General features: G+C 37.5%; 2 protein-coding genes, 1 non-coding gene and 1 pseudogene across 3 annotated transcripts; 1 reads left to right on the top strand and 3 right to left on the bottom strand.

Moving 5' to 3' along the window:
- Positions 1-23030: 23030 nt before the first annotated feature.
- LOC120265883 lies at positions 23031-24480 on the bottom strand (annotated as a pseudogene).
- A 16886-nt stretch (positions 24481-41366) lies between these two features.
- Positions 41367-41474, bottom strand: LOC120266082. The gene has a single exon (XR_005537926.1). It is a non-coding gene; the product is annotated as a small nucleolar RNA R71 (small nucleolar RNA).
- A 13142-nt stretch (positions 41475-54616) lies between these two features.
- LOC120265089 lies at positions 54617-54997 on the bottom strand. The gene has a single exon (XM_039273004.1). It carries the CDS (start codon positions 54995-54997, stop codon positions 54617-54619), a length of 381 nt encoding a protein of 126 aa, XP_039128938.1.
- Positions 54998-59170: 4173 nt separating this feature from the next.
- Positions 59171-61466, top strand: LOC120264410. The gene is made up of 3 exons (XM_039272222.1): positions 59171-59892; positions 60479-61162; positions 61260-61466. The coding sequence occupies exons 1-3, from the start codon at positions 59272-59274 to the stop codon at positions 61386-61388; spliced, it is 1434 nt and encodes a 477-aa protein (XP_039128156.1). The 5' UTR covers positions 59171-59271; the 3' UTR covers positions 61389-61466.
- Positions 61467-72089: the final 10623 nt, after the last annotated feature.

Genomic DNA, 72089 nt, shown 5'->3' with positions numbered 1-72089 from the left:
GTGAGTTCCAACTTTGAATGCTTGATTGTGTGAATACTCCCCTAGACTGACACTAGGGTTGAGAGTTCTTGTTGGTAACCTTGTGAGTGAGTGACACACCACGAGTGTTAGACAAAGCTAGGTTGGAGAGGGTTGAGAGGGTGAGTCGAGAGATACAGGAGCGTCCCCTTTCCCCTCCGATGTGTTAGATTCTACCTCCGTTCCTCGAGTTCTTTGCAGCTACAATAGAGTGAATGGTCTAAGGGAATGACCTTCCGCTGGAGCTTAGTTGTGGGTGCAACGGAGTGAAGCGCATAAGTGATCTTAGTATCTTGGGCTTAATTCTAGTTAGGGACCTTGCACCTAGACCAAAGGGTTAGGTCTACAATTAGGAAGAGATTTATCACTTGGAATCCCTAGAACTTATTGCAATTCTATACGAGTGCGAGGTTGAGAGGTTATTCAATCTCTCCTCCGAGACATGTATAGAGTTAGGCATAGTTGACCTTAGATTTGGGACTATGTAATTAAGGATTTCCATGACTCACTTGCATTGATTAGGAAGCATAATAGAGGGTTCTTGCATTTGAACTGATTGTCCTAGACGGAGCAATATTCGAGTATCCCATCTTTATCGATTACCTTACCTTCTCCTTTACTTGTGCTCTCTTACTTGTTGTTTTTACTTTTGAGAATTGAATTAAGTGTTTTTACTCCCTACTCCCTGTGGATACGATACCCGCTCATCCGGGATTATTACTTTGATAAACCCGTGCACTTGCGGGATATACGCAAGGGGATCTTGTCAAGTTTTTGGCGCCATTGCCGGGTAGTAGGCGTTTAGAGATACTTTGTACTTTGTTTTCTTACCTATTTTACCATCCATTCTATTTCATATCGTCTTATTCTATCATCGTTCTAATTTTTCTTTCTTTCTTTCTGATTACAGAGAAATTATTAACATGCCTGAGTCATTCAACACTATCATGGGAATGTTTGAAAATGTGTAGCAAAAAGTTCAACTATTTGCCGTACAAGATATACCATGTTATCCCCATCATGAGCAGTGTACAATTCAACAGCCCGTGGAAGAAGAGTACACCGGCAGGATTCAAGGGCAGAACTGTGAATCAGATAATGTGATAGAGCAGTTTGAGAGATCTGCGTCAGTGTCAATGAGTGATCAGTTAGAGGAAAGTCTAGAGAGAATCCTTTCTCAGTTTGATTCCTAGTATCATGAACAAAGGCAAGAAATATTTTCAGTGGAAGTACCTATTTCAAAAGGAAAATTGTGTCGAATGGATACGTTGATATCCGTTGAAGATCGTATAGAAATAAATTCTCAGGTGGAAGAAGGGGAGAATAACTGTGGACATGAAATGAATGATTTTGAGGAGATTGATAGGTTGAAGGAGAGCAGGTTGCGCCCATCAATTGTTGAGCCACCAGAACTTGAGCTTAAAGCTCTGCCGGCACATTTGGAATATGTGTTCTTGATGGAAGAATCTAAACTCCCGGTGATTGTGGCTTCAAATTTGTCTGTGGATCAGAAGGATAAGCTTGTTAGCATGTTGAAAAAGCACAAATCAGCTATTGCATGGAAGATCTTAGACATTAAGGGTATAAATCCATCATTCTGCACTCATATGATTCTAATAGAGGATGACCACAAATCTGTGATCCAACCTCAGCGAAGATTGAACCCAAATATGAAGGAGGTTGTCAAGGCGGAGGTAATAAAACTCTTGGATGCAGGAATCATCTACCCCATATCCAACAGTAAGTGGGTGAGCCCAACCCAAGTTGTTCCTAAAAAAGGGGGGATGATAGTAGTAAAGAATGAAAAGAATGAATTGATCCCAACTAGGACAGCTACTGGACGGCGAGTTTGCATTGACTATAGAAGACTAAATGACGCCACTTGAAAAGATCACTTTCCTTTGTCGTTTATTGACCAAATGTTGGAACAACTAGCGAGGCATCAGTTCTACTGTTTCCTTAACGGTATGTTAGGATATTTTCAAATGCCAATAGCCCCAGAAGATCAGGAGAAAACCACATTTACTTGCCCTTATGGTACCTTCGCTTACAGAAGAATGCCCTTCGGGTTGTGTAACGCCCCTGCAACATTGCAGCGTTGCATGACGGCCATTTTTGATAACCTTCTCGAAGATATTATGGAAGTTTTCATGGATGATTTTTCAGTGTTTGGGGACTCTTTCGATGTTTGATTAAAGAATTTGGAAAGAGTATTAGTGAGATGTGAAGAAACGAATCTCGTCCTCAACTGGGGGAAGTGTTATTTTATGGTACAAGAAGGCATTGTCCTTGGACACAAGATATCCCAGGCGGGTATGGAGGTGGATAAGGCGAAGATTGAGATTATCGAAAAGCTTCCTCCACCTACAAATGTGAAAGGGATCCAGAGTTTCTTTTGACATGCAGGTTTTTACAGAAGGTTCATTAAGTACTTTTCGAAGATCTCCCAACCGTTGACTAAACTCTTGGAGAAGGATACCCCTTTTGATTTTGGGAACAACTGTCTGAATGCATTTAATGTGTTGAAAGAAAGGTTAGTGTAAGCACCAATCCTGACAACACCGAAGTGGAATGAGCCTTTCGAAGTAATGTGTGATGCTAGTGATTATGCAGTGGGAGCGGTCTTGGGGCAGAGGACAGATAAGCAATTTTGACCGATCTATTATGCTAGTAGGACTCTCACAAGCGCGCAAGAGAATTACACCACTACTGAAAAGGAATTGTTAGCAGTAGTGTTTGCCTTTGATAAATTCAGACCGTACCTCATCTTATCTAGTGTCACAGTATTCACAGATCATTCGGCACTACGTTATCTCATGAACAAGGCAGACGCGAAGCCGAGATTGATTCGCTAGATCTTATTGTTGCAAGAATTTGATATGGAAATAAAAGATAAAAAAGGAATAGAGAATGTGGTCGTAGATCATCTTTTGAGATTAGAAGAGTGTGAGGGGCAAGAACCGGCAAGCAAGGAAATCAATGATTTCTTCCCTGAAGAGCATCTGTATGCGGTACAGAAATCAGAATCAAAAGACACCCCATGGTTCGTAGATTTTGCGAATTATCTGTCAGGAAGGGTATTGAAGCAGGGCTTAAATTTTCAACAGAAGAAGAAGTTTTTCAGTGACCTGAAGAACTACTTTTGGGAAGATCCTTACCTGTTCCATATTTGTGCGGACCATATGGTGCGAAGGTATGTTTCTAAGGAGGACGGTTGGAACATCATTGCGCACTGTCATTCAGGCCCAGTGGAAGGGCATTATGCCTCAAGTCGAACTACGGAGAAAGTTCTAGCCGCTTGGTTTTATTGGCCGACTTTGTTCCAAGATATTCATCAGTTCATTTTACGATGTGATAGTTGTCAAAGGGCTGGAAACCTATCACGAAGAGATGAGATGCCTCAGAATCCTATGCAGTTTTGTGAGGTGTTTGATGTATGGGGAATTGATTTCATGGGACCATTTCCAAAGTCCAATGGCAATCAATATATTCTGGTAACAGTTGATTACGTTTCCAAGTGGGTGGAGGCCCAGGCTCTTCCAACTAATGATGCAAGAACTGTGGTGAAGTTTTTGAAGAGGTTATTTACTCGATTTGGAACTCCAAGAATCATCATTAGCGATCGGGGGACCCATTTTTGTAACACACAGTTGGCAAAAGTGCTAAAGCGTTATAGAGTACATCATCATCTTGCTACTCCCTACCATCCGCAAACGAGTGGGCAAGTGGAAGTCACGAACAGAGAGCTTAAGAGAATCTTAACCAAATCCGTGGAGCAAGGAAAGAGGGATTGGTTGGAAAGGTTAGATGACACACTTTGGGCTCATAGAACAACATACAAAACCCCAATAGGGACCACTCCCTATAATTTAGTGTATGGATAATCTTGTCATTTGCCAGTGGAATTAGAGCACAAAACATATTGGGCAATCAAGGTGATGAATTTTGACTTGCGCAAATCTGGAAAGCAACGAATATTACATCTCAATGAGTTAGACGAATGGAGGATGAAGGCATATGAGAATGCCAAGATATACAAGGAGAGAATTCGGAAGTGGCATGACAAGCATATTAAGATTTCGAAGGACTTCAAAGCGGGCGATCAGGTATTGCTATTCAACTCTCGTCTATGGTTATTTCCGGGGAAGCTCAAGTCTAGGTGGTCTGGTCCTTATACCATAACCAAAGTTTCACCTCATGGAGCTATTGAGATTACCCATCTGGAGAAGGGCACATTCAAGGTGAATGGAAACAGGCTGAAACCAAACTATGGCGGAGTGATTAGTAATGATGACAGGGAAGTATTTTTCCTTCATAAGGCCCCGTGAGGTAAGACAAGGTACGTCAAGCTTAGTGACGTTAAACAAGCGCTTCTTGGGAGGCAACCCAAGTGTTTCCTGTTTTTCTTAGTCGAATAATGTAGTATTTTGCATGAATAAATTGTTGAGTGTTGGTGTCTTGATTTTTAGATGCTTGTGCTGCGATTATATTTTAGGTTTTGAGGATTCATCGTGTGTTTTCATGTGGATTTGGCGAAGTTGGGTCGTTTGAGCTTTATTTCATGGTTTTCACTGGTAAAACTTGCATAATAGGGCAGGCTCTGAGTGTGTAAACATGTTCAGAAAATTTCTGCAGAGCATGCAGATTTTTCTAAGCCATCCAGGGAAAAACGCACCGGCGTGTGGTATTTCTGCATGCCCGTGGATTTGTACTGTGAGCTCATCTAGAGAAGGCGCAGGGGCGTGCAGCTTCCCCTGTGAATGACCATGCGAATATCGCACACCCGTGGGTAATTTCCCCATGGGCGTGTCATTTCCTGCAGAGTTTGGCAGATTATCCTGAGAGCGCACAGGGGCATGAACTCGCCCCTGTGGGTGACCTTGTGAACTTCACACGGGTGTGGATAATTTCCGTACACCAGTGCGAATCTCTGCAGAGGAGCTCTCTCCATACTGAGAAGGCACAGGGACGTGCGGTTGCCCCTGTGAATTGGACCTGTGAATGTCCACGCCCGTGCGGCATTTCCGCACGGGCGTGCAGAACACTTAGGAATTTCTCGGATGTCTAGAGAAGCCACAGGGGTGTGCGGCTGCCCTTGTGGGCCGGGTGCACGGGCGTGGGTATTTTCCGCACGCCCATGCGAGAGCATTCAGAGTCAGTGGTTGTTTTTCCCGAGAGCGCACAGGGGCGTGCAACTGCCCCTGTGCAGTTCTTTTATCTAGGCGCACGGGCGTGGGTAATTTACCCATGCCCGTGCGGATGTACAGAACGCCAAGAGGCGCGATGTTTTTTTAAAGAATAGCCATTCCTCTTCTTCTTCTTCACATCCTCCGTTCATCTGAAAGAACTCTTACATCATTTCCTGAGCCCTTAGCGCCGATTTGGTAGGATTTTTACGAGGTTTTCCAGCCGAATCTAAATCCTCTCATCTCAACTCGTCGGTAAGACTTATTCTTGATTTTCTTCGATGAATCTAGTTAATAATGCTTCGTTTCTTCAATTAGAATGATTATTCATGTTTAGAACGGAGTTAGAAGTAATTGTACGTTGTATTTTTGGATTTTTGAGGCGCGGCCGTGCAATTTTCACGCCCCATGGATCTACACGGGCGTGCGAAAATTCCGCACAACCGTGTGGATTTCTGAAGTATTTGTTAATTAACTTGTTTGATCTATTTCCTTTCAAATTTTGAAGATTATGTCACCTCAGTTGAAGAAGCAAGCTGATAAGCGGCCGCGTGAGCCATCTCCCGAACCTGAGAGTATGAGTTTTACCATTCCTGAGCATCAGGCGAGGTTCGAACAGTTGTCTAGCCTCAGATTTGGCCATACCAGAATCCCCGACGTTAGCACACTCAGGGAGATTCAGTTAGCTGAGGCTATGGCAGACGAGATCGAGGGTATGCTTGCGGTTGGCAGCTGGGACCATTTACTATCAATCAATGACCCGGCCATCCGCACCCTGACGCTCGAGGTGTTAGCCTCGTTCGAGTTTGATCGCTCATACTCCAGTTTCGGCAACATTGGTACTATTCAGTTCAGAGCCCTCAGACAGCATCATACCTTGAGTGTGACTCAGTTTGCGATCTTGATGGAGTTATATGATGCGGCTTATACTGAGACAGAGGAGTATGAGCAGCTGCCCACAGATTATCCTGGGAGTTTGACTCCGCAGCGTGCGTACACCGCATTATGTGGGCAGGGGCAGTATGAGCCTGGGGTTTCGAAGGCCAGTTGCCTTTCTCGCCCTAGCTACAAATACATTCATGCTATTCTGAGTAGATCAGTGAGCGGGCGAGGCGACAGTACTGGTGTGCTTAGCCGACAGGAGCTTTTATATCTATACTCGATGGTGCGGCGTACACAGATACACTTAGGGCATATCTTGGCAGAGTACATACGACACCAGGAGCAGTATACCAGACTTGGAGTGATTTTCTTAGGCCCCTATATCACGAGATTAGTCATTGGTATGGGATTACTTGACGTGATTAGAGGGGCTAAGAAGGTGACTATACCTTCTCCCTTGGGCATGGAGATACTGAGATTGATGGGGTTGGTACGGAGAATTCAGACAGGGATTTACGCCTTAGTTCTACCGACTCCAGAGATAGCTGCGGATGAGGGTGATGAGGCCGGGGCATCTCAGCCTGCTCCCGAGCCTCAGCCAGCACCGACGGAGACTGAGGCACCCCCAGTGGCAGAGGACGTGCCCCCCCATACGTATGTTTTCACCATCTCGAGCCCATGATCGCTTTGAAAGGCTCGAGAATGCTTTAGGAGTGATACATACACATGTTGTTGAGGCCCGAGCAGAGATTGCCGAGATCAAGGCCACGCAGGCTGCTCAGTACACAGAGTTCATGGCACGTTTCGACGCATTACAGCAGATCTTAGAGTGAAACGTCACGTCACCATTTATCTTTGCGACTGAGGACTCCTCAGGCCCCTTCGGCATCTCCAGCATCTTCCCCATCACCTATACCAGCACCGGTGGACCTACCATGTACTTCCTCACCACCACCAGCAGCAGGGGACCAAGAGCGCGACATCAACATTTGATTTTATTTCCATTTCTTTACTTTTATGCACTCTATTTTGAACTTGTTCACTCAGAAAGGACTCTCCTTCTGAGTTATTTTCATTTTGTTGTCTTGAGTTGTATTCATTGCTCTATCTTTTTATATACTCGAGTTGTTTTGTTTTTGTTGAGCTTCACTAAACCCTCTTGTGTATGCGTGATAAGTGCTTGTGTGATATGAATACGAATCATTCTTTCCTTATGTTAAGCATTACCTTCTCGGATTTTTACACTAATATGTGTGTTTTTATGTTACTTTTATGCAGGTAGGGTTGTGAGGCCGATTATGAAGGAAAGAAGCCAATGTGGATCATAATGCACCAATTTTGGAGGAAATTTGCTAAGTTTCAAACGCGAAGACATAGATCGGGTGTGAGATGCTAGAGTGTGTGCCAACCTCCTCGTATTTGACTTAGCACAACCATTTGGAGGGACACAAGGGCAGTCACACTGAAGCATTCCGACTTATGCACATAGAACAAGATATCCATCAACTTATCCGTTATTGAAGAAGCAAAGCGATCCACGACATGAACGTGTGCTCGTTTGCATTACCTCGATCATAGTATGGATTCGGGAAGTATTTCAGGCCGATACAGCCGGCCGAAAAAACTGTAGAACAGAGAATCCACAAAGGCGTGTGAAAATTCCACACGCCCGTGTGAACAATCCACAGGGGCGTGTGGATCCCCGATTCCAGCCTTGTTTAAAGCCGACTCAACCACAATTTCACCATTCTTTTCTCGATTTTTTTCCCAACTTGAGAGAGGGCTTCGGCTAGGGTTTTGAGAGGTATTGCCTAGGGTTTTGGAGAGGTTCTACCGCTCTGACATCGCGCGTCATTTGGAAGAAGGTTATTGGGAGAGCTTTCGTCGGCACCGATCCGGCGAGGTGTATCCTAGGCCGGACGAAGGACCCTTTCTGGCGAGTAGAGGACTCTCTGCAAGACCATCAACACGAATATCGAGGGGGTTTTCTATGGATTCATTGCTTTTACATTCTATTTCTTTGATTGTACTTAGCTCCATGGAGAGCTAAACCCCTAGTGGGTACTTGGGTATTTGTGAACCCTAGGATGTATTCGTTTCATTAAATCTCTTTATTATGCTTTCAATTAATTGATGTTTATTGTGAGTTCCAACCTTGAATGCTTGATTGTTTGAATACTCCCCTAGACTGACACTAGGGTTGAGAGTTCTTGTTGGTAACCTTGTGAGTGAGTGACACACCACGAGTGTTAGAGAAAGCTAGGTTGGAGAGGGTTGAGAGGGTGAGTGCTTGTGCGGTATGAATGCGAAGCATTCTTTCCTTATGTTAAGCATTACCTTTCTCAGGTTTTTACACTAATATGTGTGTTTTTATGTTACTTTTATGCAGGTAAGGCTGTAAGGGCGATTATGAAGGAAAGAAGCCAATGTGGATCATAATGCACCGATTTTGGAGGAAATCTTGCTAACGTTCAAACGCAAAGACATAGGTCGGGTGTGAGATGCTAGAGTGTGTGCCAACCTCCTCGTATTTGAGTTAGCACAACCATTTGGAGGGGCACAAGGGCAGTCATACTCAAGCATTCCGACTTATGCATATAGAACAAGATCTCCACCACTGTAGCGGAATACTGTAGCAAAATACTATAGAAGCACTGTTCACAGCCGGCCGAGAAAACTACAGAACAGAGAATCCACACGGGCGTGTGGAAATTCCACATGCCCGTGTGAAAAATCCACAGGGGCGTGTGGATCCCCGATTCCAGCCCTATTTAAAGCCGATTCAGCGCCGATTTCAGTATTCCAGCCCTATTTAAAGCCGGTTGCAGCTAGGGTTTTGAGAGGTATTGGCTAGGGTTTTAGAGAGGTTCTACGGCTCCGACATCGTCATCTCTTTGGAAGAAGGTTGGTAGGGGAGCTTCCGTCGAGGCGTATCCTATACCGGACAAGGGGATCTTTGGATGATGAGTAGAGGACTTTCCACAAGACCATCGACATGACTATCGAGGGGGTTTTCTATGGATTCATTGCTTTTACATTCTATTTCTTTGATTGTACTTAGCTCCATGGAGAGCTAAACCCCTAGTGGGAACTTGGGTATTTGTGAACCCTAGGATGTATTCATTTCTTTAAATCTCTTTATTTTGCTTTCAATTAATTGATGTTTATTGTGAGTTCCAACTTTGAATGCTTGATTGTGTGAATACTCCCCTAGACTGACACTAGGGTTGAGAGTTCTTGTTGGTAACCTTGTGAGTGAGTGACACACCATGAGTGTTAGACAAAGCTAGGTTGGAGAGGGTTGAGAGGGTGAGTCGAGAGATACAGGAGCGTCCCCTTTCCCCTCCGATGTGTTAGATTCTACCTCCGTTCCTCGAGTTCTTTGCAGCTACAATAGAGTGAATGGTCTAAGGGATGACCTTCCGCTAGAGCTTAGTTGTGGGTACAATGGAGTGAAGCGCAGAAGTGATCTTAGTATCTTGGGCTTAATTGTGGTTAGGGACCTTCCACCTGGACCAAAGTGTTAGGACTACAATTAGAAAGAGATTTATCACTTGGAATCCATAGAACTTATTGCAATTCTATACGAGTACGAGATTGAGAGGTTATTCAATCTCTCCACCGAGACATGTATAGAGTTAGGCATAGTTGAGCTTAGATTTGGGACTATGTAATTAAGGATTTCCATGACTCACTTGCATTGATTAGGAAGCATAATAGAGGGTTCTTGCATTTGAAATGATTGTCCTAGGCAGAGCAATATCCGAGTATCCCATCTTTATCGATTATCTTACCTTCTCCTTTACTTGTGCTCTCTTACTTGTTGTTTTTACTTTTGAGAATTGAATCATTGTCACACATATCACTATTCATCTTTCACATAGCTAAGAAGCGAATTAAGTGTTTTTACTCCCTACTCCCTGTGGATACGATACCCGCTCATCTGGGATTATTACTTTGACAAACCCGTGCACTTGCGGGATATACGCAAGGGGATTTTGTCAATGATTTTTCCCTTAGAATGATACTAGGGTTGAGAATCCATCTTGCTAGCCTTTGTGGATGAGTGACGCACCATGAGGGTTAGACAATTCTAGATTAGAGAGGGTTAAGAGAGTGAGCCGAGAGATAGAGGAGCATCCCCTTACCTTTTCGGTGTAATTTATCCTACCTCTATGTTCCAAGAGTTCTTTGCGGTCACATTAGAGTGAAGAGCAAAAGGATAAACTCTGCTAGGGCTTAATTGCGCGAGCAACACAGTGAAATGTTGAAGTGACTTTAGCACTTGGGACTTAATTGTGACTATGGTATTTCTCCTGGACCAAAGGGTTTAGATCTATACATAGGAATAGGATTTATCACTTGGAATCCCTATAGCTTCTTACAACTGTACACAGTGTGAGGTGTTAAGATTGAGCGATTTCTCCGCCGGGGCATAGTATAGAATTAGTCACGGTTGACCTTAGGTTTGGGGACCGTATATTTTTAGGATTTTCACGACTCATTAAGCATCATTTAGAAGACATAATAGTTGGCCTTGCAATTGAAGCAATAAGTCTAGGGGGAGCAATGTCCGAGTACCCCACTTTCTATCGATTACCTTTCCTCTCATTTTATCGTGCCTCTCTTTCTTATTTCTTTTAGTTCTTTTTACATAAATTTTATTCACAATATCATTGACTCATCTTCATCATAGTTAAATAGCAATCTTGGTGTTTCTAATCACTATTCCCTGTGGATACGATATCCCACTCGCCTGGGAATTTATTACTTCGACAAACATGTGCACTTGCAGGTCATACGCAAGCGGCGTTGCCGATTTCCAAGACTTATTAAATTTCAATTAGGAAGAATAATATTAGTCTTGCACTTGAAACAATAGTCCTAGGATGAGCATTGTCCGAGTACCCCATTTTACCATTGATTATCTCTCTTTACTCCTCTTTCTTGTTCCCTTTCTCATTTACTTTTCTTTGCATTAATACCTTCAATCAAATCACAAATTGGTTTTCACTCTAGCTAAATAGCAATACTTTCTTCTTCAGAATAACTATTCCCTATGGATTCGACTATCTACTCATAGGGGTATTTTATTACTTCGACGACCCGTGCACTTGATGTACACACACAAGGGGTGTGTCAAATGCTCAGCCCTAATCACCAACAAGCTCCCAAAAAAAGAAAAAGAACTCGGGGGATTTAATATTCCTTTCACTATTGGAGGACTTATGGATGAGAAAGCTTAGGCCGATCTTTGGACAAATATCAACTTCTTGCCCTATAGAATATTCCAAAAACTAGGGCTATGGGAACCAAAGTCCACGATAATGACTTTATAGCTGGCCGACAAGTCCGTCCATAAACCAAGAGGAATTATTGAAGATGTATTGATGAAGGTGGACAAGTTCATATTTCCGGTGGACTTTGTGATCCTTGATGTAGATGAGAAGGTTGATGTGCCACTCATTTTAGGAAGACCGTTCTTGGAAACTGCCAAGGGTCTTATTAATGTGAAAGATGATCGAATAGCACCACGAGTAGGAGAGGAAGAACTCATTTTGAAGCTCCGAGATTCAATGAGACACACTATGGACTTTGATGATACTTGCTATTATGTTGATGTGGTTGATGAGTTTGTCTCATGATATGTACAGGATATATTCATAAAGGATGAACTATCAAAGTTATTAGGAGATGAACCTCCTGATGCCGATGAACCGGAGGAGTTGATGGAGGAATTATGCTTTCAAGAAGTAGTGGTTACGAGAGTCCCTTTACCTCATGAACCACAAAAGAAAATCGTCTTCCCATACCAAGAGGTGGTGGAAAACAAATATTCCCAAGGAAAAGAAAGCCACCAATTTTACCACTGCCTTTAACATAATCCATATTTTGGAATTTTGGTGAGATCAGTTTGATTAATACTTTAGAACCATATTCTTGCAACTACATTTCAGGTGGTCATGAGAGGTCTCAATCTCATAAACCTCCTTGATGCATATAAGTATGTCAAGCTAGTGATGTTAAACAAGTGCTCCTTCAGAGGCAACCCAAGTTTTCATTTTTGTTTTAGTTAGTTACTTTTGTCACTTCATTGTTTTGAAATGTTTTATAGCTGCGCAATTCCTTTTTTGTGTTCTCTATTTCTGGAGTGGTGCTCCGTTGACTAGTGCCTTTTATGTGGATTTCTCTCTCGATTGTGTTGTTTCATGGTGTAGAGTTTAGGGGAGATTGCCAGGTCCTGGGGTGTTTTTAGGCTGAGCACAGGTAGAGCACGGCCATGCTCATGCCGTGATTTTCTGAGTTTTTATCTTGTGAAGCATTCCAGGGTGAACACAAGCGTGCTTACAATTAAGCATGATTTATGTGCCCCTTTCACGACTGTGCTTCATCTCCTAATGTCTTGGGGAACTATCCAAAGATAATCACTGGGAGGAAGCACAGGGTGAGCACGGCCGTGCTTCCTCCATCACAATTGCCCTAACTTAGCATGTGAACAAGCCTGTTCTTTATGCGTGCTCAGGTGCAATTGGTCAGCTTCTCCTTTACTCCTCAAAACCCTAGTCACCGCCGGTCAACCTTCATCGCCATTTCTCTCATATTTCCCTCTCTTCCCCTCTTTCACCAATTTTCTCAAGAATTTTACCAGTGCTCCCATCCATTCATCGTTTTGCTCCTCATTTACTTGTCATTTTCCTCAACTCTAATGCAACCCTTATTTTGTTTGAACATCTTATTTCGTTGATTTTACGCTCTTTATTCTTACAAAATGCTTAATGTACATCATATTGCTTAAATTAGAAAATTCTTGATGATTTTGTTAGATTAGCGAGCATGCTAGTTCTTAGGGTTTTGGGGGGAAGACGATTGCCCCAAGCACGATCGTGCTCTTCTTGAAGCACAATCGTGCTCTTGTGTCATTCCTCTTACATTCCTGATGAGCACGGTCTATGCACTCCTAGCACGACATGCTCCATCTGAAATTTTCCATCTTTGAACTAAACTGAGTGAATTTTTTTATAGACCATGCCGAGGAAACACACATCATCTAGGTCATCATCATCAAAGAGGCCTCGACGTGAGAAGCTAGCCCAACCCACCGACTTGGCATCTGTCTTCCATTCATAGATGCACCAGGATCAATACACGTGACTCTCTCATCTTCATTTTGGCGAATCGAGGGCGATTGATTGGGAGATTCTCCATGAGGTTGAACTAGAGGGGAACGTCAGGTAGTTGCTCACTACCGTGGCTTGGAGGCAGCTTTTCATGATCAATGACGACACCTATGAGCAGTTGACACATAAGGTGTTGGCGACATTTAAGTTATCATGGGTTACTATAGCTTTTCAACGCGCAAACAAGATTCAGTTCCAGGCATTTAGCGCACTACACAGGATGAGCTTGACTGATTTCTCCATTTGGCTGGGACTATATGATGCGGAGTTTACTTAAACTCCTGCATATAATACTCTACTGATATCCCAGCCTACTAGAGAGTCTCAAGAGGATGTTTATAGGTAACTTAGCACAGACCCAACCTATGACCCACGGCAGTCTAAGGCTATGACTCTTCATTCCCCAGCTCTGAGATATTTGCATTTCTTCCTGAGATACATAGTCATAGGCCGAGGAAATAGTATTAGCGTCGCCAGCCATCAAGATTTTGATGTACGGTTTAAGGTAGCAATTTCCATTCTCCATCAAGGGGACAGACCCTCAGATCGGATCCTTCTTTATCGGCCCGTACATCACCAGACTGATCCGAGGGATGGGTATTCTCAAGGGGACCTACTATATGCGATTGGTAGGGGAATCATCTTCATGCCCCTTGAGACCCTAACGTCGATGGGGATTCTACAACGTATGCACACCACTAGAGTGGCTGAGTATTGGGTATAATGCTCTATTGATACTGCTACTGCTATTCTCTGGACCTCACTTCCTACTGCTACTGCACTTGCATCCCCCCTGCTACTGCTACTCATCAAAGATCCCCCACCATCACCGCATGCTTCCTCTATTCGCTCTGACTAGGTTACTTATTCTGCTATGGCATTCAGGTGGCTTTAGAGGAGTGTCACTATGATTACCGAGCATTTAGGGGTTCACTTGTCTCCTGAGCCATCCTTCCCCATCAGATCACCACCTCGGGGATAGACACTGTTGCTAGGGTCGAGGACTGTGCTTCATCTTCATCCGATGATGCTTTTTCTTTTACTGAGAGCGCTCCATTCTGATCATCGCACAGCTACCTTTCTTTTCATTTTTTAGTTTTTGGACTTATTTTTCTTTTCAAATTTTGTTATACTTATGTGAGTTTAGTTAGTAAGGGGAGTTCCCCTACTAAACTGACATTTTGGTTTGTTTACTTTGATGCACTTTCTTTTTGCATTTTCAACTCTTATTTTCTTTTATTGATGTTCAAATGTCAGCTTCACTTACGTGCCTTTTGTCCCATCTTAGGATTATTTGTGGTTGAATGGCAGTTGGAATGCACGTTGAGAGTGACCACATCACTCTCCGTGTTTAGGAAAGTCGTATGAACCCCCTCTTTATTTTGGTTCTCAATCTTTAGACTTTATTACCTATACTTGTACATTGAGGAAAATGCGCCATTCATGTGTGGGGGAGGGTTCTTGTTTTATTTTATGGATAATTGCATGACTTAGGATGATCTATGATTGTTGTTGATAGAAAGTCTTTAAGTTTAGCGGGGATTGTGCGTGTTAAGGTCCTTATTATGAGCCAAATTGTTTACTCACACTTGTTTTGAAAACCTAGATCAATTTACTTTACCTTAGTTGTGGAGCAACTTATTTAGGGTTGAATTTTTTTCAAAGACTTGTATGTTCATATAGTTTAACAAAAAAAAATCTGGAAAGTCAGATTCCTTGTGGAATGCCCTACCGGTTATTTATAATTATGGTCTAAAAAAATGGTAGAAAGAGCTATCGTCCTGAAAGAGTGAAAGCCGCTCTTGAGTAGTCAATTTTTTGGCATTATTTGTGTACATTTGATGACCGACTAGGAGAAAAGGCTAACTTTAAACCTAATAAACTAGGGTCTATGTTCACTTTGTTTACCCAGTGGCACATGGGACATTCAACTTAGGGTAACACACACTCATTAGGTTTTTGAAACAAGAGTGAAGTTTTTATTTGTGCATTCATGATCTTTTCTTTAATTGCATTTGATCCCTCTAGACTTTGGAGTTTTCTATATTAATGAGATCAAAGGTCATGCACTTATCCTTCTCTTTCTATTGAACTGACTAAAATTGCTTAAGGACAAAAATAATTCAAGTGTGGGGGTATTTAATGAGTGAATTTCATATCATATTTTGTTTACCTCCAATGCGCTCTTTAGCTTGTCTTTTAGCACCTTTTGTTTATGAATGATGCTATTATGGGTATGTTTGTCTCTATTGCAGGCTTTTAGGGCTCAAAACACATAAGGAATGAAGTCAAGAACAAAATCAACCAAAGAAGATGATTTCTCTAAGTGTCCATTGCAAGCACAAGTAGAGCAGGGGGTGTCATTTCCCCATGGTTTTCTCTGGATGCAACTCCCCTGTTGTTCAGCACAAGCACAAGTGAAGAACAAGGGGTGCTATCTACCTTTGATTATCTCTGATGGGAGTTGCTTATGCTTTCAGGGGAAGCACAGTATACGTGCTTCTTTCATGGGCATGCTCAACCTTAGCATGCGAAGAGCATGACCATGCTCTCCCCGTGCTTTTTCTCTGGATATACTTAGCCTTTTTGCTCAAAAGCTCCAAAAGCACGATCTGAGAGTGAATGTGCTCAGACCATGTTAAGCCTGAAAAGTTCTTTTTATCTCCCAGATTTAGTGTTTCTTACTTTCTTTTGTTTAGGAGTCTTCTTCTCCAGCAGTGGAGTTCTCAAGAGAACGATGATCAGCTGTCACCACTCGAGCTAAGGAGACCAAGGGTGAGTTAAAGATGCCGGAGAAGTGGAGTTACACATTCCATGGAGTACATGAAGTACATTTGAGGAGATCTTGTGAAAGGGGGAAGTCTAGATGTCTCTCTTCCTTATGTTTATCTTCGTCTCTCATTTGTATGAATTCATGAGGAGCTAACCATTCCACGGTGCCCCAGGATTGTGAACTATGTTGTCTCTTATACTTTAACTACTTGAGGTTTAATGCCTATGGAGTTCTATTGCTTTCTTGTGTAATTCATGTGTTGTATAACTTGGCGTGCTTGATTTGTGTAAATGCTTGTGTAAAACTTGGCGTGTGTAGATTACCATAGTTGTGATTACCTAGTGTAGTTGCAAAACTTGGTGTGTATGAAGCCCGTAGTTACACTTGCAGAACTTGGCATATTTGATAGCCGTAGATGCAACAAAGCTTTTGGGTACCCACAAGGATCTTAAATGTACCTAGGTAGGCATTAGACTCAAGTCAGTATCTTGGGCGCATAGAAATCATCCCAGGGCATTGCTCTCTTGTTATCAAAACTCAACCCCAGTTGACTTGGTTTAAACACTTTGTTCTTTAGTCTTGCTTAGTAGTTAATTCCTTTATCACCCTTTCAGTTTAACTAGATATTAGAGGATCAACTAGTACTAAAAGTCCAGTCCCTGTGGTTCGACAACCCTACCCCCTTGTGGGGTACCACTTTATTACTAGTAATGATTCGTGCACTTGCGAAGATTTCATCAAATGCACCCAGGCATAATGGTTGAGTGAGACCAGATTGTCAGCATACTTTGCTACGAATGTTGGCACATCAAGAGAAGTATTGGGGAAGAAGATGATTGTCATGAAGTAGACCACAAGAAGCTTCACAAATGTTTCCTCACCGTCTTTATTACATATAAGCCTGAATAGGTTATCCTTAATTGCATCACGGTTCTGATTATACATTTTATTCAGAAAAGTCTACTCAAATTCAGATTGGGCTTTCTCATACTTGAAGGATATGATATCTCTATCGCAGTGGAGGCCTAGAATGAGTGCGACATCGTCTACCCTCAATGGCAGCATGCTTTCCAATATCTTGAAGCGCTAGTTGCGGTCATCGTAAAACTGTAGCAGTGCATCAAGAACCTTTCTCTTGCATCATGAGTGCCACATCCATAAAATGGGTGAAAGGCATCCCGCAGAGTATCTCCCAGTGTCACATGTTCATTTGCTTCTTCAACTCCGAGATCGTTTCAACAACAAGGGGTCAGATAACACCTTGCATTCATTAGTGTGATCGCCTTCTTCTATTGTTATTAAAAAAATGCAGATAATGAGTCAATGACTAAATGTTCAAAATCTTATGATACACAACAAGTAATAAATAATACACCACAAATGAACTACTAAAATGAAAAACATTACCAACTACATAACACATAAAATCTAATTGTACACAGGAACTAACAAATACTACACATGAAATAAACAAGCATGTTGTAAAAACTAAATCTCTAGACCACACAACATCGAACGATCACTTAATGCTTTAACAGACGCCCAGGCTCGTCTTCTCACCTTTCAGCTAGCTTCTTCCTTGAGGGAAGTCACCGATAAACTTTGAACAAAAGCCCTTGAGCAAGAAACAAAATTTCCTAAGAACTCAAAGCCGGCATTTTGCAAGGAAGACGAGGGCGGGAAGGGGATCTCCACAGGCTTCAAAGCAATAAGAGGAAGGCAAAATGGTGCAGCTTTAGCGAGGATTTCCGTCTCATATCCCAATGCTTCAGGACGACAACAGTCTAACCTCTCGAAAGCAATTCCAATGCGTTTTAGAGGATATTATTATCATTTCGCACACTAGGAATTGTGTTTAAGGGATCAGGCATAGTCTGGTAAATTACCCTGCAAAATAGCTGCATTATCTCCTCCGTTTGAAGCATCTGGACTGAAAAGGTAAGAAACATAAAAAAGGACCTTTTAGGGATACTGAAACTTTGAGGGACTTATTTGGATTATGCAAACTATAGAGGGGTTATTAGTTACCTTCCTATAATCAAAATGAAAGAATTGAATATTTATTTATGAATTTAGGATTGTTTATTATAGGATATGAATAAATTTTTTTAAAAAAAATTATAAAATGGAGAGTTGTTCAATGCTACTAAAGTACCATAGGAATCTAAATAAAGACAAAATAATAACCATTATTACTTAGTTGTCTGCATTAAGAGGGAGGCTCTTGCAACTATTGACAAAAATTCAAAGTTCTTCTGATGCAACTACATGTTCTTAGTTGTATACCTCCCACATCTAATATTAACGGCAATTCTACTTCAAACATGCATTGATAAATCTTTTATATTTTTTTTCCAAGTATGTGTCTTTAAATTGTCGTGACGATTAAATTATATATATATATATATATATTATCACCGGAGATAATTAATTACTTTGTTTGATGATTTTTTTTTAACACTTTGACTTCAACCTTTTTACTCGAGAGTCCTGATTCCATCCTCCACATCAGAAATAATATTATATATATAATATTATTATTATTAGATAATATAAAAGTTATACTAAACTAATAATAGTAATAAATTAATATTTTTATAATTTTATAATATGAATAGGAAATTTATAACCATTCATAATCTTGGATTAAGCAAAGAGAAGTATATTAGCATATGAAAGTTCTTGTGGTGATCTCTACGGGAATGGGGATGAAAACTCCCTCTGTCAAGGAAATAGAGGACGAGATTCTCCGTTTCCTATTTCCTCGTGAGGTACGTTTGGGGAGGAGCCTCTCCCCATCTATTACCACCGCAAAATTCACATCTAATATTTTTAATTAATTAATTAAACATGTTACCTTATAAAAGAAAATTATAATCTTTTATGAATTATGCACAATTTAGGTAATTATCATATGCATCCATCATACCTTGTTTACCGACGAGACTTTTATCGTTATTACTCCCTCTTTTTTTTTTATCTGTTACAAATCTATGTTCCTTTTTATTTGTCATTTTCTAACATTAAGAAACATTTATTATTTTTTTTTCAAATTACCCCTAACACCCCAGTCAATTCTTTTTTTGGATTTAAATATGAGAGAAAAATGTAAATATATAAATTAAGGGTCATTTTGGAAAGATAACTAATTTTTTATACAATTTTGTGAAATAACTAAATTTTTTTGTGTGAGAGATTCGGATAATCACGACAAATAAAAAGGAATGGAGGTAATAACTTTTAATCGAAGAATAAGATGCTGGTTTTTTTGTGTACTGTGCTTTGGCTCAGAGTGCTCCCTCCATATGAAAAATACATTGGAAATTTGAATAGATTAATTGTGTTAAAATAAATTTACATGAAGATAATTGAAAAAACATTAGATATGCATGAACCAATTGAAGTTATTGATTGGGCTCCGTGGCATTATGGAAATTAAATGCAACTTATAACATTGTATGCAAGTATTATGTTTTTCTTTAGTATGGAACCAGGGGCATTTAAAAAAAAAAAAAATATCATGAATCACACTATAGTACTCCCTCCTTTCTTTTTTATTTGTTGTGGTTAACCGAATTTCTTATACCAAAAAATTTAGTTATTTCACAAAATTATAAAAAATTAGTTATTTTCCCAAAATTATCCATAATTTATATCTTTGCATTTCTCTCTCATATTTAATTCCAAAAATAAAATTGAATAGGGTGTTAAGGATAATTTTGGGAAAAAAATAATAAATGCTTTTTGATGGTAGAAAATGACAAATAAAAAGAAACATGAATTTGTGACAGATAAAAAAAGAACAGAGGGAGTAATTTTTTTTTTTACTTTTAGGGGTCGTTTGGTCCACGGTAATGATATATTATCACGTAATTAGATTGCCGTGGTAATAATAAGATCGGTAATGTTATATGTCCAAGAATGTTGTGGTAATTTATGATAACCATGTTTGGTTGGAAACTCATATAACATAGTAATAAACTTGGTAATGTTCTAAATTTCCAAAAATACCCTTGTGTCTACTCATTTTGTGCAAGTTTAAATTTAAGGTAAATAAAATTTTGAATAAAAATAAATAAAATTTTGAAGTTCAACATATTCCCAAAATAATGTTATTCAAATTTAATTTTTTTTATCCAACGAATAAAGTATGAAAATTATTATTTTTAAACAAAGGGCATATTTGTCCAAAAAATATTTCAGATTACCACCTACTTGGTAATCCAACATACCCAACTATTTTGGTGGTAATGGGATTACCAAGTTTTTAGTAATCTTTCCAAAGGTTATTAATCACAGATTACCATCAATATTACCGCCGTGAACAATCCAAACGTGGTAACTACGTAATAAGTGGTAATGTTTTCACATTACGACGAACCAAACAGCCTGCTTAAGGTATTCCAAAAATAATAATTATATAAATAAATAAATTGTGTGCATTTTCGTAAATTGTGCGCTTTTTAAAACACCAAGTTTGTGCATGCATGGCATTTATGCGCATTTTAATTTAATTTTGACTTCATCAATTGAAGGTTGCATGCGCATTTATGCGCATTTTAGGAATTAAAGCGCAAAATAAGTATTTTTTAATTATTTATTTCCTTTTACAATATTTATAAAAAAACAAAGCATGCATGGATGATTATTTTGGCTTTTTAATATTATAAAAAAAATAAATAATTACATAAATGCTTGTTTTGTGAAACTGTGTATGCAACCTTCAATTAGTGGGCCCGCCGTTTTATAATTAATTTTTTATCCCACTCTTTCTTCTCCGGCGAGCTCACCACCACAACACTTTTTCTCCGGCACAGTTGGGGGGATTCAAGGCCATGTGCTTTTGTTGTTTCTCAGCAGTAGGATGTCAAACTATTATCAAGACTCGGTGGTCATTGGTGCATTCAATGCCATGGAGAAAAAGATGCTTGTTTCTAGCTTGTTCCTCCGACAACATTGGCCGCAACCCAAACACTCTCTCCAACATCACGCTTTAACTCAACACCATGGGAACCATATCTCTCGACCGTGACTTCCCCATTTACATCTCTCTCGCCAAGAACTACTCCGATGTCTCACTATACTTTGGTAGCGGCGAGTTCAGAAAGAGTAAGTTGTACTATAAGCTAGCGGTGCCAACAAGCACTCTGAATTTGCCCGAGAAGAAGACTGGGTGTGATTCAAAAATAATTAAAAAATGAGGCCCACTAAGGAATAGGCATTTTTGTAATTAATCTATAGTATACGCATTAAAAAAAATTTTGAACATGGTGATATTTCTCATTCATCTATTTCACTACAAGAAAATTACTATTTAGAAACAGCATTATTTGTTTCTATTCCGTTGCTAATTCAGTTAAGCAACGGATTAGAAACAGAATTTATTAGTTTCGAAACCTCTTGTTTCTAATTTAAATAAAAACGTGGAAATGTTTCATTTCTATCTTTAGAAACAGATTGAAACAAAAACCAATATGTTTCCAATTTTTGAAAAATTAAAACGGAATGATGTATGCTGCTAATCCGTTTTTAAATTCCGTTGTAATTCCGTTTCTAGATTTAGAAATCAATTTAAAACGAAAGTTTTACCGTTACAAAAATTAGAAACGGATTCCAAACGGAATATTTTCTATTTTATTTTTGTCGTTCCTCATTAGAAACAAAAGTTTTTTTTGTTCCTAATCCATTTCTAAAACTTTTTAAATTAGAAAACAATATTGAAACAAATAAATCCATTTCTAATCCATTTCTAACATTCATATAAAAAAAATAAAAATTATATTCTTGATTTTTCTTTTAAAACCTGATACATGAATTTTATTTTTAAACCTAAAAGACCAATAAATAAAATAAATTCCTCAATTCATACAAAAAGAAATGTTTAAGTATATATGTTCAACACAAAATAATAAGTATATGACAAATACAACTATAAGTCAACATCACGATCATTAGTCAATGGTTGTGAGTCCTGTGTAGTAAACTGTGATTGCTGAATAATCCTTTTCTCAAAACTCATCATCATGTCCTTCATTTGACGCATTATCTCCTCACGATATTGGTCCCTTTCCTCTTTCATTTCAAGCAAACTTTGTTGAAGCCTCTCCTCACGATCTTGGACTTGGCTAAGAGTTTGTTGAAGCCTCTACTCACGATCTTGGACTTAAGTAAGAGTTTGACGCAAATCTCTAACCTTAGCTTGTAGTGTCTCAAATGATGAAGCTGTGGAAAAAACTTGAAGATAACTATGGATAAAAGATGCACTCTAAAAGAACACCATCAAATCACATCTCATAATATACAATTAATTTCAATGAGATAACATAATGTGCAGACAAGATAATGTAAGCAAATACATAGCCATGGAGGGAGCATAGTATTTGCAATTTATATTTAAGGATGAGCCACCAGCTCTTGAAATGATAATGGCTATCCACATGGGGGAAGCAAGGCTCCATTATTGTGTCACATTGCCTTGCTTCTCCGCCCGGATTCACTTTTTCTATTTCCATTTTTTCCAACCATGAGATCAAGGTAGTATGGTATTTTTATTTTTTATTTTATTCCAACCATGTCCATGTGCAGTGTATATTTAGATTTAAAAAATGTTCAAGCCTGTTTAAGCATGGAGACAAAAAGCAGTCATCTTAGAATTCAATTTGACAACAGTGCAAAAAAGTCTGTATAAGAGAATATGATCACAAAATGCTAACTTATAGATCATTATTTATACTTATAGATCATTATTTTTATTGCCTAAAATAAATAAGAAAATAATTTATCTTTTCTCAGTCAAGTTCTTCCAGAAAAGCTATTCAAACAAACAAAGGGGAAAAAACTTAATAAAAAGAGTGCTAATTGAACAACAACTTAGCATATTATTAAGCTTTTAGATACCTTTTAAAAGAGACAACCAATTGATTATTTAAGGCCAAATGATGGTTCAATAATGGAATTGAACCATCGTTTTGACAAAACTCAAATTTTAACAATCTAAACCTGGCCTCTTCCCATTTCCTGAATAGCCTTTTGGAAAATTTTCTCACTGTTGCCGTTTGCTATTAGATTATCAATCATCTGTATCGTAGATTGCAACCTATAATAAAGTCGAAATATGTGTGGAATATAGGAGAAAAAAGGAAAAGAACTCATCTCTTCACTTGGTTGTTGTCCAGTGACTGCTCAATGGAAACATAGATTACAAATTTCATGAGATAAAATTCGAGAATAACTAGCAGAAGACGGAGTTATGCACCTGTAAATACTCTTCTCTCAATCACATTTCTGTATTCATTCTGAATATTTTCACGGAGATTCTGACATGTAAAGAAAAAGACTTTAAGAATTCAAGAAGATTCGTATCTGAAGATATAAACTAACACAACTTATCCACCACCTAAAAATCATTCATCCTGTCTTTCAATCTCTTCTTCGACAAACTACACAAGAAAACATATTGAATTAATTATTGAAGCTAATTGGACTTCATTATATGCCTGAACTGTATATGAACTCACGCAGTTGTGGCCATCCGGCACCTATCCACACCTGAACCTTTCTCACATCCAATCTTTTGCCAGTTTATTAAATTCTAAAGATAGAAAACAAAAACTTATCTGAACTTTGAAATGTTCTGTATTAACAGTTTACACTTTGAGCCATAAAATCTACGTCTTTGTCGATATCTTCAAGCTTTGCTTTGATACAACGCGCAACTTTCAATCCGTTATCCACATCTTTCTCCATTCTTTGCTTGATTGCTGTGAATACATCATCGTCACTTTTAGTAGATATTAAGCTTTGATACTTCATCTTGTTTGAGATAAAAAGAAATTGTATATATATACCTTTCATCGTTGAAGCTTGAGTAACAGTCTTAGGCTCCTCATTGGCTTCCTGATGATTGACAGTCAATATTAATTTTGTATATCTTAAAACTATATCACTACACTGTGATTACAAACCTGAAGTCTCTGCAGTTGCTTGGATAGCTTTTGCATCAAATTTTCAACTTCTTTTACCTGAAAGATTGAAGAAATTAATAATTTTTCAACACATAACCAAACTAAACCAAACCAATGATGTACCTGCTTAAAGATATTCTCCATTCCATAATCAGGCTTGAGTATTGGACTCTGAGTTCCTCATTCAACAATGTTTCTTTCTATAGAAGTCTCATCTATGCTCATCACAAAAGAATCCTGCATTACAGACAATGCACCAGTAATGGATAAAACATTGATAATGTTTGTAATTAGTAATAAACTATTAAAATTTATCAACCAAATATGCTTATAGAAAGGGGAAAGAGCTCATTACCTTGAGTAAGTCATTCATGTTTGATTGTATTCCAAATCACAATTAGAATGAGCAATGAGATGTTAGAGAGTAGTGTATAAGAAGAGAGAGTTGGAAGGCCGGCCAAAAATGTAATAAGTTGAGTACCACCGATAAGGACACAGAGACTTGGCATTTAATATTGCCACGCCTCATTTTATATATGTAATGCATATGATTTTTAGCAAGGAATTAATATCGTCTCTATTCTCAATAGTAAAGTTTATTTAGTGGTTAGTGAGATACGTCTTCTTGTAACCCAGAGAGATGCATGCTGTATCTATAATAGTTAGAAATAAATAAAGGGAACAATCAACATAAATGGATCAAAACAGCAAGTTGGAATCATACTTGCAAGAGCGTGCAACATGGAGAAGCCCAGTGGTAGAAAAGCCTGAGCACTTATCTAGCTTAAGCGACTCCAGAATCTGGCCCCAGGCTCCGACCAAAACCTTAATATCAGCATCTGTGAGAATAATGGCACATGCAATGATCATGTACAGCGAAAACAATGCAGAATAGACTGAAAAAGATCCAAACTTTGGCAAAAATGTATTGATTAAAGCTCTCCCTCAAAAGCTTATCCCAAACAGAGGACCAAACAGAGCCTCAAACACTCAAAGATATCAAACATAAAACACTTGTTGTGGATGAGAACCCCTTCAAAGCAACAAAGTTATAGCCAAGAAGATGGCAGTTAACATCAATTAATGTACATCCTAAAACAATATGAATGCCATTCACCAATACAAGAACAGTAGCTTAAAATTAAAAAAGCCTAGTACAAGCAATGTCCTATTCAGAAATATGCACAAAACCATGTGCTACTAATAATCCTGTTAGGAGCTCAATAAAATCTTAGCCGTGACAATAAAGGTTTTCAATTTCATATTTGACTAAGGATAGATAAGCAAGAATGGCAGATTAACCGGCATTAACAGCACAATACAAACATCATTGAGAGGCAATTTCCTTGGAGGAATATGCGAACATAACTATTCTTATGTAACATCATAGGTTGCGGTAAGGATAGCAGTATGGCAATGATCATTCACTGACAAAAATAATATAAGTTCTCTTGATTAAGGGCTTCAACAGAGAATTAGATAGACTAAAGCAAGAATCACTGTCACAAAAATATAAGATATGCATCAAACAAACATATGAAATGTCAAATAAGAAATAGATTTGAGCTCTTAAGGGTACACATAATTTGGATTTTTTGGTCATGGAGATAAGCCCATTTTGATCTTGCACAAATTCACAAAATATAAATGAATGCTCTGTCAAAATCAACAAAGCATATGTAAGACACAACCATGAACTATGCTAGATAAACTAGTAGTAGGAAGAACATGCTGTGTATCGTATAACCAATACGGTGAAACAAAATATAGGTTTGCAGTATAACAGAAATATTCATGTGTATTGGCACCAATTAGGGTTGCAGGTAGTCCTAGCAATCCTGATTTTGTACAATTTCATAGACTATAAACATATACTTCGTTCAGATAAACTGACAATAGGGAAAGGACAATTTGCATCATTTTAGCCAGCAAACTTGTTCTTTTTCCACAAAGCATAAGCTATATCTATCACACATCAAAAAAATTTAGGGCATTATAGTGGAACCAAATAGCAGAAGATATCAGAAAATCCAGACTAATACAAATAAACATAGTGACAAGATTTGGAATACGAAGAAGGACCAAAATTATATTGAATTTATAAAGGAAGCAAAATGAGAGACATGGAATAGACTATAAAACCAAATAAACTAAAAAAACAATAAAAATGATAGAACAGAAGGTCATCCATCTCAAGAACAATGACTTCATAATTCCACCAAATAAATACCATGCCAGTACCTACACAGATAAGTCAGAAACTACTTAAGCTTGCACATCCATACAGTAGATTTTTTTTTAACAACAATGCTACAAAGTGTATCATCTTGTATTTAACAAGGAAAGATCTAGAATGAAAGGGTTTAAAAACATTTATAACAATTACTGATCTAAAGAACATATTCAATTAAGTGGCGGAAACTGAAAAAGAATGAGTACTAACATGCTTAAATGTTATACTAAATGAAATGGCATGAGAGAACATACCAGGAAGATGTACATTGGTGACCACATTGCAAACAACATAGCAAGCAGAAGTAGCACCTACTAGATATAGAAACAGATTGTAGCACCCTGAGCAAACAAGTTGGCTCTGTGTCATCCCTAAACAACAAGCCATCAAAATAGAGCCATCAAAAGAGGAATTGCATCAAAATTGAACTCAAGTTTTAGGCTATTTCAAATTTCATTAGATATTCAGCCAGTCCTACCAATGTAAACACCATGCTTGAATTCCAAATAGAATAGGATGCAATCCAGATCATGGTAGTGGAGATCATGCAAGCATATTAAAAGGTTATCACCTGATAGCTCAGGCGTTACAGATTTTGGAGAGGAATTTGGTGAGGTCGTTCTTAGCGATGCATAGCATAGCGTTCTCTTGGCGAAGGGCTTCGAGCTTGTCAGCGTTGTGAAGCTCAAGGGATCGGCGATGGGAATCCTGATCGAGAAGAAGCCCGTGCAGGGACGTTGGCGGCAGCGCTGGCCGTGGCTTCACCAGCAATGGTGACGCCAAAGGAGGCGCTGAGGGAGAGGCACGGCAAGGTTTAATCTGAGGGGTCGTTTGATTCGCGGTAATATAGAAAGATTACCATGTGTTACGTGGTAATCTGACAATATTACCACGTTTGGCATTGCACCGGTGGTAATGTGGATGGTAATATCACATTATCAACTTATAAATATTACCAAGAAAGTGGTAATCCTATTACCACCAAATTTGGTGTCTATCTTGGATTACCATGGTAATCTTATAATTTTTTATATTTTAACAAATTGATTACCATGACAACCAAACACAGTAATGAACTATTCCCGATAATAAGAGTTCCAAACCAAACATGGTTATATTAAATTACAGCAATATTTCCAACCATATAACATTCCCACTCATATTACCATGGTAATATAGTTACGTGGTAATATGTCATTACCACGAACCAAACGGCGCCTTAGGGTTGAGTGAGTCCCAACGGGTATGTGGTTTTCCTTTTATTATTATATTTTAATTATTTTTTATTATTATAATGAAATTACATTTTAGTCAATCTCCTTCAAAAAAACATACCATAACTACTACAATTTTTTTCTCCTATTTGAATTCTTTCTCTATGTTTTAATGGAATGTTTATATTGTTAAAAACAGTTTGAATTTGATTTTAGCTACACATAACAAATTAGTTAAATTGATTGATTTAGTTAAATTGATTATTTTTTATATTTTTACAAAAACATGTTCTGATTTATTAATTTAATAAATAAAATATTAATTTTTAGATCCATCCCTTTCTATTAGAAAGGGATTAGAAATGGATATTTTCTAATATTCAATAATATTTAAATAAAATATTAATTTTTAAATCCGTTTCTAGTCCCTTTCTAGTAGAAACGGATTAGAAACGGCTATTTTATACTATTTAATAACATTTAAATAAAATATTACTTTTTAGATCCGTTTCTAGTCTCTTTTTATTAGAAACGGATTAGAAACAGATATTTTCTACTATTTAATAATATTTAAATAAAATATTAATTTTTAAATTTGTTTCCAGTCCCTTTCTAGTAGAAACGGATTAGAAACAATTATTTTCTAATATTTAATAATATTTAAATAAAATATAAATTTTTAGATCCGTTTCTAGTCCTTTCTATTAGAAACGGATATTTTTACTATTTAATAATATTTTTAATAAAATATTAATTTTTAGATCCATTTCTAGCCCTTTTCTATTAGAAACGTTTTGAAAAGACAATTTTCTAATATGTAAGAATATTGAAATAAAATATTAATTTTTAGATCCGTTTCTAGTCCCTTTCTATTAAAAATGAATTAGAAACGGATATTTTCTACTATTTAATAATATTTAAATAAAATATTGATTTTTAAATCCGTTTCTAGTCTCTTTCTATTAGAAACGGTTTAGAAACGGAAATTTTCTACTATTTAATAATATTTAAATAAAATATTAAGTTTTAGATCCGTTTCTAGTCCCTTTCTATTGGAAACTGATTAGGAACGACTCTTTTCTACTATTTAATAATATTTAAATAAAATATTAATTTAGATCCGTTTCTAGTCCCTTTCTATTAGAAATGGCTTAGAAACTTAAATTTTCTAATATTTAATAATATTTAAATAAAATATTAATTTTTAGATCCGTTTTTACTCCCTTTCTATTAGAAAGAGATTAGAAATGGATATTTTTTTAATATTTAAATAAATTATATTTTAAATTAGTCGTTTGTAAGCCGTTGTTATTTAGATTATATTTAAACGATTGTTTGTCCGTTGCTAATCGGTTGGAAGTAGAAATAAAATAAATTCCGTTTGTAATATTCTGTTTTTAAACAGTAACTTTCTTATAGTGTAATGTATTGTACAAGGATGGCTTAATATAGTCAATAATTAGTCTAATATGTAAGAGCTAATAATAACCAGAAATTAATGTATAATAACAAGATAATATTATATACTGATATTCCCTAAAACAGTAATTATTTATTTTGTTTACAATATTTAAAAACAAAATGGAAAACACCACACTAATTCCAAAATTAATACTAATTGTTAAAAAAAAAATAATCATGTATGGATTATCTGTTTTGCACACCAACCATTTATTGTCTTGCATTGTTGCACGCCATACAAATACAGTGTGCACCCATATATCATGCCTCGGACCGTTGGTACCTCCAGACATGCATTGCTATTGCCCATTGATTGTAGGATGCTATATATATAGAGGTGGACCGGGAAGATAAAGTTATTAAGTAGCTGCTGGTCGTTGGATATAAAAGCTTGATGCACAGGGAAAGATTGAACGGCTAGGGTGTCTTAATATATCTGTGTTATATCCATGGCAACCATGTAGAGCACCACTACTCATCTTCCCTCCCTCTCTCCTTTCACAGCCTTCAATCTTCCACTCTCTCTTTCCCTCCCTCTTTTCCTCTTTCTATCTCTCAGCCATACCAATTCTGGTAGATCTCCGAGGAACGGTCAAGTTCACACTACTGCTGGGCCTTAGTTTGGTTCTTATTGTGTCGTTGTTGTTTTCCTCCCTCCCTTTCTTTTTCTATCTCGTAGTCATACCAATGCGGGTAGATCATCTAGGAATGGTGAAGTTCACATTGCTAGTGGTCCTTAGTTTAGTACTTACTGTATCGTTGCTTGTCGCTTCATATTTTAGAATTAGTCAATCTATATTTAAAAAAGCCCTCCTTAATTATCAGTGTGGTTATGGATTTGTTTATTTTGTTTTTAGCGATTTGGTATATAATATGCAAAGAGTGGTTCCAGGACCATAATGAAGCTACCACTGTCGTTAAAATTGCTACCACCGGCCAAAAATATTATCCAGCCTTCTCTCACTTTAGCTTCCTCCCTCTCTCTATCTCTGTCTGTTTGTCTGTCTGTCTGTCTGTTTCAAAACTAATCATGAAATTTCAATTTAATTTTTTATGTTTCGGAGTATCCGGATTTTGTATTCAAATTTTGTTCATTTTATGTTTTCAAATTTTATTTTTATTTTTTTCATTTTTTTTCTAATTCTTTATTATTTTTTTATTTGGCTATTTTTTCCCAAATTTTTTTTTCCATTTTTTTAAAATATTGTACGTTTGATTATGGACCTATAAAAAACAAAGACACAAAAGAAACAAAAAAGTAAAAAACAAACCTTACACGAGCCGTAAAAGATGTACAAGCTAACAAAAAACAAAAAAAAACACATAAAATCAAAAAAGACTAACAAAAGCACATGCTTAGACCGACCAAAAATTGAAAAACAACAAAAACACAAACCCTGGGTCCCGTCGTCAATGGCAGCGAGCCTAAACAGACAAAAACACAACAAAATTAACGTTACATAGAACCTAAGCATCTCGGGTTGTGGGGGCTCCAGCGCCTTTTCCTCTTTATCTTTGATTAGGGCCTCTACACCTTTGACCTCTTCAGCAGGGAGTTGCTTGAAAGTTATAGCCACACCACTTGCATATGGTGAGAAATGTGGATAGAAGACAAGCAAAGCATAACTAACACCATATTTACATACATAATATTAATCTTAACTAACACCATATATCCTACAGGGTAAATTTTTCCAGTGAGTACCAAAGATTAGATTTATATCAGTTTGAGCACTAACATTCAATTTATATCAAAATGAGCTTTAACTTTTAATTTCATTTCTCGGGTGGGGTAATTGGGGAATTCCGGTGGGTTTTTGGTGACATGGAAGCCGGAGCGCTTGAGTGGATTATCTTTGTCCACGTCACCTAGTTGCCAGCTCAAAAACTCATCATGCAAATCACCTTGACTAACACGTCACCCATCACCCCTTTTCTCCTCCTTCTTTCCCTATTCTCTTTCTCTCCCGAGACAACAACCCTAATTGGTCTCCCAAGGATGGCTGTCTCTCTCTCACAACCCTAAATGGCCATTTCTTTATTACCTAAAAGGCCCCAATTGCACACCTCTCTGGGATACACGTACTCCATTGTGTACAATAATATTTATCAATAATATAGACAATACTAGAATTATATTTATATATTAATAGTCTATACATTAATATGTATAACACATAGAGTATATCGTATACTTTAAGAGAGCCATGGAAACAAGTGAAGTAAGGAGTTTAGCATGGTCTGGCCATTTCTTTATTACCTAAAGGGCCCCAATTGCGCACCTATCTGGAATACACGTACTCCATTGTGTACAATAATACTTGTTTATGTTTTTAGATTGGAAGACTTAGGGTATCATTTGCTTATGTTTTCAGATCAAAAGTTGTAGCAAGTATACTAGAATCATACTTGTTTATGTTTATCATCTCTAGTTGTTGGTGAAAGTTAAATTTATATGTGATTGATTAATACATTCTACTGAACTTGATTTGTTACTTTTTGTAGGCTTTTCTTAATCTACATTTTATTTTCATTATATTGTCACTTTATGCAGCCTTATTTGTAAAGGAAAACATAATTTATTACCGAACCTTATTTGTTACTTTCTACAGGCTTATTTGTTACTTTCTGCAGGCTTTTGTTAATCTAGTTTTCATTACTATGATTGATTAATACATTCTACTGAACCTTATTTGCTACTTTCTGCAGCGCTTTTGTTAATCTACATTTCTTTTTCATTATATTGTGCTTTTGTATGCATGGAATTTTTTTTTCCTTTCTTTAGTTCTTTGGGAAATTCAAATATATTTGTGTTGGTAATTTTTGTAATGTTTTGGTAATTAAATAGTGCTTGTGACTACTTAAAGTGTAAGATAATTTCCAATTTTTTTCATGGAAGATTTTCAACCCTTAGCTATAATGTATGATATGTATTTTGTGTTGGGATTTTTAGAGCTATATAATAGTAATTAATTTCATCGTGGTCTACTGAGATTTCGTATTTGCCATAGATTAGAGCACCTTTAAATCCACTTGTTATTCTCTAATGTCATGAGTTTAAATCTCAGAACCCAATTCAGAGTACTTTACTATAGTGCTCCACTACACAGTAGGTGATGTGCAAAAATGGGCTATGAGTAAATTAGCTGGGTATGTGGATTACTGCTGCCCTGATAAGATGTCTATGTTAGAGCTTATAAGCATAGTAAAAGAATTCAATTTAGTTATGGAAGGATGTACTTTCTAGTGGCTAGATCTTACGAATAATTCAATGAGTATGAAAGAGATTAAAACAGATGCAGATGCTTTGAGAATGACCAAATTTGTTGACATTTCTAGAGAGGTTAAGATCTTTGCTAGGGTGACTAGATTGACTGATGATAAATTAGACAGTGGTGGACCTAATGTTAATGATGCCATAGAAGAATAAGGGCTGACAAGGAAAAATTTAATATCAAAGGATTGTGGGTTAGTTGACGGTGATGATACAGGAGAAGATTTAGATAATCAACAACAGAATGTAGAGGAAGAATGTGAAGATAGTGGTTTGTCTGACTCAGAATATAATTTCAACAGTGAAGAATATGATCGTGATGAGGGTAATGATGATGCACAAGATGAAGAGGTGAATGTACAAAAAAACTAATGATAGGAATGCAGTACATGGTGAAGAAGAGTATGAAAATGAGTATGCTGCATCTGAAGAACTCCAGTCTTGTTCTTCAACTGATGATGAAATGGTTGATGTGCCTACGCCTAAATATGCAGAATTTAATGAGGACATTGACATTAAAGATCCACATTTCAAGATTGGAATGAAGTTTACAAGCTTCAAGCAATTTAGAGAGGTTGTTAGAAACTATGGCATCAAACACAGAGTAGTGATGAATTTTAGACCAAGCAATAGTAAGAGGTGTAAGGCAATTTGCAAGAAGGGATGTCCTTTTTATTTATGGGCTGCTCCCATGGTGAAAAACAAGGAAACAATTCAAATCAAATCAAGGAATCTCAAGCATGAATGTGTGAGAGATCACAACATAAGGCATGTGAACACAAAGTAGATTGCGAAGCACTACTTTGGAACAATTTCGAGTAGATCCATCATGGTCTATTGGTGGTATAATTCAGGCAGTTAAGACTCACCAGGAAGTTGATATCAGCCAGCTTAAGGCTTGGAGAGCAAAGGGATATTACAAGAAGGTATGTTCTGGGTGACTTAATGTATATATTTTTTTTAAGTTGAACCTAATTCATATGGATGTTTCATGATTTAATTTTTTGCATCATTATTTTTCTTATTCTCATTTGGCTAACGAAAATTTTTTTTTCATATGTTCTGCACAAAGACTGCTGGATGGTGATGAACATGAACAGATAAACAAGTTGTTTGACTACAGACTTGAACTATTGCGAGCACATCCTACATCCACTGTGATGTTTAAGTGTATTGAAGGCAAATTTGAAGGCATGTGTGTTTGTTTGGCCCCATTGAGAGAAGGTTTCCTAACAGGATGCAGAAGAATTGTGTCTCTTGATGGCTTCTTCTTGAAAGGGTTGTTTGGAGGGTAACTTCTAATAGTTGTGGGGATAGATGCAAATGACTGCATCTATCCCATAGCTTGGGCAGGGGTGGAAAGAGAGAATCATGACAACTGGGTGTGGTTCTTAGAGATATTAGCAAATGATTTACAAATCACCAACAGCCATCAGTGGACATTTATGACAGATTGACAAAAAGTAAGTCATTACCTGTTTCCTATGACTTCCATATAAATTACATGTTATAAATATAGTGACTTTGCTAATATACATTCGATTAATTGTTTACATGGCTTGTTTGTTGTGTCTTCTTGGTTTTTCTTTTTTTTAATATGTTTATATTATCCTTGATTCCATTCTAGGGTTTGTTACCTGCAATAGAGGAGTTGTTCCCCTATAGTGAGCATAGGTTTTGTGTTAAGCATATACACACCAATTTCAGAAGAGATTTTAGAGGGAAAACCTTGAAAGACCAGCTATGGAGATATGCTAAGGCATCTTATATTCCTGCATTTACCAAACAATTAGAGACCCTAAAGATGATGTCTTCAAAAGCATATGAATATTTAAAAAAGAAAGATCCTCATCATTGGTCAAGGTCACATTTCAAGAGTCAATTCAAGTGTGACATACTCTTGAATAATCTTTGTGAATCTTTTAATAGCATCATATTAGAAGCTAGAAAAAAGGAATTATCACAATGAATGAAATCATTAGAACAAGACTAATGGTCGGGGATACAGTGATGCCATGGTAAGATGTGAAACAAGTCACTGCCCTAAGATTTTTAAACAATTAGAGAATCAAGTTGGAGTTACAAGACAACATGGTCAGGGGGTCATCAGTATCAAGTTTTGGGCCCTAATGGCCATTTTGTTTTTGATAAAAATCAAAGAACATGCACTTGCAGAAGATGGCAACTTACTGGAATACCATGTCCCCATTCTATTTCAACCATCTATTATAACCAAGATAGACCTGAAAAACCGCATTGATGACTGCTATACTGTCACCAAGTTTTTAGGGACCTACAGGCACATTATAAATTCTACCCAAGGCAAGGACTGCTAGCCTAGGAGTGATCAGAATCCCATGACTCCACCTGAACCTGTCAGTTAAAAGAGGGGGAGGAAGGCAATGCTTAGGAGGAAGGAGGCAGATGAGGAGGTTGGCTTCAAGAAAGGGAGAGTTAGCAGAAAAGGATTTAAAATTACTTGTAGTGTATGTGCTGTTGTAGGCCACAATAAAAGATTCCACGGGGCATAGGTAATGATGTTTATAATCAGTTAACATAATTTAATTATATATGATGTTCGCTGATGATTAACAATGTATATCATGGCAAGGGAAGCAGACTGAAAAGACATCAAATGTATCTGAAATTAGTGGAACAACAGTTATTATGGAGGTGGGTGTTTCATGTTAATCGCATAATATTGTTTTCTATTAATTTGATATAGAATGATATCGGTTGGTTGTATTAATCACCCTGATTTTTTTCCTAGGCTGCTAACAATGACCCTATGGGTGCAATTGATCCCCAGATACTTGAGGAACATTTTCAAGAGGTATATCTTGGGATGCAAATGTAATAAATTTTTCCCCTTATTCTTACATGCTAAAACAAATATTATTGAGCAATGCAAGGTTGATCTTATAATTGGAGAGCAAGCTAATGCAGAACAGGGATCACAGCAAACAGAGCTTGGATCAAAGGTAAACTTTTTATTAAATGCTAAAAAAATAATTATTGAACAATGCAAAAAATTAATTATTTAGTGTCAATAAGCCTTTTTTCCCCTAATTATTAAATGCTAAAAAATTAATTATTGAACAATGCAATGTTGATCTCATAATTGGAGACCAAGGTAATGCAGAGCAGGGAACACACCTAACAGAGCATTCATCACAGGTGAAACTTTTTTTATTCAGTGTCATTAACCCACCCATGATGTATTAATTAATTTTGTAGCTGGTTTAAACCCTTGCAAGTTATTGACTCATCTCAGCAAATGATTGACTCAACATGTTAGCAGTTAAGGAGAAGGGCTCCAAATGAAAAAAATTGTTACAAAAGGTGGGAAAAAATACCATAACTGCAAGTCAGAAACAATGACCCACCAAGGACAAGGGAAAGCATCAGACACTCATGGAATCAAATAAGAACAAAAACCCAGCAAGCAAGGAATAGAAAGCATTAAGAATCTCTGGATTGAGGTCCCAAATAAAGAGCAAGCCAGTGGAAGGTGAGGAGAAAGAAGGAGCTACGGGGATGAAACCAAAAAATGGATTCCTCAAGGACATAGAGGATTGGGAACACCTGCACCTGGGCCATCATGAAGATTTCAATTGTTTTTTGTTTCTATTTTGGTTAGACAGCTGGTGAAATGTGTCAAATGGAATGTGGGATTTTGATATACAACTTATACTATTGGTTTGGAAATGTTAAACAGTTAACATGCTATGTTATCTTTAAGATAGGTTTTTTTTTGTGGATTATCACAATGAATTGAATGCAATGTAAATTGGATGAATTTTTTGTACAGTTGAATTAATTTTTGTACTTATGTTAATTAATTTGTACAGTTGAATGTTATATGGTTTATGTTTTTGTATATAATGTATCATGTATCATTGTACATTGCAGAACATTTTCATCGCTATATATGTAAGTAAGGATCAAGCCTTTTAGACTCCAATGTTTTCATAGGAATTCACAAACTATTATAAGAAACAAATCTGTCAGATAAGTGTAATTTCATTTTAAACTTGAAAATGCACATTGTATTCCATCCATGAAGTCAGAAGATGCAAAAACCAGCATTGCTAAACCTGCAGAAACAAATACTTCAATTAAATACTCAAGCGTGTGAGTTTCAATGCCGGCGGACGTCGGTGGTGCGTCTGTCGCACCGGTGAGGAAATTAGGTTTACCGAGTGAGAAAAAGAAGAGGAAAAGAATGGAAGAGAAGGGAGAGAAGGGATGACACGGGAGAGAAGGAAGAGAAGGGGTGATGGGGGAGATGAAGAGGGAAAGAAGGAGGAGAGAAGGGGTGACGAGTGACGTGTCAGTCAAGGCTACTTGCATGATGAGTTGCTGAGCTAGCAACTAGGTGACGTGGACAAAGATAATCCACTCAAGTGCTTCGGCTTCCACGTTACAAAAAAACCACCGGAATTCCCCAATTACCCCACCGGAGAATTGAAATTAAAAGTTAATGCTCATTTTGATACAAATTGAATGTTAGTACTCAAACTGATATAAGTCCAATCTTAAGTACTCATTTGAAAAATTTACCCTACATAATATTAACCTTAACTAACAATATTATAATCCCTTAAACTATGCCATTTGCTTGTTTTTGATTGACAATTTTTTTTAAGATTTAGTGGGTCCCACACAAACCCTTTTCTCTCAATACAAATTATAGTTTTTTTTTTAAAAAAAAAACACTTCTTCTAAATGGTGAAATAAATAGATTTATTATTTAATTGTCTATATATATATAGTGTTTGTTTTTTTAAATATATATATATTTATATATATATATATGGATACATATATAATTCTATTCCTATTTACTGTGTATGTTTTTATTATTTATGAACTTTATTTATTTATTTTATTTTTAGGTTAGTTTAATTATTTCTCCCTTTTATACATATATATGGTATTTATTTGTTTTTTATTTATATACATACAACCTACATCCCTCCTACTGTCATTTGCTTGATTCTAATTGGTTTTTTTAGTTGAGTTTATGACACACCACTCACCTTTTTTCCTCTCAATACATATCTGATATTAATATATTATATTATATTATATTATATTATATGCTATTAATAATGATATTTTTATTTATTTTTAATTTTTTAATTTAATTTTATTGTTTTATACATATATAAATATAGATGTGATTTTGTATATATTAATTTTGTTTTTGTTGTTTGTTTCTATTGTTTTTAACAATAATATATATATATATATATTGTGTTTTTACTTTAATTTTGCTTTCATTGCTTTCATCCATATATATGATTTTTTTATTTATATATTATATTATTAGTTATTCTTTTATTAAATTTATATGATAATATTGATGTTTTTTTGTGTGTGTGTGTGTGTGTGTTTTTTGTCTAAGTGAATTTTTATTTTTTGTTTTTTTGAAACAATTGATATCGTGATTCGTTAGATTAAACAAGTAATATAACCACGGGCATTCATGCTAGTTTGCTTGATTCTCATTGGTTTTTATTTAATGGGCCCCACACCACCACTTCCCCTCTCAATACATATTAATAAATTATAATGTATATATAATATAATATTATATATATTTAATATAACTATTAATAATCAGATTCTTTGTAATAAAAAACTAATAATAACATTTTTATTTTATTTATCTCTTATTTATTTATTTTTTATTTTTATTTTAATTGTTTTTATTATTTTTTGTAACATTTTGTGTATTTTAATTTTGTTTTTGTTGTTTATTTTTGATTTTTTTTAACAATAAAATAAATAAATAGATTTATTGTTTTTTTATTTTTTTAACTTTTTGTTTTTTTCATACATATATACAGATTATTTTTTGTTTTTTTTTCTTTTTTTGTATATTACGTCATTGGCTATTGATTTTATTAAATTCATCTAATATATTCCTTTTATATGTTTTTTTATTGTTTTTCATATATATATATATATATATAGACATGATTTTGTGTATTTTTACTTTATGTTTGTTGTTTATTTTAACAATAAAATAAGTAAATCAATTTATTACTTTTTATTTTAATATATATAGAGAGATAGTATATTATTCTTTTTAATTTTATTTATATATTTTTTATTTTTTGTGTTTTGTAGTGAGTTATCACAATTCTCAATAAAAGTTGTTTTTGTGAACAACATTGAAGTAGGAGAAACTAAAAACTTTTTATGTGAGATTTTTTAACATTAATAAATGTTTTCTTTTAAGTAACAAAACTATAAAACCAAGCTATTCTCTCCAAATACCAAACTAGTGGTGACGTGTGAAAGATTGATGGCAAAAGAGAGATGCATTGTCTATTAATTGGTGCACCATATATAAGAGTTCAACAAGAGATAGTTAGAAAGCTTATTAACATGAATCAATCAATAATCAATTTGAAAATTATCCTAATTTGGTTAGAGAGAAATCCGCTGGTGAGTTGTACAGGTAGTCTACCACCCCCACCCCTCCCCCCGCAGTATCAACCGGGAACATGGCGGACGTTGAGACTGGATCGAAAGTCGAGGAAGAGTGTAGAGGGTAGTCCCTTGGTGAAGATATCTGCATATTGTGATGATGAGGGAATATGTAGCATGCGGACGTCGCCGAAGGCACTGATAAGTGCTTGTGCGATAAGAATACAAAGTGTTCTTTCCTTGTGTTAAGCATTACTTTTCTCGGGTTTTAACGCTAATATGGGTGTATTTATGTTACTTTCATGCAGGCAGGGTTATGAGGCCGATTATGAGAGAAAGAAGCCAATGTGGATCGTAATGCACTAATTTGGAGGAAATCTTGCTAAGGTTCAAATGCGAAGACATAGGTTGGGTTCCAAATGCAGGAATGTGTGCCAACCTCCTCGTACTCGAGTTAGCACAACTATTTGGAGGGGCATAAGGGCAGTCACATTCAAGCATTTTGACTTGTGTATATAGAATAAGATCTCCACCAACATGTCCGTTATTAAAGAAGCAAGGCGATCCACAACGTAAAGTGTGCCTGTTTGTGTTACCTCGATGAGAGTATGGATTCGGGAGTATTTCAGGCCGGTACTATAGTAGGGTATTGTAGAAAACACTGTAGTAAAAATACCGCAACAACACTGTTTACAGTCGATCGAGAAAACAGGAAAACAGAGAATCGACACGGGCGTGTGGAAATTCCACACGCCCGTGTGAAAAATACATAGGGGCGCCCACATGGGCGTGTGGATTCCCGATTCCAGCCCTTTAAAAGTTGATTTCAGCTCCGATTTCAGCATTCTTTTCTCCATCTTTTCCCCAACTTGAGAGAGAGCGGCGGCTAGGGTTTTCAGAGATATTGGCTAGGGCTTTGGAGAGGTTCTACGGCTCTGACATCGCGCGCCGTTTGGAAGAAGGTTAGTGGGAGAGCTTTCGTCGGCACCGATTCGGCGAGGTGTATCCTAGACCGGATAAAGGGACCCTTGCGATGAGTAGAAGACTCTCCACAAGACCATCGCCATGACTAACGAGGGAGTTTTCTATGGATGCTTTCTTTTTACATTCGATTTCATTGATTGTATCTAGCTTCATGGAGAGCTAAACCCCTAGTGGGTACTTGAGTATTTGTGAACCCTAGGATGTATTCATTTCATTGAATCTCTTTATTATGCTTTCAATTAATTGATGTTTTTTGTGAGTTCCAATCTTGGAGACTTGATTGTATGAATACTCCCCTAGAGTGACATTGGGGTTGAGAGTTCTTGTTGGTAACTCTTGTGAGTGAGTGACACCAAGAGAGTTAGAAAAAGCTAGATTGGAGAGGGTTGAGAGGGTGAGTCGAGAGGTAGCGGAGCACCCCTTTCCCCTCCGATGTGATCTATCCTACCTCCACATTCCAAGAATTCTTTGCAGCTATAGTAGAATGAATGGGCTAAGGGACGACCTTCCGCTGGGGCTTAGTTGCGAGTGCAACAGAGTGAAACGCTGAAGTGATTTTAGCACCTAGGGCTTAATTGTGGCTAGGGATCTTCCACCTGGACCAAAGGGTTAGGTCTATACATAGGAATAGAGTTTATCACTTGGAATCCCTAGAGCTCATTGTAATTCTATGCGAGTGTGAGGTTGAAAGGTTATTCAATCTCTCCTCCGGGACATATATAGAGTTAGGCATGGTTGACTTTAGATTTGGGATCATGTAATTAAGGATTTCCACGACTCATTGTTGTATCAATTAGGAAGTATGATAAACGGTTCTTGCACTTGAAACGATTGTCCTAGACGGATCAATATTTGGGTACCCTATCTTTATCGATTGTCGTACCTTCTCCTTTACTTGTGCTCTGTATCTTGTTGCTTTTATTTTCGTTATTTCATATTTTGTGACACATATCACTATTCATCTTCTACATTAGTTAAGAAACAACTTAAGTGTCTTTATTCCCTACTCTCTGTGGATACGATACCCACTCATCTGGGATTATTACTTCGACACCCGTGTACTTGCGGTTTACACGCATATACAAACGTGTCAAGTTTTTGCCGCCGTTGCCGGGGAGTAGGCGTTTAGAGATACTTTGCACTTTGTTTTCTTAGTTATTCATTCATTCTATTGCATATCTTCTTTTCTATCATCGTTCTGATTTTGTTTTCTTTCTTTTGGTGCAGCTCCAGGTTATGACCCAAGAGAACCCTTCGATATTGATTGAAGGAGATCCCGAGCTCAAACGTACAATTAGAAGAAAAGGGAAAGAACTTGTGCAAGAACAGTCTAATCTAGTTGATTTAGAAGTAGATGAATCTGAAAACATGGCAGAACAGAATGAGCAGCAGCGGACATTATCCGATTATGCCTGACCTTCAGTATTGGGGACACAATCGAGCATTGTGCGTCCCCCGATTACAGCTCAGAACTTCGAGCTGAAGCCCGTATTCATCCATATATTGCAGCAATCTGCACAGTTTAATGGTTTGGCCGATGAGGATCCGAACAGTCATATAGAGAACTTTCTTGAGGTGTGCGACATGCTTAAGATAAACGGGGTAATGGATGATGCCATCAAGTTGAGAGCCTTCCCATTTTCCTTGAAAGGGAGAGCGAAGCAGTGGCTACACTCATTACCTAGAGCATCAATTACCACATGGGAGGAGATGCTACAAGCTTTTCTTACCCGTTATTTTCCTCTCAGAAAATCTGCAAAGCTTAGGAATGAGATCTCATCCTTTTGTACAATTGGAATTGGAGTCTCTATTTGAGACGTGGGAAAGGTTCAAGGAGCTCCTGAGAAAGTGCTCGCAACATGGATTCCCAGAGTGGATGATTGTTCAAACCTTTTACAATGCTTTAAATCCGAGTACAAGGCAACTCTTGGATGCGGCAGTAGGAGGTACATTAGGTAGCAAGACCCCCGATGAGCCCCGTCAACTAATTGAAGAAATAGGGGTAAACAGCTACCAATGGAATGCTAAGGAGAAGAAAAAGGTGGGCGGCCTCCATGTGATAGATGCAGTAACCTCATTGGCGGCTCAAGTGGAATCATTGAGTAAGAAGTTAGATCTCCTAACTTTGAATAGAGTGGCGGTCGTGACTACTTGCACCGGGTGTGGTGGAGGACATGCTCCCTCCGATTGCCCGATCTCTATTTCTCGTGGAAACCCATACAGCAACACCTATAATCCGGGTTAGAAGAGTCATCCCAATTTTTTGTGGAGCAACCAAGGTCCACAAAACCCAATTGGGCCACTGGGTTTCCAACAACAACAGCAAGCCCCAAACATGGAAAACAGAGTTTCAGGTTTGGAGACCCGAATGAATGATTTGGAGAAGGCTTTAACTAGGTTTGTGCAATCATCTGATATAAGGTTCCAATCAGTTGAGGCTACACTTCGCAACCTCACCGCCACTTTGCATAATCTTGCAAATCAAGTAGGGCAGATTATGAAGTCCTTATCGGAAAGGCCACAAAGGAAGCTTGCCGAGTAACACTGAGACCAACTCTAGAGAGCATGTGAAGGCGATCACTTTGAGAAGTGGTCGTGAAGTTGAGGGTAAGCTTTCGAGTGAGAAGCCCAATGAACACGCACCTGAGGTTATAGAGGTTGAGAAGGGAGCAAGCAAAGAGGAGGAGGTGGCACCCCCACCTTTCAAGCCAAGAATCCCTTATCCCTCTAGATTGAAAGAATGACCAAGGGGATGAATAGTACAAGAAGTTCATGAGTTTGTTCAAACAACTCCACATCAATATTTCTTTTGTTGAGGTATTGGTTCAAATGCCTAAGTATGCAAAATTCTTGAAAGATTTGTTAACCAACAAGAGGAAGTTGGAGGACAGTGTTTCAGTGATCTTTGATGCTTCTTGCTGGGCGGTGTTGCAAAACAATATGCCAAACAAGAAGAAAGACCCTGGAAGCTTCATCATTCAGTTTAACATTGGCAATTTGGGTGAAGAAATGGCATTGGCGGACTCAGGGGCCAGTATCAACGTCATGCCATACACCTTCTTTTCAGAAGCTAGGCTTGGAAGAGCCTAGGCCCACTCGGACGACTTTGCAATTGGCGGATCGAACAGTAAGACATCAGAGGGGTATCATTGAAGACGTGCTTGTCAAGGTGGACAAGTACATATTTTCTGTAGACTTTGTGGTGCTAGACGTCGATGAGGATGAGGATGTACCCTTGATACTTGGGAGGCCATTCTTGCGGACTTCCAAAGCATTGATTGACATGGACGGCGAAGAGTTAACATTGAGAGTTGGAGATGACAAGCCCACATACCGCCTTGCTGAGGCCATGCGGCATTCTCTTTATTTCGATGATACTTTGTATTTTACTAGACAATACTGATGAGATTGTTGATGAATATATGCAGGAAATGTTTAATCCGGACCCGTACGAGGGTTTGTTTGACCAAAGAGGTGGACAATAAAGGAATCATGATGCTTGGTTCGACGGAAGAAGTACCATCTACCCCAGGGATCATGAATAAGGTGCTCCAGAAGATGAAGAGGGCTAGGAGGTGCCACCGGAAACACTCCAAGGCTGTTGGAGACGTGCACGAACCGAACAAATTAGGTGAATCATTGCTAGGTGGTCCCAAGCCTGATAATTCCCCGTCTACCTTCAAGAGACTTTGCTCATCATGTTTCCAAGCCATGGGTAAGAGGGCAACTTTCATCTATGAGCCCCCGTGAGGTAAGACAAGGTACGTCAAGCTAAGTGACGTTAAACAAGCGCTTCTTTGGAGGCAACCCAAGTGTTTACTATTTTTTTAATTTGGTAGTTTAGTGTTTGCTTGAATAAATTGTGGAGTGTTGGTGTCTTGATTTGTAGATGCTTTTGCTGTGATTTTCTTGTGGACTTGTAATTTCACCGTGTGTTTTCATGTGAATTTGACAAAGTTTTGGTCGTTTGAGCTATCTATCATGTTTGTCACTGATATAGTTTGCATATTAGGGCAGCTCTGAGTGTGTAAAGATGTTCAGAAATTTTCTGCAGAGCTTACAGAGTTTTCTAAGGCATCCAAAGAAAACTCACAGGCATGTGGAATTAACACACGCCGGTGGTTTTGTATTGCGAGCTCATCTAGAGAAGGCACAGGGGCGTGGACTCACCCCTTTGAACGACCTTGTGATTCTTGCATGCCCGTGGATAATTTCTGCACGGGCGTGTGATTTCCTGCAGAGACTTGGCAAACTATCCCGAGAGCACACAGTGGCATGGACTCGCCCCTGTGGGTGAACTAGTGAAATATACAGGGGCGTGGGTAATTTCCACACGCCTTTGTGAATCTCTGCAGACAAGCTCTCTCCATCCCGAGAAGACACAGGGGCGTGCGGCTGCCCCTGTGAGTTAGGCTTGTGAATGCCCACACCCATGCAGAATTTCCACACGGGCGTGTGAAGCACTTAGCGATTCTTCTCGGTTAGACAGAGAAGCCACAGGGACGTGCGGCAGCCCCTGTGGGTTGGGCACACGGGCGTGGGTATTTCCCACATGCCCGTGCGGCTGCGTTCAAAGAGGTTGAGTATTTTCCCGAGAGCGCACAGGGGCGTGTGTCTGCCCCTGTGAATCTCTCAGGTGGAGGCACACGGGCGTGTAAAATTTCACATGCCCGTGTGGTTTTTGAAGGTATTAGAGAGCTGCGTTTCCAATTTATAAACCGTTCGAGTTTTACTCATTAACAGACCTCCGAACACTCAAGAAACATTCTTCGACCTTCTCCCGACCTCCTGCTATCTATTTTGCGTCGATTGTTTGAGCTTCTCACCGATTTCAGGGGTTTTAGCTTCATCTCATCGGTAAATCCTTGTTTTGTCTTGTCGCTACCCTAAGTCGATTCTATTCAATTTTTCTTCGATTAAACTGGCTAATGCGCCTCATTTTTATGCTAAAATGACTGTGATATGTTTTTAATGAGCTCTAGAATGGAGGAAGAGGTGTATTCGTGGATTTTGCCACAAAGGGCCGTGCGGTTTTCACGCCCCGTGAATCCACACGGGCGTGTGGAATTTCCATACGACCGTGTGGATTCCTGCATTATTAAGTTATGAATGAATTTGATCGATTCCTTTTCAAATACATGAAAGTATGGCTCCCAGATCAAAGAAGGCAGCTGGTAAGCATCCTAGAGAACCTACTCCTGAACCAGAAAGCATGGAATTTACACTTCCTGAACATCAAGCTCGATATGAGCGACTAGCGAAGCTTAAGTTCTATCAGACACGAATCACAGATGTGAGCTCCCTTAGGGAGGTACAGTTAGCATATGACATGGCTGATGAGGTCGAGGAGTTACTATTGGTGGGTAGTTGGTGCAAGCTATTGATTATTCATGACCCTGCTATCCGCCTACTCACATTAGAGGTGCTCGCTTTATTTGAGTTTGACCGCTCTTATGCTCATTTCGATAGCGTCAACGCCATTCAGTTCAGAGCTTTTGGGCAGCATCACAGTATGAGCGTCAGCAGTTCTTCGTTAGTCTTGGTTTATATAACGAGGGGTTTACTGAAACGGAGGAGTATGAGGATCTACCAATTGACATTTCAGGAGGCTTAACTCCCCAGAAAGCATATAAAATACTATGTGGTAAGGGACGATATAAACCAGGAGTGTTTAAGGCTTCATGCCTTTCTCGACCTAGTTACAGATATCTTCACGCCATCATGAGTAGGTCAGTGAATAGTCACGGTGACAGTACAGGAGTCCTAAGCAAGCAGGAACTTCTATATTTATACTCTATGGTATGAAACGAGCCGATTCATTTGGGACACATCTTAGAGGAGTATCTGAAGCACCAAGGACAGTATCCTAGGCTTGGTGTCATTTTCTCGGGCCCATACATTACTAGACTCTTCTTAAGGATGGGTTTATGAGACACGATCAAAGGGGCCGAGAAAACAATAGTACCAGCACCCCTTGGGCTAGAAACAATGAGACTTATGGGTATGGTCAGGAAATATCCGGGTGGTGTTTATGTGTTGAATATGTCCACACAAGAGCCTCTTATATCCGATGAAACCTCCGCAGAGGGGTCTCAACCAGCTTTAGAGCCTCAGCCAGTACCGATGGAGACCGAGGCACCTCATATGGCAGAGGATCCACCCCCAGTATGCATGTTTTCACCATCTTGAGCCCATGATCATTTTGAGAGGCTCGAGAGTGCTGTGGGGATGATACGGACAGAGGTTGCTAAGGCTCGAGCAGAGATTGCTGAGATTCGGGCTACGCAGGCCACACAGCATACAAAGTTCATGGCACATTTTGACATATTACAGCGGATTTTAGAGCGAGACGTCTCCTCGTCATTTGTCCTGCGGCCGAGAACTCGCCCGGCATGTCCAGTACCTCCATCCCCTATTCCAGCACCGGTTAACCCACCATGTGCTTGACAAGATCCCCTTGCTTATATCCCGCAAGTGCACGGGCTTGTCGAAGTAATAATCCCGGGTGAGCGGGGTCGAATCCACAGGGAGTAGGGAGTGAAAATACTTAATTTGATTCTTAGCTATGTGGAATATCAATAGTGATAAGTGTGAAATTGATTCAATTCTCAACAATAAAAACAACAAGTGAAAGAGCAAAAGTAAGAAGAGGGTAAGGCAATCGATAAAGAATGGGGTACTCGGATAATGCTTCACCTAGGATGATCGCTTCAAGTGCAAGAACTCTCTATTATGCTTCCTAATCAATGCAATGGTGAGTCGTGGAAATCCTTACATACATAGTCCCAAATCTAAGGTCAACTATGCCTAACTCTATACATGTCCCGGAGGAGAAATCGAACAATCTCAACACCTCGCACTCGCATAGAGTTGCAATGAGCTCTAGTGATTCCAAGTGATAAATCTCTTCCTAAATATAGACCTACCCCTTTGGTCCAGATGGAAGGTGCCTAGCCACAATTAAGCCCTAGATACTAAGATCCTCTCAACGCTTCACTCCATTGCACGCAGCAACTAGGCCCCCAGCAGAGGTTCATCCCTTAGACCATTCACTCCATTATGGCCGCAAAGAACTCGAGGAACGGAGGTAGAATCTATCACGTCGGAGGGGAAAGGGGACGCTCCCTGCACCTCTCGACTCACCCTCTCAACCCTCTCCAACCTAGCTTTTGTCTAACGCTAGTGGTGTGTCACTCACTCACAAGGTTACCAACAAGAACTCTCAACCCTAGTGTCACTCTAGGGGAAATGTTCATACAATCAAGCATTCAAGGTTGGAACTCACAATAAACATCAATTTATTGAAAGCATAATAAAGAAGTTCAATGAAACGAATACATCCTAGGGTTCACAATCATCCAAGTACCCACTAGGGGTTTAGCTCTCCATGGGAGCTTAATACAATTAAAAGAAACCAAATGCAAAAAGCAATGAATCCATAAAGAAACCCCCTCGATGGTCGTGTCGATGGTCTTGTGGAGAGTCCTCTACTCGTCAGTCAAAGATTCCTTCATCCGGGTATAGGATACGCCTCGATCGAAGCTCCCCTACCAACCTTCTTCCTAATGGAATCACGATGTCGGAGCCATAGAACTTCCCCAAAACCTTAGCCAATACCCTCGAAACCCTAGCCAAGTCCTCTCACAAAGTTGGGGAAAAGATGGAGAAAAAGAATACCAAAATCGAGGGCTGAATCGGCTTTTAAATAGAGTGGAATCGGGCAACTCCACGGGCGTGGGACGGTGCACGCGCACGTCGTGGAATTTCCACACGGGCGTGGATAATTTCCACACGCCCGTGTGGATTCTCTGTTTCTTTGATTTCTCGGCCGGCTGTGAACTGTGTTGCTACAGTAATTGCTACAGTCCAAATAGATGTGTTCACTCGAATGCGAGGAGGTTGACACACACTCTAGCATCTCACACCTGACCTATGTCTTCGCGTTTGAACCTTAACAAGATCTCCTCCAAAATAGGTGCATTATGATCCACATTGGCCCATTTCCTTCATACTAGGCCTCACAACCCTACCTGCGTAAAAGTAACATAAAAACACACATATTAATGTAGAAAACTGAGGAAAGTAATGCTCAACATAAGGAATGAACGCTTCGCATTCATATCGCACAAGCACTTATCAGTGCTTCATCACCAGCACCAGCAGCAGCAGAGGAGCCAGAGCACGACACCGACACTTGATTTGCTTTTTTTTTCATTTCTTTTACTTTTGCACTTATATTTTGGACTTGTATTCTCAGAAAGGATTCCCCTTCTGAGTTTATCTTTTATTTTGCTGTCTCGAGTTGTATTCATTGCTTCATCTTTTTTATTCTCGAGTTGTTTTATTTTTATTGAGCTTCACTGAACCCCCTCGTGTATGCGTGCACATGGTCTTGTCATCATGGGAATTGAGAAATTTGTCATGGGCACGGCCAAGGTGTTTCGACACTTGGCAATGTGAGCTTTACAACCCATTGGAACAACACTCCCAAGGACTTAGCTCTATCAAATGCTACACTAGGAGTCAAGGGAGTATTGTTTTGATTGCTTATCCCACATTTGAATTTAATTGATATATATTATGGGTGAGCTTACATGAGTACATTGGGGACAATGTACAACTTAAGTGTGTGGGGGGAGTTTCATAGTGCACACATCTTTTATATTAGTTTTGATTGATATACATGCTCACATAGCCAATGGCGGTTCACCTTAGTTGCAATGATTGTATTCGTGAGTTTAGGCAAATTTTTTACATTGAATATCCTCATGCTCTAGTTATTGCTTGAATTTCTAAGAATTTTTGCCCGATTGACACTTGTTATACTTCTCACTATTGATGTTAAAGGGACTAAGTATAATTGTTTCTTTCGTTAATTCAAAAAAAAAGGATCAAAATAGTTTTATTTCTTATTTGTGTTTGTTGGGTGGAAAGAGCTACCACCAATGAACTATGAAGCTACTCTCATAAGTCGGATACTAGTTATGCCCTAATGAAAGAAAGAGATATCTCATAGGATGGGTGAAAGCTACCACTCTGGTAGAAAGAGCTACCACCTCGAAAGTGTGAAAGCCACCTTAGAGGCCGCTTTGGAAAGGGCTACCTAAGAGGATGTGTGAAGCTACTACCACTTTTGAAATGTTTTTGTTACTTTGTGTAGATCAATAAGTCCTTTGTGCTTAGAACTTTGAGGAGTATACTATGGGTTGTTTTGAGTGAGATCACGCACTTAAATGATTTCAGGTTTGTTGTCCTTTTTGATTCAAGTTTTTAACTAGAGCATTCATTTTTCGTATTTAGTATTGAAATTTTCCTTACTTGTAGAATGCTTTCTTTTGTATGCTTTGGTGAACCTAAGGCCAAACACTTCCAATGTTTCCTTCATCTATGCATATAATGTTTTAATTTTTGCTTGAGGACAAGCAAAAGCTTAAGTGTGGTGGAGTTTGATAAGTGCTTGTGCGATAAGAAGACGAAGTGTTCTTTCCTTGTGTTGAGCATTGCTTTTCTCGGGTTTTAACGCTAATATGGGTGTATTTATGTTACTTTCATGCAGACAGGGTTGTGAGGCTGATTATGAGAGAAAGAAGCCAATGTGGGTCGTAATGCATTAATTTAGAGAAAATCTTACTAACGTTCAAACGCGAAGACATAGGTCGGGTTCCAGATGTAGGAATATGTGCCAACCTCCTTGTACTAGAGTTAGCACAACTATTTGGAGGGGCACAAGGGCAGTCACATTCAAGCATTCTGACTTGTGCATATAGAACAAGATCTCCACCAACATGTCCATTATTAAAGAAGCAAGGCGATCCACGATGTAAATGTGTGCCCGTTTACGTTACCTCAATAAAAGTATAGATTCGGGAGTATTTCAGGGTGGTACTGTAGCAGGGTATTATAGAAAACACTGTAGCAAAAATACCGCAATAAAGACCTTTGTTTCTACACGGTGGAGAAAAACAAAAACAGAGAATCCACACAGGGCGATAGAAATTCCACACGCCTGGTGAAAAATACATGTGGGGCCCACATGGGCGTGTGGATTCCCGATTCCAGACCTCTTTAAAAAGCCGATTTCAGCCCGATTTCAAAGATTCTTTTCTCCATCTTTTCTCCAACTTGAGAGAGGGCGGCGGCTAGGGTTTTGAGAGGTATTGGCTAGGGCTTTGGAGAGGTTTTAGCACTCTGACATCGCGCGCTGTTTGGAAGAAGGTTAGTGGGAGAGTTTTTCGGCACCGATCCGACGAGGTGTATCCTAGGCCAGACAAAGGGACCCTTGCGACGAGTAGAGGACTCTCCACAAGACCATCACCACGACTAACGAGGGGGTTTTCTATGGATGCTTTGTTTTTATATTCGATTTTATTGATTGTATCTAGTTCCATGGAGAGCTAAAGCCCTAGTGGGTACTTGGGTATTTGTGAACCCTAGGATGTATTCGTTTTATTGAATCTCTTTATTATGCTTTCAATTAATTGATGTTTTTTGTGAGTTCCAATCTTGGAGACTTGATTGTATGAATACTCCCCTAGAGTGACACTGGGGTTGAGAGTTCTTGTTGGTAACTCTTGTGAGTGAGTGACACACCATGAGAGTTAAACAAAGCTTGATTGGAGAGGGTTGAGAGGGTGAGTCAAGAGGTAGTGGAGCGTCCCCTTTCCCTTCCGGTGTGATCTATCCTACCTCTTTTTTTCAAAAGTTCTTTGCGGCCATAGTAGAGTGAATGGGTTAAGGGATGACATTCCACTGGGTTTAGTTGCGAGTGCAACGGAGTGAAGCGCTGAAGTGATTTTAGCACCTAGGGCATAATTGTGGCTAGGGATCTTCCACCTGGACCAAAGTGTTAGGTCTATACATAGGAATAGGGTTTATCGCTTGGAATCACTAGAGCTCATTGCAATTCTATGCGAGTGCGAGGTTGAGAGGTTATTCAATCTCTCCTCCGGGACATGTATAGAGTTAGACATGGTTGACTTTAGATTTGGGATCATGTAATTAAGGCTTTCCACGACTCATTGTTGCATCAATTGGGAAGTATGATAGAGGGTTCTTGCACTTGAAACGATTGTCCTAGGCGGATCAATATCCGGGTACCCCATCTTTATCGATTGCCGTACCTTCTCCTTTACTTGTGCTCTCTATCTACTTTTTATTTTCGTTATTTCATATTTTGTCACACATATCACTATTTATCTTCCACATTAGTTAAGAAACAACTTAAGTGTCTTTATTCCCTACTCTTTGTGGATACGATACCCACTCATCTGGGATTATTATTTCGACACCCGTGCACTTGCCGTTTACACGCATATACGGACATGTCAGGTAACCAAACCACGAAAAACATGAAAATCAATATCCACATGTTTGGTCCGCTGATGTTGAACCGGATTTGTGGAGAGATAGACGGCAGAGATATTGTCGTAGTAGACAATGGTAGCATTCTGCGGCGGTCTACAAAGCTCGGTGAGAAGTTGACAAAGCCAACAGCATTCGGCGACAGCATTTGCAATGCCTCGGTACTACGCTTCGGCACTTGAGCGGGATACCGTAGGTTGTCATTTTGAAAACCAAGAAACTAGGTTGTTGCCGAGGAAGATGGCATAGCCAGAGGTCGACTTACGGGTGTCCAGACACCCGGCCCAGTCAGCGTCGGAGTAGGCCACTAGATTTAATCTAAGTGGAAGCAATGAGCTGAAGACCAAGAGCAGCGGTGCCCTTGAGGTACCGCAAGATGCGCTTGACAAGGTTGAGATGCGGCTTCCTAGGATCATGCATATGCAAACAAACCTACTGGACCGCATGTGTGATGTCGGGATGAGTGAACGTCAGGTACTGGAGAGCACCAGCGAGGCTGCTATAGAGGGTGGCGTCGGCCACTAGGTTGCCGACACGGGTAAGGAGCTTAACTCAGGTATCCATCGGCATGGTGAACGGATTGCACGAGTCCATGCCTGCTCAGGCTATTATCTCATGCGCATATTTCTCTTGCGAGTGAAAAAAACCATGGGTCGAGCATTTGATGAAGATACCGAGAAAGTAGTGAAGGGGATCAAGATCGGTCATAGAGAATTCCTGGTGGAGGAGCTCGATGATAGAGTTCAGTATGGCCAAAGAGCTTGCTAAGAGAAGGATGTCGTCGACGTACAGAAGTAAGTAGGCATTGTCTATGCCGCTGGTGTAGCTGAAAAGGGACAGGTCACTCTTCGAAGCGACGAAGCTGATGGAGATGATGTACGTGGTGAAGCGGCTGAACCATGCGTGAGGAGCTTGCTTGAGCCCATATAAAGATTTGTTGAGGCGGCACATGTGGTCAGGTAAAGCATCGTCGATGAAGCTGGGAGGCTGTTGACAGTAGACCATCTCCTCGAGTGTCCCATGTAGGAAGTCGTTCTTCACGTTGAGTTGATGAACATGCCAATCGCTGTTGAGAGCGATGGAGAAGTTGGTGCGGATCGTGGTTGGTTTTACAACCAGGCTAAACGTCTCGTCGTAGTCTATACCAGGTTGCTGGGAGAAGCCGCGGAGAACCCAACGAGCCTTGTACTGAGCAAGTGATCCGTCAGAGTTGAGCTTGTGATAAAAAATCCATTTGCCGGTGACGATGTTTGCGTTGGTGGGGCGAGGAATGAAAGCCCATCTCCTGTTGGCTGTAAGAGCATGAAACTCGTTGAGCATGGTGTTTCGCCATTTTGGGTCCTTGAGAGCGCCATAGTAGGTCTTAGGAATCGGCGAGAGCATGTCGATGTGGAGGTCGAGGATGTCTGGATGTCTGGACGAAGGATGCGCAGACCGGACTTGCCTCGAGTCCGCATGGTGTGCGCGTTGTTGATCGGGATGATTGATACGGCGCGCAATGGTGGAGGGCGCGATGATTTCCGTGGGTGGCCCATGTGGCCCAGCGGAGAGTGCTGGAGGTGAAGGTTCAGTAGGTTCACTCGAGCTGCCTGGTGCCGGCCTTGTTAGAGCAACAGTGGCACTCATCGGAACAACTAAAGGGGGAGCCTCATCGCCTGGTGTTGATGCACCTGAAAAGATACCATAAACCCATGTTATCGTGCTTAAGAAAGGTGTAGCTTGCTAGGGTAGATTTGGTAGTTTTGGCAAAGGGAAAGGTGTCCTCGTCAAAATGACATGACGGGAAATGATGATAAGGTTTGTTTGGAGATCAAGGCATTTGTAGCCCTTATGGTTTGTGGGATAGCCAAGAAAAACACATTCGACGGAGCGAGGAGCGAGCTTGTAGCCTGTTGTGGTAGATAGCTTGGGGTAGCAATGACATCCAAAGCCACGAAGATGGTTAAAAAAGGGTGTTTTGTTGTGTAAACAGTGGAAGAGAGTGCGATTTTAGAGTGTTTCGGTAGGGTGTAGGTTGAAAAGATAAGTGGCAGTGGATAGGGCTTCAGCCCAATAATGTGGAGGCATAGAGGCTTCGAAACGAAGGAAGCGGATGATGTTGTTTGTAGAGCGAATCACACGTTCAGCCTTGCCATTTTGTTGTGAGGTGTGGGGGCATGAAAAACGAAGTTGGATGCCATGGTCTAAGAAGAAGGATCAGGCGTGGAGGTTATCAAACTCGCCTCCGTTGTCGCACTGTATGTTTTGTGGGGTGGTATGAAATTGGGTAGAGACAAAAGTGATATATCGTTTGACGGTGGGGAAGGTATCGGATTTGAAATGCAGTGGAAAAGTCCATAAGAAATATGTGAAATCATCAAGACAAACAAGATAGTATTTTAGGCTGGAAATACTAGGAATTGGAGATGTCCAAAGATCACAATGTATAAGTTCAAAAGCCTTAGTAGTGCGAGAAACAGATGAACTAAAAGGTAATCGAATGTGTCGACCGAGTTGACAAGCATGGCAAATGTCACGACTCATACATTTATTACATGAAATAAGAGATGAATGTGCTAAATGAGAGAGAGCCGAACGGGCGATATGACCGAGTCGGCGATGCCAAAGTTTTTCAGAGAGGACATGAGAAGCAAGGGCATGAGACGTTGATGGTGCGGGAATGTGTATGGGATAGAGTCCGCCGGAGCTATTGCACCTCAGAATCACGGTCCCTATTTGGAGATCCTTCACAGAAAGACCAAAAGGGTCAAATTCGACAGAACAAAAATTATCAGTAGTAAATTGACGAACATAGATTAGGTTTTTAATGAGGCTGGGAGAAAACTAAGACATTGTTTAGAGAAAGGTTTTGGTAGTGGAAGGAATAGCGGTATGACGGGTGACAGTGACGGGGAGACGGGAACCGTCACCGACAACGACGTATTGAGAGTGAGAAGAAAGGAAGGAGCACGAGAGTATACCGGGGTGAATAAAGAGGTGCGAGGAGACATCGGAGTCCATGTACCAGTCAGAGGCGCCCGGTGGACGAAGGCTCATGGTATTCATCACTTGGGTGAGGGTCGTTGGCATCCCAACCTACTAACTCATAAGATGGCCCATCTTGTGTTGTCGTCAGATGGGCCTGCAGTGCAAGAGCGCTCGGGCGCTAGCCCAAGATGCCTTGGCTCGGTACAAAAACGGGGGTCTGCCATGTACGCGTAGGGGCCGGCATTGCCCAGAGTTGAAAGGTGCCGGCCATAGGGTTGAAGAAAGGGACTGAGCCACTTTGAAAGATCTTGCCACTAGGCGAGCCGTCACAGCCAATACCGGCCTTCTACGACTTGGGTTTGTACTTGTCTCCCCCGTTGCCATTATCGTTGTCGCGGTTGGTGAAGTAATTGTACGTGCATGGAGCGAAGGGGTTGCCGGTGGAGGAGTAGAGAGCTGTGGGAGCCACTATCGGCTTAGTGTGAGACGCCTCATTCATCTGCAAAAGAGTACGCATCTCTAGAAAGTCGGGGAACGGAGTCTTTGGTGGCGATGATGGTGGAGATCATCGAGAAACACTCGATGAGGCTACAGAGGATGGTGAGGATGAGAGTCTCGTCGCTGATGGCGTGGTTGAGAGCACCAAGAGCATCAGCGAGGGACTTCATCTTCTGACAGTACTATAGAACAGGTAAATCCCCTTGTGCGGTGCCGCTGAACATTTTCTTGTTGTTGCAGAAGAGGTCATCGATGCTTGTCCAAATCATATGCGCAGTCGCGCCGGGGCTGAGGACAATGCCCAAGATTTCTTCAGAGATCATGCTGTACAACCAGGAGACAACAGTGAAGTCATCGAGGTCCCAATTACAGGAGGCGCCGGGCGGCTTAGGGCCATCTAGATGGGTTTTGAGGGAGAAGTAGCTGACAAGAACGAGGAAGAGCTCACGCCATGCGGTATAGTTGGGGGGAGAGAGGGTGAGGTTGAAGGGGATGTGAATTTTGACATTGACGACGTGGTGCGCCACCGGAATCCGCTGGTGCTGTTGCTGCTGGTCGCCCATGGCTAAGGTAGGGAGAGAGGATGAGCTAGGCAGGAACAATTTTAGGCTGATACCATGAAAGATTGATTGCAAAAGAGAAATATATTGTCCATTAATTGATGCACCATATATTGGAGTACACCAAGAGATAGTTGGAAAGCTTATTAACATGAATCAATCAATAATCAATTTGAAAACTATCCTAATTTGGTTAGAGAGAAATCCACTGGTGAGCTGTACAGGTAGTCTATCACCGTGATCATGTAAAAATAAATACAAATGAGCATTTCTTATCAGTCAAGAGCTATGATTTTATTCCGTCTTCTCTCACTCTCCCCTCCATATGCCTGCCTATCTATTTGTCTATCTCACTCAAACAATTTTGCTTATTGGATAATTCCAAAAACACTCACACTAATTCATTCATACTTTAGGCTTACAACACAACACAGTCTCTTTTTCTTTAAAGAAAACATCCAGCATTTGACACATACATTAAAGACACTCATAACTTTACTTGCATAATTAGAAATCTTGCAACTAAGATTTAGTTGTCTTCTTTACATAGATTTCTATAAAACAGGCTTCATGTCATACTTGCGACAACGGCTTGGGTGGGCGCTTGATTTACCTTTACAAAATATTCGATAATAAAAAGCACATATACATAAAGCAATATGATTAGCAAATCCATAACCGATGTGCCCAGAGTTGCTCTTATGAGAACATCGAGGCTAAAGTGGAAGAAAAAATCTTTACGTACAACTTAATGAAAACGGCTGAACGAGATATGAGTAGCACCATTTTTTTTTTGGGTCTCCCACAGTTGGGGATTGTGAATGGCATTGCGAGAGAAGGATAGAGAGAGAAGGGGAGGCAAAGGGGAGAGAGAATCTGGTAAAGTTGGAGTCAGTGGTAGAACTAGGACTTGTTGATAGGAGGGGCTAAAGGTCAAGGGTAAAAAAAAAATTGACTTGCATGCCATTAGGGGTGGACATGGGCCAGGAGACCCATGGGCTGGCCCGAGCCCAGCCCAAAAAATACAAGGCCTGGGTTTAGAAAGTTGGCCCAAATAACTGGGTTGGGCTCAAATGTTTTGGCAAGATTAAATTTCGGGCTGGGTTTGGATCAGATGAATTTTAACCCGACCCAACCCGGCCCGACCCAAATAAATAAATAATATATATAATATATTATTTATAATATATATAATTTTATATATAATAGTAATAGGTTTGAATATAGTAAACATTAGGCAGCTTCTTATCTTTTGATTTTAGATTTTTTAATATATAAAATGTATTGGGATCTGTGCATGGCATGCTTTCATCTAATTGTGTCTTTGTTTTTTCGTTTGAGGGCTCAGGGCTGACATAATGACATTCAAACAATGAAAAAAAGTGTTTGTTTTCATTTCTACTTCCATTATCAAGTTTCTCTTCTCCATCAAGCTTCTCTCCTCTTTTAACCAACCGCCATGTTCTTTTATTTTTTCACTCATCCATTTCATATTTGGTGAAGATCCGGCCATCCAGATAATATATTCTTAGACTTTCTTTTTTTGTTTAGTGTACTATTATTTTGCCTCTTTTTAATCAAGTCACTTTAATATGATTGTGCAGACATTCTTCTTTTTTTTGGAATCTTGAATTCACACTTCATGAGCTTTCTCTAGGTTCCATGATCAAGCTTTTCTCCTACTTTAAGCAATCATTGTGTTCATTTAATTTTTCAGTTCATTTATTTCATCTCAAGTGAAGGTCTAACCATTCAAGTAATATATTCACTCTTATACTTCAGATTTTAGATTTTTATTTATTAATTAATTTTTTTATTACACCACATGAATTTTATTTTTTTCTATTGTTTTTTTTATTTTGTTTGTAAATTATTTTTTTTATTCAATAGATATTGAAAGTCAATCAAGTACACCAATAAATCTCGATAATGAAAATGTTGAGCTTGAATCAAAGCATTGTAGATCAGATGTGTGGGAGCATTTTGACAAATTGCAACCAGTTGATGCAAATTCACAAAGAGTTAATGCAAATATTATAAGAAGGCATATTCTTGCAAAAGCACAAGAGGAACATCTCATTTAAGGAGGCACTTGGTTAAATGTCCGAAAAGTGTTTGTCGTGACATTAGACAATACACAATTTCTCATCAAACAACAACCAGCGATACGTCATTATCAAATTATAAAATTGATGTTGAGATCATTTGTAGAGATAGTAATTTTATATAGCACTTAACTAATCAAGAGTGGAATGATGTTGCTGCTTTGTGCAATTTTTTGAAGTCTTTTCATGAGGTGACTTGCATATTTTTTAGTGTCAAATATCCTACTTCTAATTTAAATTTTAAAGGTGTGTGGCAAAATTCATCGTAAATTGGTAAATATGGTTAATGAACCAGAAAGCTTCTTGACACCTATGGTTAAAGGAATGCAGAGGAAGTTTGACAAATATTGGTCTGAATATAGCTTGATTTTATCTTGTGTTGTGATTTTGGATCCTTGCTATAAAGTCAAATTTGTTGAATTTTGTTATACTAAAGTGTATGGGATGGAATCTAGAGGATATACTTCAAATGTGGTTGCTACTCTTTATAAATGCTTTGAAGCTTACAAAAAAGATCAAGCATCTTCTTCACAATATACTATGAGTTCCAAAAGCAATTTGACTGTGAATGATGATGATTATGATGAAATGCAAGAGTTAGATGCATTTGAAGGTCATGTTAGTAGAGTTCAAATGCAAAAATCAGAGTTAGATTTTTATTTGGAAGAACCATGTTTGGATCAAAATGTGGAGTTGGATGTTTTGGATTTTTGGAAGTCTTGTTCAATGAGATTCCCAGATCTCTCAAGCATGGCTTGTGATATTTTAACTATTCCAATATCCACTGTTGCCTTAGAGAGCACATTTAGCACAAGCCGATGAGTGATTAGTCCTTATCGAGCTTCATTAAGTTCAAAGACAATACTAGCTATAATGTGTCTTCGAGATTGGTTGCAAGCATCCTTTGAACCAAGTAAGCTAATTATGTTTTAAAAAGTTATGTTAGTATGTTTTAACTAAATATTTTAAAATATTGAATTATGTTTGTAATTAATAATTTAAAGGAAAATCTGATGGGGTGGTCGGTGTTGAAGAAGATGATTTATCTTCAAGTTCAGATTCTATGGATGACTTTTCAACATAGATATTTTTTTAAAATATTTTAAATTTTAGGCTACTTTTTGATATATGTTTATATTAACATTTTGTTTAATGGTGCTTTGCATAGGTTATTACCTTCTTTAATCTATTTGATGGGGATCAAGAATTAAGTCTTTGGTGATTTTAATTATGTAATAGTTGCTTCTTATGGGACAATTGATGAACTATTGTACTACTTATGTAATATTTGCTTCTTATGGGACAATTGATGAACTATTGTACTACTTATGTAATATTTGCTTCTTATGAAACTCTTGTAGGACCATTGTACTACTTATATAATATTGTACTACTAATTAAACTCTTGTTGAATCATTGTACTACTTACATAATATTTGCTATTTATGAAACTCATGTTGAACCCTTGAACTACTTACTAATATTGTTTTTTATGAATAATATATTTGTACTTGATGTAATATTTGTTGATAATATTACTACTTATTTATATTTGTACTTGATTGTTTGTATCAGAAGTCACTCAAAGGAAAAGAAGAGAAATGTGCTGTTGAATGAACTCTTTAAAAGTACTTTTTTTTAGCAATTATGTAATTTGTTCCAAGTTTATGTGATTTGTTACAAATTTATGAATTTAACATATTTACAGTTTTTTGAATCGAACTCGAACCGAATTCGAGCTGAAGATTAGAATTTCGAACCCAAACTGAATTTGAACAAAGATTAGAATTTCGAACCGAACTCGATCTGGGCTCAGCTCGTTCGAGTTCGGTTCGTTGCCATGCCTACTTTCCCTTCAACCCAAGCAAGGTATGTATTCAACTCTTTCTTTCCCTTCCCTTCCATTACTTTATGAACCCACCCCCTCACTCCATCGGACCAAGCCCTTAAACTTGGTTACCAAAACCCCAAGAGGCTTAAGACATGACAAATAAAATATTTCTAAAAATCACAATCAATATTTAAAAAATCACACCAATAATTTGGCAGTTTTTCAACAGCATGTATGATTATTATTCAAATAGAAAGCACACCATTTGTGCTACTCTTGAGTGTCTGCTGTGTTTGAATAAAAGCTTCTCATTTGGTTCGAAATCATTGCTAGCCGGCAACATGACCTCTGTTTCTAAGCGGCATTTCGTCGAGCTACTCATCGACAAGAAGCGCAACCGCGTCGTCTTCGCCGAGTCCGATAAGGACTTCGTCGACGTGCTCTTCAGCTTCCTCACTCTCCCTCTTGGTACCGTCGTCCACCTCCTCGGCAACCGCTCCTTGCTTGGTGCCATCGATGAGCTCTACTCCAGCGCTGAGAGCCTTGATCCGATCTACCTCAACTCCATCCCCTGTAAATCCATGATCCTCCGTCCACGATCCGCTGCTTGGGTTCATTGCAAGAGGCTAGGGATTAATCTCGATGATTCCGATCCCGAAGTCTTCTATCGGTGCCGGACTTGGAGCGAGTTCTCTGCGAGGACCTGCTGCATTAGTTCGTACCCTAATTGCTTGTGTTCTTGTGGGCAGGTGATGGACACCATCATCACTACTGTCCTCCCGGTGGTTGGAGAAGAAGGGGGCGACGGAGTTTTTGTGAAGGGAGTGACGAGGTTTATGATTGGGGATGATTTGGGGCTGCAGCCGGTGTCCATGGCGGAAAGCTTGGTGCTTTTTAAGAATTTGGGTATCAGAGATGGGAATGATCTTGAAAAGACGACTGTTCTTGTGGGCATTGATGAGGTGAGTCTTCTCCATTCCTGTCCAAAATTGCTAGTGTTTTTGTCAGATTTATGTTCCGAAACTCACTATTTTTTTTATCTTAATTGAAGAAAATAATAGAAAATATTGGGAATAAATTCAAACTTCTTCATTTCTTTCGGAGATTTAAGTTTTAGTAATTGATTTTCTTATTGCTTTTATGAATGAAAGTTGTTATTTTTAGCTTACAATAAACTGATTTTTGAGTGAAAACAAGAATTTTGAATTTGCTTGAGAGATCACTAGTGTCCGAGATGCTTATGATGATTTCCTGCAAAAAACCGGCAGGACTCAATGATTGAAATCTTCAGTCATTTAATTGAATGAAAGTTATCATTTTTATCTTAAAAAGTCACTTATTGTTCAAATTTTAACCATAGTTAGCTTATCTCAATAGAGGAAAGACACAAAAAGAAAAAAAAGAAAAAAAGAAAAAAGCTTTGGTAATTAATTCAAGTCTTGTATATTTCTCTCCAAGATGCAAGCTTTTAATACTTAATTTCCTTATCAGTAAATGAAAGATCCACTGAATTAATTTTCAATAATTTTCTTTGGATCATAATTGTAGATTTTGAAGTTGCTAGAGAGATCATTGGTCTCCAAGACGCCTTTGACTGATGTTTTCCTGCACAATGCTGACAATTTAGAGTCACAACACTGCATGATTCAAGCCAGAGAGAAACATCAAATGACGAGCACTGAATCCAAAAGGATCAATCTAAAGCTTTTTCTGAGCAATGAGAGCAGTAAGGTGGTGTACGCCGAGGCAAAGGAGGACTTTGTGAACCTCCTGTTCAGCTTCCTCACATTTCCTCTGGGATTAATAGTTAAGCTTTTGAACAAAAGATCATGCATGGGTTCCATCGATAACTTGTATGACAGTGTAGAAGCTCTTTGCAGTGTTAGCAGTGATTACATGAAGTCGGAAGAGTGCATGAACATGTTGCTGTCTCCAAAGCTGCCGCCTTATTTCGGCTGCAGTAGCCAATTATTGAAGATTGATGAAATGCTGCCACAAAAGCACATGATACGCTTCAATGGTGTAAAATTAGATAAGGTTGAGATGAATCCAAGGTGTCAAAATTCAGGGTCGGAGAATGGAGGTTTTGTTAAGAGTCTAGTTACATTCATGGTGACAGATGAAATGTTGATAACACCGTTTTCGCCTATTGCTGGTGTCCATATGATCAACAAGATGATAATTCCTATTAACTGTTTGGAAGAGGTTGCTGTCAGTATTGGAGAAGTTGAGGTGAGTTCATCTTTCATGCCTATGATACGAATCAAATGTTAGGCTTGTAATTGGAACTTATCTGATGTTTTTACTGCAACTGTTTTCGATGATGCAGGCTTTGAATCTCTTGAAGGCTTGTTTGAACTCTAGGAAGGTTCTGAGTGATTTTATCTCCCCTAATCTGTTGGCATTGCTTGAAGAGAAATGGTCTGGTCAGCTTCCTAGTCATTCTATTGTTTCATGATATTTGTTGTGATGCTTAAACAAATTTAATAGAGGGACGCACTTATAAATTCATAGGTGCTTATTTATCTTTAGGAAATATCTTTATTTGTTTATCTAATAAAAACTAAGTTAAAATTTCTCATAAAAAGATAGTTTTAAAAATTATTCTTCGTCAAAAAACACATTATGATTTTTAAGTTGGGTGTATTTTGATTTTTGATTTTTATTTTTTAAATAAGATAATTTTTTTGACATTTTTTTAATGAACATGATTTATCTATCATATTTAGGCTTCTCAAAGTAAATCATGCACAAATAATTGTTTTGGGGCTACTTAGATATTGAGGGAATAAATATACATAGCTTATTTATTTTTTTATTTTTAGGTTTTTTTTAGTTGTTTGTTTTTTTATTGTGTTTTAAACTTTTTAATTAATAATTTTAAAGATTATTTTTATGGTTTTCTCTAATCAATAAATGGTGTGCATTTTAAAGGTAGGATGCCTATGATGAATTAAACTGGATAAAAAAAGACATGGTGTTTATATTGCTTCCAAAATTTTATGTGCTTTTCATATGATCAAACTATAGGGCACAAATTATCTCGGTAATAACGGGAGAGTGTAACTCATTTTCTTCCGAAACTTAACGTTGAGAGTTGAAATCCCTCTCATTTAAGAAACTAAAGTTTGAGGGTTGAGATCCCTCTCATAACAATAGTTAGGGCTGTGGCATATTACAGTGAATAGTTTATTACATAAATGATTTTTTTTAAAATATAAGTTATAAGTGAAAAAATATGCACTATTTGTAAATTAATTCTTATTTAATGATTTTTTTATTATAAATTGCATGGTTATTCTTATTAGCCGAAATATAGTATGTACCATTGGATGTCTACGTTTGGGATTATTATTATTATTATTATTATTATTATTATTATATATTATTATATGCATACTTTGTTGCTATGGAACAATTTTAAATTTTTTTAAATATATTTAATTTTTATTTATATTAAATATAATATTAATTATTAAAAAATTAATAGTATTTATTTGTTTGTATAATAAATATTCTAAATCAAACTATGCGAATAGTTTCATGAGTGATGCTATTTTTACCAAATAGATTTTTTGAATAAGTTTTCAGAATGACATGGATGCCAACTTACCATCCATCATCATCCACTTCATTCTTTTTTATAGAAACTTATAATTTAAATATTAAAAATCCTTAAATTCATAAAATTTTGAAAAATTATAAAATCATATCTAAAATCTTAAACCCCAATATTACAAAATTCTATACCCAAAAATCTAAAAACTTAAACCCTAAATAATAAATATTAAACCGTAAACCCTATAGCCTAAATCCTAAGTCCTCAACCTTAAATAGTGAACCACAAACTTCGTAGATTTACAATTTAAAGGGTTTAAAGAGGGAGTTTTGGGTTTATCGTTTTAAAGATTAAAATTTATGATTTAGATAATAAAGAGAAATTTTAATTTAAAAAAAAAAAAGAGAATGACATGGATGCTGACATGGATACTAATTTGGCATCCATATTTTTCAGAAAATATATTTGAGAAATCTATTTGGTAAAAATATCATTACTCTAGTTTCATTGTAGAGTATACATTACAATTTCAAAACTCCAAAAATTGTAAAACTATTGACCCTAAGCAAGGGAATTTGCCTAGTTATATTGTTGCGATTATTATTATTATTATTATTATTATTATTATTATTATTATTATTATTATTGTTGTCGTCGTCGTCGTCACCGTCGTTGTTGTTGTGGTGGTGGTGGTGGTGGTGGTGTTTCAATGGGAAATAAGTTTTTTGGAAACATATAGATAGTTCAATAATGTATTCAATGGTGAATCAAACAATAACTATTTTTGCAAGTATGTGCGCATCTGCAATAAAATGTATTGATTGTACATTTATACATGTAGATGTAGTATTTGGCCGGTTTCATGCTTTGTACAATAAATATGTACATCATTACTGTACGTGTGCATAATTATTTATCTTGTTCATTTTCCCCATCGAATGTATTCTGTAAATATGTTTGCACAGTATGTTTTTCCCTATTGATCAAACAAGACAAAGATGATAATCATAGTATTAAAAATTAATCAAGAATTTATGTATATTAATATTAAAAATATGGTCAATTGCTCACATGTCCGTATGTGCTTGGTTTATAGGATAACCAATTAAGGTCTGGTTTGAGGACAAAAACTTTAATATAAATCTCTGTTTGTGAGTGTACAATGACGATTGAGACTAAACAGGGTATCTTATTAGAAATTTAAGATTTAAGATTTGAAATTTATTCGTGTGATGAAATGTATTTTATTCTTTGATATATACATTAATGATAAGTAGCTACTAATACAAATTATCTATGTTGTTGAAATTCAATTCAAAGTGTTGACATGGCAGAAAATAAGTTGTAATAATTACAAAAGCAATATATACATTTTGCTTTACTTGTTTAAACAAATATTTTTATTTTTATTTTTATTTATTTATTATTATTATTATTTTTTTTTAAGAGGTTTCCAAGAACAAATATTTGGAGTGATACATGCATCAGGGCTTATCGACTACCTAAGATTTAAGTAACCCAACCGATTGTCATATGGAAAGATGAAAGTCTTAGAACATACACTCCCAAAAAAATTTTAAGAGCTAAACCAAGCTAATTAACTTTGCAGGAAAGAGATATAATACTACTCACAAAAGCGCATGAACACATTTAAATAGTATTATAAACAATAGCTTGAGTATGGAAAGTGATAAACCGTACTATTACTATACTTTTTTTTGTACATAATTTTAAGTTTGTACCTAGTCCATCACTATTTTGTGATTATACTCTACCGATGGCCAACTTGTCTAAACAAGTAAATATAACAAAATAATATTCATAAATTTGTAGAATTTACAATTCAAAAAGATAATGCATCCATAAAATTCTATGTTATTTTGTAAAGAGCCTTAATTTGGGACATATCAACACCCGTGCGTAGACATGGCCACGGGTTCGAGGGAACCCGCCGGTTACGGTTCTCGAACCGCGGTTCGATTTTCAAAAAACTTTTGAACCGAAACCGAACCGCCCTAAAGCAAGGTTCATGGCGGTTCGGTTCCGGTTCGATTCGGTCCCGGTTTTGGCGGTTCGGTTCAAGCTCATCCGGTTTGACGGTTCAAACGGTTCATGTTTTATTTTTTTGTTAAACTAAATAATTCAATATTTCAAATTAAATGAACACAAAAATACTAAAATTAATTTAATACAATATTTTATTAAAAAATAAAAGTATTAATAATTCAAAATGATATTTTGCAATAAAAGTACAATAGGGGAAGAAATAAAAAAATAAAGGGGCTTGAACTTAATTATATCAAGTTGCCTACGTATCCTCTAGAGGAATCAAAGCCCACGTAGTTCTTCTTTTATTTTTATTATACATATTTTCCATATTTTCCATATTTTCATAAGGTCTAATTGCTTGCATCATCATCGGAGGAGTTGGAACTAGAAGCCGCCGTTGTTGTACCTGAGCCATCATTTACCCACTCGTCGATGATGATGAGTGTATAAGATCTTCTTGACTTACGTAGCCTAGCTCTTTCCCAATCATCAAGGCAAGTTTGTGCTTCCAATGATTCTGGACCTAACCTTGATCGTCTTTCATCTAAAATGTTGCCTCCATTACTAAATGTTTGTTCAAACTGCTGACGGTTGAGGCGGGAAGCGCAAGGAGTTGTTTAGCAATCTTGGCTAAAGTAGGAAAAGTCTCTGTGTGCCTACTCCACCATTCCAAAATTGAAAAATTTGGACCTGTATTATCACCAAACTCAAAAAGCTGTTGTTAAATAAACTTCAAGCTCGAATATGTGCCGGATGTTCTAGGCCTCTTCCTCCTTTCTAAAAATTTTTGTTACCCCATTTTTGTGAATTTGGAGGATGATGGAGGTAGTGGAGGCTCTGCTTCTTCATCATGAGTAGAAGTTGAAGAAAAATGTCTCACATAACTCATTACACAAAGTTCTAATTCTACTAACTATTAACATTACATCAATGTCTTCATCATTAAACCCCAACAAATCAAAATAATAAGTATTCAACATCTCTACTAAACCTTCAAATTTACATCTAGGATCAAAAAAATCATAGTAGTAAGATAAATATCAGGGAATAGTTTTATAATAACTCAACCATTTTTTTCTCTCATGCCATAAATTGCATCATAAATAGGAGGATGTTTGAGTCCTTCCATTAAAAAGCACCACTAATATTTATGGCTTCAATTAAAAAAATTGATGAGAAGTTGGTTTTGTATACACTACTAAATGTATGAGTAGCATCATTAAAAACACGAAAAATATCTAAAATAGTAGAACATATTTCCCATTGGGTTGGCAAAAAGTGTATGATGTTTAATATAAATAGATGCAAAAGAACACAACAAATTTCTATACTCATAAGATTGATCAAGTAATTTAAAAGTGGAATTCCAACGAGTAGAAACATCTTTAGAAAAAACGTTTTTGGTGTCATTCCATTTTAGTTTACAATACTTTGCCCATTCTTTCATAACTTGTGGATGCACCCAAATATATGAAATTACTTTTCTTATTGGAGATATATGTTGATTGAGCTCATGAGCCAAAGCATCTTGTACACATAAATTTAAAATATGGCATGCACAACGTACATGAAAAAATTGGTTCAAGGCTTCAAGTTCAAGGCTTCGAGCTCACCCGTTCAACTGTTCAAGTTCAACTAATCAAAGTTTTCAGACCTAATTCACTAATTGGTTCAAGTTCACCGGTTCAAATGTTCATTAGACTCGGTCTGTTGCATTTAATGTATCTTTTAATTAATCATCAACAAAAATCGAGGCAAATTTATATATATATATATATATATATATATATAATATTCATGTTTATTTTATATAAATTCATGATCTATTCATGATAAATATTATATTTTAATAAATATTTAAAGATAATATTTTTAAAGATAAATATTTAGTTGTTATGACTTATGAGGTTGTAAGTTGTAACTTGTAAGTTGATGATAATATAAAGATTATTTAATGAGCAAGAGTTTTAAATGTTTAATGGATTGAAAAAAATAATATTTATCACGAAATAAATAACATATATGTTTTATATTTGTTTTATAATATTTAATATTTAATTTAATTATGATTCTTAATATAAATTCAAAATTTTATTTTGATAATATTATGCACCGTCAAGTGTCAAATATAATGATAGAATTATCATAATAATGAGAGAATTTATAAATAATTTTTAAAATTTAGATTGTTGTTTTAAAAATTTGAGTAACAAACACAATATAATTAGTCAAGTTTCAAATTTCAAACATATTATCAAAATCATCACAATTAAGGTATTATGTTTAGATAATCACCATAAACATAGATGATAGGTAAATTGTTGCGTAAATGATTATCTCGGACCCTAACACAAGTAACACTAAGGTATTTTTATATTTGTTCTATAATATTTTTATTTTTAATTTAATTACGATTCTTAATATAAATCCAAAAATTTAATTTTGATAATATTATGCACTTTCAAATATAATGGGAAAAATCATGAGATAATTTATAAATAAATTTTAAAAATTTAGATTTAATTTGTTGTTTTTTTAAAAAGTTTGAGTAACAAAACTAACAATATACTTATATACTTGGCTAAGTTTCAAATTTCAAAGATATTATAAGAATCATCACAAGTTCACAACTATGCGGTGCAAATATTATTTTTTTAACATAAGTTTATCTTTCTATGGCATAACACTAGTAAATTATTATGATATTATTTTTTATATTTGATTTATGATGTTTAAATTTTTTAATTTAATTGTGATTCTTAATATAAATCCAAAATTTAATTTTAATAATATTATGCTATATGCTCTATTAAATATAAATATAAAAAAATAAACAATATCCAAAATAATATATTAAAAGAAAATTTAAGGGTATTATTTTCAAATAAATGATATTTTGATTTAACGTGAATCGAAGGTTGAACCGGCGGTTCAACCGCCGGTTTGAACCTCCGTTTTAGACCTTCGGTTGAACCGTGGGTTAAACCACCGGTTCAACCTCCGGTTCAACCTTCGGTTGGAATCGGCGGTTCAACCGGCGGTTGAACCGCCGGTTCCACGGTTTTCAAATTCTAAAACCGTAACCGAACCTTGTATGAAGGTTCAGGTTTCGGTTTTTGGACGGTTACGGTTTTGCCGGTTCCGGTTCGGTTCCACGGTTTAGGTTCAAAATGGCCACGTCTACCCGTGCGAAACTCCTCCCTGTTCATTTGCATTTTTCACTTATCGCATATATGTATCCATCCATGTATAATATATACATATATGTATATGTGCATATGTGTTAACAAAGACACTCGTCATACGGTCATACCTTGGACAAGACCAACAGTCAATTAAGTTATATATCTTCTATGATCCTTCTCCTTCTTCTAGTACTTTTTACCAATGTTTTTAAAACCGGACCGGATAGCGAACCGGTCTCATATTTGGGTCACGGGTCAGTCGGTTCGACCGGATGACCCGTTTTGGTCGGACCGAATGACGTCATAAATAAATAATTATCTTAAATATTATATATATAGAATATATATATACATATAATAACAAACTTTATTATATTTTTAATTATAATTATCTTAAATATTTATTTTAATATCATTATGATTTTATCAAAATGGTTGAAGATTCAAATAATCAATCTAGATAAAGCAACAAATACAATTCCCTAAACCTTTTATTTCTTAATCTATTAATCATAAATGGATGATGATAACTACATAAATTAAACAACTAATTAAATTACTAATTATGTGAGGATGAGACAAGGCATGAACAAAAAAATTCAAAAACAAAAACTAGAACTAAGTATGATTAATTTAATTCTCATATTTGATCATCATTACCATTAAAAATAAAAAGTATAAAAATAAAATAAGTCCTAAATGATCTATACCTCTTAAACAATTTACAAGTTTCTTTTTTTCTTATTTTCTCATACCTCTAAACTTCAAAGTTCCAAAAATCCAAATAATATTTTCGACAAATCAAGACTCAAAGAGTATCATGAAATCAAGAAAAAGAGCCAATTCATGCCCTAAGTCCTTTCTTAAAAACAAAAACAAAAACAAAAACAAAAACAAAAAAATAAAAATTGAAAATCGGGTTTCATCCGGTTTTGGTCCGACCGGCGGTTCACCGGGTTTGGCGGTTCAAAATTGATCAACATTAATTCTAAAACCGGACCGAAGCTATGGGCGGTTCCCGGTTTTTCCCGGTCCGACCGGCAGTGTCTGGTCCGTTTTCAAAACATGGCTTTTTTTACGCTGTTTTTCAATTTGTCAAGTGAAATTTTTTTGTAATTGATTTTTTTAAATTTTTAAAAATTCAATTGGGTCTGGATTTTCTTTTAACTAATTTTGTTTTCTTTCCTTACTTCCATGTGAAGTATGATAATAGACTCTTTTTCCTATTTTAATTATCCATTTTTTTATTTTTATTTGAAAAGATGATAATAGATTTTTTTAAAAAATACTTATCTGCTCCAATATTTTACTCCTATTCAAAAAGAGTAAATGACCTAAATGGTCACTAAACTATGCGCCAATTTTTATTTTGGTCACTGAAGTAAAAAAATTCTATTTGAGTCACTAAACTTATTAAACCCTTCCAATCAAGTCACCCGGGCAAACGGTACTAATGGCAGTCTGACCTGGCTTACCACCTCACGAGTTCCCTTATTACCACGTGGCTGACACTCTTCTTCTCTCTTGTCCCACGCCTTTCTCTCGTGTCCCTTCTCTTTTTTTTTTTTCACGCCAAAGCCTTAAAACCCTAAAATGCTTGATCTGCACTAATGGTGAGCAAAAAATCCTCGACTCCAGTGAAAAATGGTGGAGTTTGTGGTAATTTTGTTTGTAGGAGCAATCAAGGTGGGATTCTTCACTAATGTCCAAGTATTTGAGTATGCTATAAAAATTGAAGAAGATGTTGGAGTTGTTGAAGATGTTGATGGTGTTCAAGCTGGATTTTCCTGAAGTATTATGTTTGCAGATAGTATTCTAAATAATTGTTTGTTCTTTTAACATAATAATTGTATATTTTGCAATCAAAATTTTTCATTGTTCAGTGATATGAAGAATTGTGTGTTCTGACATTTGTTTTGTAATCCAACCCAAGAATTTGTCTATGCTAAGAGGTATGTTGCTAGGGACCTTTCGGATATACTTTTTTATGATGCAGCGACCATTGGTGATTTTTCAAGGACCTTTTTGTAAGAATTTTTATTATTAGGGATTGAAAATTTTTTTTGGCAAAAATTAAAACAACAAGAAAATGGAGAAATATTGGGTTAAGATGAAGGTTTCATCCTCCATTAATGGCGTTCCAAACCAGAGAAAAAAAAGAAAAAGAAATGGGAGTCTTCGACGAGATAGGTTTGGAGATTGCAAGGGGTAGTTCGGCGGAGTCAAGCATCTTTTGGTAAGAATTTTAATAGTTTTTTTGGTTGAAATGTTTCGATGTGTGTATGTATGTGCAGGTGATTTGTTGAACAAAATGATGGATTTTTGAAGAAGTGTTGATGGAGATGATGAAGTAATTGTTATTATATGATTATTGTTTCGGATAATCCTTGTATTCGAGTTGGATCTTGCTTTAATGGTAAAAGAATTCTCGGGTTTACTGTAGAGGTACCGTAACAACCGGCCTTAGGGTTACTCTTGGTTAATTAAGTTGAAGTGATTTGTTGAACAAAATGATGGATTTTTAAAGAAGTGTTGATGGAGATAATGAAGTAATTGTTATTAGATGATTATTGTTTTGGATAATCCTTGTATTCGAGTTGGATCTTGCTTCAATGGTAAAAGAAATCTCGGGTTTACTGTAGAGGTACCATAACAACTGGCCTTAGGGTTATTCTTGGTTAATTAAGTTGAAGTGGATAATGATGATGATGATGATGATGATGATGATGGTTGAATTTGGAGTTGGATTTTTCTAACGAAGTTCAAGTAGGTTGGGTCCAATTGGGTTTGAATGAGGTTAAAGAATTTGTTTGGTGCAACCAACTGAGGATTGATTTGACTTGCACCCAATGTGTAATTAGGTTAGGTTGAATTTATGTTGGTTCAGTCCAATTGGACTAAGAGGGTTCAATTATAGTTGGTTTGATTGAACTACCCTGGTTCATGATTTTAATTTTGGTTCAAGTTATACTAGTTCAATTGGACTTGGTTCAGTGAAATTGAGGTTGGTTCAGGATGGTTTAGTCCAATTTAAGTTGGTTTAAGTGCAATTTGGAGACCATTTTGATTATGCAAGGTCGGGTTTAAACCGATTGGAGTGAATGGACCCAATTAGAGAGTCTGTTATGTTTCTTGTATTTTGTTTTGGGTTCATTCCTGGCATTGGTCTATCATATTTATTTATTTTATTCTATTCTCTTGTTAGGTGGGGTTCAAGCTTAGGAGAGAGTTCCAGGTCTAGCGAGAAACCAAATGGAAACTAGATGAGTTGGTAGTATGTACTATTTTGAAATAATTGTTTAATTATTTCATTAAATTATGTTTAATAATTTATATGATTAAAGGATATTTATATTTATTTGCACTTTGCTATGCCATAGCAATCGTATTAATATATCTGGTTTTGTATAATTATACATATTTTCAACTGTGGAAAATACTTGTATATATGATTTAATTATTCATTTAAAGTATTTATTTCAACGGTTATGTATGGCTTGATTTTGATGATTTGTGAAACTATGTGTGTATATTGATATGATTTTATTATCAATGCTTGTGAAAATGCTTTTCATTCCTAATATAGGGATGATGTCTTGGATCTGGACTTTACGATTATTAACCATGTATTGTATTATTGAACTTCCACAGGTTTTGATGGTGACTGGATGGAGCTTTTCTCTGTTGTAGTGGGTAGTCTTCACAACCAGCCTATTGAGGTGGCGTGTAGACCGGCTGAGTTATTCGTTTAGTTCAGGTGGGAGTATAGAGTCCTGATTGGCTACACATCGGGAATTCGGAGTCACCACGCGGATTCTTGGTGGACCAATGTCAAGGTTATATCAATTCTCAACCTAATTGCAACGGCAACCAAGTTGGAGAGTGTTTTTAGGCCATTGACTTGAGAGCGGTTTAATATTTTAGTCGTGCAAAAATATGTTATCTTGGATTTTGATGAGGAGGCGAAGCCTAGCTATCGCTCTTGGGAGGGCAGTCTCTCGCAAAACTATATTTCTTGGAAAATTGATTTGATGACGACTTGCGACGAGTTTTATGTTTTAACTTTTTAAAACTAATATTATGCCAAATTTGGTATTTGTGAGAGTTGGAAACTTTATTTGAGAAATTGATATTTATATATATTATATTATTTTATTTGAAATTATTGAGCCAATATCAACAAACTGAAATGTGTTACAGTTGCAGGAGCAGGACCCTACTAGATCGCGTGTGCGAGTATAGAGCCAGTCAGGGTTGAATCCAGGGTTGTAGTGGGTCTTTCTCGCTTTTATTTGTTTGTGTTGTGGTCTTGTAGTGATTGTACTTGCATTTTTAAGCATTTATATTTCTTGTATGTTTATTTTTG

This window comes from Dioscorea cayenensis, chromosome 7 (genome assembly GCF_009730915.1).
Source record: "Dioscorea cayenensis subsp. rotundata cultivar TDr96_F1 chromosome 7, TDr96_F1_v2_PseudoChromosome.rev07_lg8_w22 25.fasta, whole genome shotgun sequence".
NCBI classification, from domain to species: domain Eukaryota; kingdom Viridiplantae; phylum Streptophyta; class Magnoliopsida; order Dioscoreales; family Dioscoreaceae; genus Dioscorea; species Dioscorea cayenensis.
Note: the sequence above shows the minus strand (reverse complement) of the source record. Positions and strands in the feature narration are given on the sequence as shown.

Excerpts from the sequence above, each read along its gene's own strand:
- LOC120265089 (XM_039273004.1), bottom strand. The coding sequence starts at position 54,997 with ATGGGCGACCAGCAGCAACAGCACCAGCGGATTCCGGTGGCGCACCAC.
- LOC120264410 (XM_039272222.1), top strand. The coding sequence starts at position 59,272 with ATGACCTCTGTTTCTAAGCGGCATTTCGTCGAGCTACTCATCGACAAG. Across the intron at positions 59,893-60,478 it reads TTCTTGTGGGCATTGATGAG|ATTTTGAAGTTGCTAGAGAG; the intron begins GTGAGTCTTCTC and ends TCATAATTGTAG. Across the intron at positions 61,163-61,259 it reads TCAGTATTGGAGAAGTTGAG|GCTTTGAATCTCTTGAAGGC; the intron begins GTGAGTTCATCT and ends TCGATGATGCAG.